The 58,257-nt window shown below is 36.0% G+C and overlaps 4 protein-coding genes across 4 annotated transcripts; 2 read left to right on the top strand and 2 right to left on the bottom strand.

Annotated features, from left to right (window-relative positions):
* Positions 1-20,431: 20,431 nt before the first annotated feature.
* Positions 20,432-29,730, bottom strand: LOC145627479 (uncharacterized). The gene is made up of 7 exons (XM_081679872.1): positions 28,933-29,730; positions 28,457-28,657; positions 28,118-28,318; positions 27,143-27,499; positions 26,268-26,603; positions 25,514-25,598; positions 20,432-21,195 (listed from the first exon to the last, which is right to left on the bottom strand). The coding sequence occupies exons 1-7, from the start codon at positions 29,728-29,730 to the stop codon at positions 20,432-20,434; spliced, it is 2,742 nt and encodes a 913-aa protein (XP_081535998.1).
* A 5,797-nt stretch (positions 29,731-35,527) lies between these two features.
* On the top strand, positions 35,528-36,361 carry LOC145627471 (uncharacterized). The gene has a single exon (XM_081679860.1). The coding sequence runs from the start codon at positions 35,528-35,530 to the stop codon at positions 36,359-36,361; it is 834 nt and encodes a 277-aa protein (XP_081535986.1).
* A 168-nt stretch (positions 36,362-36,529) lies between these two features.
* Positions 36,530-40,916, top strand: LOC145627461 (uncharacterized). Its single transcript, XM_081679851.1, has 3 exons — positions 36,530-36,881; positions 37,085-37,797; positions 37,851-40,916. The coding sequence occupies exons 1-3, from the start codon at positions 36,530-36,532 to the stop codon at positions 40,914-40,916; spliced, it is 4,131 nt and encodes a 1,376-aa protein (XP_081535977.1).
* A 1,822-nt stretch (positions 40,917-42,738) lies between these two features.
* On the bottom strand, positions 42,739-43,269 carry LOC145627454 (peptidyl-prolyl cis-trans isomerase FKBP62-like). Its single transcript, XM_081679843.1, has one exon. The coding sequence runs from the start codon at positions 43,267-43,269 to the stop codon at positions 42,739-42,741; it is 531 nt and encodes a 176-aa protein (XP_081535969.1).
* Positions 43,270-58,257: the final 14,988 nt, after the last annotated feature.

The raw sequence follows: 58,257 nt of genomic DNA, 5'->3' as shown, positions 1-58,257 counted from the left end.
ATTTGTCAAATGAGCAAATACTTAGTGCTAAAATGAAAAACAAAACATAAAATGAACAAGTTATCAACTACTTTCAAAGCTGTGAAGAAGTTAGAGAACTTGTTTTTAAACTCAAATTCTTTCTCACTGATATCTACTTTAAGACCTGATGTGCAACATAATGAACTAACTTCTAGGCTTCTGATGTGAAAAGCCGAACAGTAAAACGCCTTCAAACTATCAGTTTCTTGGCTTCTAATGTGAAAAGCCGAACTAAGTACACGACGAAGTTGGTAGCTTTGTGGTGACGATAGTAATAACATTGCACAGGGAATTTTGATTGTGATAATTTCTAAGACAAACAAAAGAGATGAGAGCCCAGTACTCCCATCTTAAACTGTTTTTTTTTTTCCTATTTGCTTTCACATACAAGTATTAACCTGTGGCAGTTTTAGATGTATTGAAAATTACTTCCCAACATAATCTACAACTTTTTATTGCTTGTAACTGTCAATTAAAAATCTAATATTTTATAAATGAACAACAAAACATAAAATGAACAAGTTATCAACTAATCTACAAGAACTCCCATACAAGTAATACAACTAATCTACAACAACAACAAAAATAATAATAACTCAAATAATAAAAATAAAATGAGCAGAAACACATACATTGTATTTTCTCGAGGAACATTTGCAGAATCCATAGCAATTACTTCTAGGTTTCCAAAAAAAACAAAGAAAATGTAAGATAATTACTCATATGAAGCAAAATTAAAACTAAAATCAACTAATAATTACTCAAATAAAGCTATAATCAAACAAAAAATAAGATAAAACCAGAAAATAAAACATAATTGAGAACTAAAGTAAATCGAAAATCAAATTAAAATACACAAAATAATTAAAATACCTAAAATCAAGCTAAAATCAACATAATAGCACAAATTATCAGTGAATTGTAGGTTTCCAAAAAAACGAAAAAACTGGACAATAACGAAAATAAGCAAAATCAACTTGATAACTACTCAAAAAAACGAAAATAAAACTAAAATCAATGAAAAAAACAAAGTAAAACATTATCGACACAAATTGATAAACAATGTGAGCTGAAATCAGCGAAAATCAAACGAAAATCAAAATGAAAATCAACAAATGTAACTGAATGTGACCTAAAATTAATTGAATAACACTAAAATATAAACAATAAACTCACCTTGAAAAAGAATTGATGAAGATTGAAGGAGTAGTGATGAAAAATCAGAGAGAATAGCAGAGAGAAAGAGAGTAGAAAATAGAGAAATTGTGAGGAGAGAGAAAATAGTGCGTGAAAGAGGAAGGAGAAGAGAGAAAAAACACAGGAGTTTTGTTTGACCGGGATTTAATTGTGGCCATTGGATGTAATTGATCCAACGGTTATAATTAGTCCTCACATATAATAGGGTTCTCACATAAGGGATGTGGTCTCAAATGATCCCATTTCTATATATATATGTGTGTGTGTGTGTGTGTGTGTGTGTGTGTGTGTGTGTGTGTGTGGGGTAAGAAAAAAAAATTAGGAAACCCTCCTCACGAGGGAAATTCCTAATGTGTCGGACGAAAGGTTGGAAATTATATATGGAATTGAAGTTGTAATTATTATGCGTATACAGGTTAAAGGAAGATTTCATGAATGATGCTTCAGAATATACTCTCAACTTTGACTATTATATCTGGCGACTTTTTCCTCCTTCTACGGCGGATATCATTCTTGGGATGGAAAGACCTCAGGAAGAGATAGATGATTTTGTTTATTGGAAATTTACTCGGAATGGTTCGTTCACTACTAAGTCTGCTTATGCTCACCTGCTGAGCCACACTTGTCTGGAAAGACCTATACCTTCTCATATCCTCCCATTTTGGTGGAAGCTAAGAAATTCTGGGTTCTCCCAATTTTGTCTAAATGGAAGCTCTTCATATGGAAGATTATACTCAATGGCCTTCCCACAGCGGCTGTTCTGACCTTAATTAAAAGGAGTTTCGGTTGATGCTAATAATTGTGGGTTCTGCCATCCATCTCCTGAAACAGTTTCACACATTTTCCAGCACTGATCCTACCTTGGTCAGGGCTTCTCATCCTTTGGAGGCCCTTAGGACATTGCCCCAGGATCGAGATTTCAGTATTCGGTTGACTGAAACAATTAGCCGATTTGCGGCCTCTAAGGACTGGAGTAGTTTGGATGGTCTTCTTGATTTTTTATGGGTTGTCTGGTTAACTAAGAACAACCTTCGCTTCCGCTCGGAGGTCTATTCTCTAGTTGGGATCTATGCTATGGCTGCTGTTTAGGTTGCTAGGAGTGCGGAGGCTCAAGATTTGTCTAAACTTATTTAGCCCCCGTGTCCTCCGGGGTTCAGTTTCTCTTTTCAGGGCTCTCTTAGACCGGGTGGACCGTCCGAAGATTATGACATTTTTCTTACCTTTGAAGGTTCTTGGAGTAGTAGGGATCAATGTGCAGGCATGGGTTGGTATTTGTCCTCTGCGTTATCTTCCCCGTCTGTTGGGGGAGGGGCTCAGGCAGGTTTCGCTTCTTCGGCCCTTCAGTCAGAGTTGATGGCTTGCTTACTTGCATTGGTTTGCGTCATGTAAGGGATAAAGGTTACTCGAGTGTGCGTGTTTTTACGGACTATTGTTCTGTTTGGACGCTGATTTGGCAACAGATCAGACCTCGTATACTATATCGGTTATTTGGATTTTGCGAGAAATTCGGAAGATTGTTGCGGGCTTCCATAGGTTTGATATATTCAGAAATTTTCCAGACAAGAAATTGGTTATGCTCATCTTTTGGCTGGTTTAGCTCGTTGTCGTCATTTTGTTTGTTTTCCGTTTTAGGTTTCTTTCTTGCACTCTTTGTCAAAAAAAAAAAAAAAAAAACAAAAAAAAAAACTTTGATTATTATATGGCGTGTATTTAGGGGTGTAAATGAGCCGAGCTGAGCTGAGTATTACCTTGTTTATGTTCAAGCTCATTTAATTTTGGCGAGTCCGAGGACGATCCCGAGCTTTCAAGCGAGCTCAAAAGTCTGTTGAAGCTCAGCTCATTTAGTAAACTATATGTTCGTGAAAGGCTCGTTCATTAAACGAGTATTTTATATAAATGAGCATTTTACATAAACAAGCTTAATAATAAACGAGTTTTGTACTTTTAACATTCGAAAATCTCAAAATTAGCATAATAATGAAATCTTAATTAAAATCATAAAAAATAAATTATTGTAACATCAATTAATGATCAATAAACGAGTAGTTCGTGAACATATATAAATGAGTTGTTCGTTAACTTATCTGAACGAGCATATATATGTTCATGTTCAAGCTCATTTACTACACGAGCTTTAAATTTTGTTCAAGTTCGGCTAAATTATTAAATAAACGAACATAAACGAGTTTCAACCGAGCTCGAACCCGAGTAGTTTATTGGTCGGCTCGGTTCATTTACACCCCTAAGTCTATTATCTACTATTTCAATGTCAACGAATTTCATGGAACATTTCTTCATTGACATTGAAGTTTTTTTATTTTTTATTTTTTTTTTTCATACTGTCATTGCTCAGATCTTCTGATCTGTTCTCATATTGTTCATGACGTCAATGTATTGACTATTGAACAATTTGTACGTATTTTCCTTTTAAAAATGCCATTGGAGGTAACTAATTATGGGCGGCTACTATATTTTATTAATGATAATGCAATGGGCAACGACCAAAACTCTTTGGTCATTAATTAATCTATTATTAATTTGATACTAAATTAGAAAAAAAAAATCCCTGCACGCTGCAACTAAATTAGGAATACCGTGTGAACGGGATTACTTATTTAAAGATTGCTCGGTGAATTAGGCAGACCGGCAGGAGTTATTTGGGCAGGGGTTATTTGACCGGTCAGAGCTTACCTATGTAGTGTTTTGGGTGTATCAGTCAGCCACACAGAAAGCACATTGATTTTAATCATATATAGTAAAACACCAAATAAGTCCCCATACGATGCACGAATATATCACAAAGAATTTGTGAGAATTTTTGTAATTACGTAAGTTTTCTAAGACATTATACAAACTCAAATATATTAAACCCACAGAAATAACAAATTAGAAAATTGGTAAAATATACTAAGGGTCTGTTCACATTTACTGAACTGAACTGATTGAAGCTGAACTGAACTAAACTGATTGGAGCTGAACTGAACTGAACTGAACTGATTGGAACTGAACTGAATTGAACTGAGCTGAAATGAATATTTTATGAGAGAGGAAAATTAAAAGCTGAACTGAACTGAACTGATTGGAGTTGAACTGATTAGAGCTGAACTGAAGTGAAATTAAGTAAATATGAACATGCCCTAAGCCCATAAAATTGAAAATTTGAGAATCATTTGCCCGCATATTCTTAGGTGCACACTCATGCACCTAGGTGTGACAACAGCACAATATGAACATTAGCTTTTCAGAAAGTGAACATTAGTTTTCTTCTCCTCTATTTTTCTCCTTCGTTTTTTATTTTCTCTGTCCTCTGTTTTTTTAATTTTCCCCTTTTTTTTACACTTTCTTGATTGAATTTGTTTCTTACAACATGAAAGTAGTTATTAAGTATGAATTTTTGTGTGAATTTTGATTTTGTGCTTTAATTTCGATTGATTTAAGTTTTATATGAATCTTTGAATTCACAAATTATACTCTGCCTTTTCTCCTTCCTTCTTTAATTCCTTTTTCCTCTTTTTTGTTTTTTTTTTTTTTCTATTTTTCTTGTTTTTTCGATTTAACGATTGAATCTGTTCCTTACAATATGGAATTGGTTGTTTATCTGATTTTTTTGAATTCATATGAATTGAATTTTTTTAGCTTCGATCAATTTCATCTTTGTATGAATTTCATCTGATTTTCTGCATTTAATTTATCAATGAACATAATCATGCAAAATACGAACATATGCATATGTTCCCTTAAATATGAACATTACCTTTTCAAAAAGTGAACATATGCATAAAACATATAAACATATGCATTTCAGAAAGTAAACATAACAATTCAAAATATGAACGTAAGCATTGGTTTCCTTAAAGTGAATATAACCATTTAAAAGGTGAACATATGCTTAAAAAAATATGAACATATGCATTTAAGAAAGAGAACATATGCATGAACATACTTAATGAGGATACTGATGAACAATAAATATTTTTATTATGAACATATAAAATATTATTATGAATATAAGGCATTTAATTATGAACATAAAAAATTGAAGAAATAAAAAATAATATAATTATGAAACATATGCATCATAAGTATTAAAAATATGAACATATACATTCAAAATATGAACATATGCATTGGTTCATTTTTGAATGCGTATGAACATAATTAAGCATTTCAGAAGGTGAACATATACATAAAAATAATGAACATATGTATTTAGAAAGTGAATATAAGCATTTCAGAAAGTTTACAAAAGGATTTAAAATATGAATATAAGAATTCAAAATATGAACATATGCATTTTGAAATGTGAACATAAGGTATCCGTTTGATTTCACTAATTTTTTTTTACAATTCCAATAAAAAAATTCGAACAATAGAGTGTCGAACAATATTCAAACAAAATTAAGTGATAATCATATAAATTCAAACATAATTAAGTGAAATTTACATAAAATTGCCTTTTTAAGGGAGGATCTTTTTAATTTTGCATCTCTTCTCTAATGTCCATTGATGTTTTTGCAGTTTTTTAATGAGAGAAAATGAAATAGAGAGAGTGAAAAAGAGGAGAGAGAAAATCATATAGAAGAAGAGTTTTGAGTTTGGAAGTGACGTTACATTTATTGGGTGTGGGTGGGTGTATTGCAGTTTTCGTGTTTTTTAGTTTTAGGGCTTTTTATAATTGGGAAGTGTGTAATTGGGCTTTTGGGTTGAGTTGTTACACCTATCTAAGGTGCACAAGGGTGCACCTTAGACTAATTGTCATTTGCCTAAGTTAAAATAAAAAATTGATTTCGGACTATTTAAAATTAAAAGTGCTAAGTTGAAGGAATTGGAAATTTGTCAATAACAAAAAGATTTAATCTCCATTAGTTAGTTTTTAACCTTTGAAATGTTTTTGTTTTGAAAAAATCAAAATCAAAGTTTTCCCAATTAAATATTCTTGTTGATTTTTTGATTTTTTTTTTTTTTTTTTTTTAAGGAAAAATAATCTTGTTGATTTGAGAGATCCAAATCATCAAATAACTAATACCTTGTAAAGTCGCTTCAATTATAACTCATACTAATAACCTTAATATATGTTAAAAAAAACTAATAACCTTCAATTTGGTATTCGCTGGTTTAGGGAATAACATACAGTTTTTTTTTTATCATCTAGTTTAAAGATCACAATTTTTTATTATTATTTTTTTTTTTTTTTGACAAGGTAAAGATCACAATTCAATTCAAACACACCAACAATTAAAATCCTCATCAAAATTCAAAATCTTTAAATTTAAAAAATTTAATATCATCTATAAAGATAATTTAATATCACAATAAAAAAAAAATTAAAAAAATAATGACATCATCAGTGTATTTAGGCAGGAAGATTATTCATGAGAAAACAACACGTGTACATCTTGGAGAGAGCGATGATGTTAGCGATTGCTACTTTAGTATTATATACATATTGGGAAAATAGACTATTAATATTTAGTGATGTGAACAAATAATTTCATTTTGAAATAGACTATTTTTTGCTTAGTAAAAATTAATTATGTGAAAAATACCCAATATTAATATTTAGTGATGTAATTAAATAAACCTAATCCTTCGTAATAAAGACACAATCTCTAACGAGTAAATAGTTTCAACTATAATTGTTTAACACCAATGGGTTCATAGTATATATATATATATATATATAAACATGAATAAGCCAGAATGAGTATAAATCCAAATATTCCTAATAATAATAATAATGTCAACCGGAGAGATGATATTGGGTGAAAGAAAGTGTGAAGGACATGAACTTCCACCAGATTTCAGGCAAGATCTCTCAGACGACGAGCTCAAGTCAGTGTTTGCAAACTACGGGTGGGTGTACATAAGCAAAGTGAGCAACAACAGTAGCCACAAAATAAGATACGACAACCCGTACTTAGGCAGGAGCGGCAACATTGAGCCAGGACAATCAGAAAGCTCTAGCTGCACGGGCTACATTCCCTTGTGGAGCCACTCCAAAAAGTACCAGATTACTTACTACTCCGAAGCTTTCGACTGGTGGAAGACGATGACTGTTAAAGATCTTGACGGTGACTGGTTGATATCGTTTGAGCATCAAGGGATTGATGAAGACATTCGTGCCCTTCATCCGGCTTCTTTTGTCAAGACGCTCATCAATCTTATCATCAAAGATAATGGTTATGAAATTTATTGTCCTGAACGCAACTGTCTTCGAGCTGCCTTTGTATTTCAACATAGAGATGAGATTAACTAACTTGTTGGAGTTTCGCCTGCTCAGTTTTTATGTGTTTTTTGTTGTTGTTGTTGAATAAAGTTTTCAAGGATATGATGATTTTTTTTTTAACACACAAAAGACGAATATATTAACTAATTAAAAAGTTTTACAGCATAATTAGAAGCAAGCAGCCTCATTCCGCTAACAAAAGTAGAGGCCTGCCTAGTAGCTAAATTACATGAACTCAACAGCATCTTAACAAAATCAGAGATCATTCTACCTATAAGATTAGTAGTGCACCTCCGAAAAGCATAAAAAGGTTCATAGACATACAAACGACAGATACAGAACTTATAATTAATATAGAGCTTGAAGGACAGAAGACTACTCTTCATTCCCAACTGCAGCAGCAGCAGCTGCTATTGCTGCCTTCTCTTCCTCATATATGGGTCTGATTTTCTCAGGGCACACCATGTGAAGAGTGTGACCAATGCTCATCTCAAGCCCAATGACTGCTAATTCGTGAGCTACTGCATTTTGCTCTCTTTGAACATGAGTAATGTCAAAAACATCAAAGTACTTGATGATCTCTTCAATATCTTTGATTACAGCGGCAAGTTCACGATGAATATTATTTCCAGCAGATTTGAGCATGACTCGCAGAGATAAAGCATCAACTTCCAGCTCTACTTCCTTCATCTGCAACCTCTTAACCATAGCTAAACCTTCTCTAACCGCAAGCAATTCTGAAGCAAAGGCGGATACAGCATTATACTTACTTGAAAAGCCCATAATCCAAGTGCCATCATCCTTTCTAACAACTCCACCTCCAGCAGCCACATTGATTGAAACCAAAGCACCATCGATGTTGACTTTAACCCATCCTTGAGGAGGAGGGCTCCAAGTTTTTAGGGTCCTCGAACTGCTTGGCATATCAGAAACTTTAGCCAAGATGTGGTTAGTACACTGATAATCTATAATGAATTTACTAAATACCACCCTTGAATTGAACATTTTGAGATCAAAAACAGCAATATTTCTATTCTTCCAAATATGCCAAAGTGCAATAGTGAAAGTCATTCTCCAATGACTATCCAAATCAAGATTAAATTTCAACCAATCCATCCAATCCAAATTAAAGCATAAAAATTTTGAAAACTAAAATTAGTTGGCAAATGGATTTTAGCAAAAATATCCTTCCATAATATTGAAGATGAAAAACAGTCTCTAAATAAATGCAAATGCGATTCAGGATAAAGGTTGCATCTAGCACATGTTGGCGAAATAATAGGAATAATTAAAGCTAGTTTCTCGGCTACTGGCAGGATCGAATGCATGATATTCCAAAGTAACATGTTATACTTAGCAGGCACACTAATTTTCCAAATTAATTTCCATGAATTAAAATAGGAAAAATTAGAATAAGAGGGGGAAGTTAGAGAGTGATAAGCAGATTTTATAGTAAACTCCCCTGATTTAGAAGCCGGCCAATGAATAAAATCTTCACAGTTGGAATACTTAGAAATAGGGGTAGCAAGGATTTCAGAAATTAAGGAAAGAGGAAGTAGATGCTTAATGTCATCAATATACCAATCCCCATTTCTTATGATGTCTTTCACAAACCAATGCGCCTTATTAGGGGGAATTTCAGAATCAATAACGAGATGAATAGGAGATTGCCCCACCCAATGATGAAACCATAAAGAAGTGGTAGCCCCATCTCCAATCCCAAATTTCAAACCCGAGGCAAGAAGACTTCTACCCTTAAGTATATCTCTCCAAATTTGAGAGTGAGAAGTCTTAGGGGAACAATCAAAGAAAGCAGAATTTTTCAAGTATTTTTCATTAAAAATCCTAACCCAAAGCTTGGAAGAATTGTTCAATAAAGTCCACCCAAGTTTGGCCATAAAAAATAAATTCCACTCCCTTCATCTTCGAATTCCTAATCCCCCTGCAGCAAGAGGCATGGTAACAAACTTCCATCTCAATCTAGGTCTATAATGGATATTATCAACCTTATTCCAAAGGAATTTCCTACATCTTTTCTCAAGCTTATCCAATACTGAAAAAGGAATGAGATTGGTTTGCATATGATAAACTGGATAGGAATTTAAAACTGATTTTATCAAAGTACATCTACCAGCTAGATTCAAAAGCTTGGCCTGCCATCCTCTAATCCTATCCATGGTTTTGTCCAAAAGACCAAAATAATGAGAAGGTTTAAGCTTATTTGGACTGATTTCTATCCCCAAATATTTTCCAAAAGAAGTGGAGTGTATGAACCCAAAACAAGCTGCAGTACTAGTTCTCACAGCATGATTCATTTTATCAGGAAAGATTATTGAAGATTTACTATTATTAATTCTCAAACCTGATAAATCTCCAAATTTATTAAGAATGCTCATCATTTCTACAACATTATCTGTGGAAGAATTCCCAAATAAGAACACATCATCCGCATAAAAAATGTGAGACATGAAAATTGAAGGAGTGATTCTAATAGGCTTCCAAAGACCACTTTGAACCTGATTCTCAATCATTATTGAGAGCCTCTCAAGACACAAAATAAAAATATATGAAGACAAGGGATCACCTTGCCTAATACCACGAGTGGGAGTAAAAAAAATCACATATTTCACCATTCCACAAGACGGCAATCTTAGGAGAACAAATGCAATTCAAGATTAATTTGCTAAGATTGGGTGGAAAACCAAAAAATCTCAAAGTATCCTCTATGAAAGGCCATTCTAAGCTATCGTAAGCCTTGGTGAGATCAAGTTTTAAAGCACAAATGTTCTTTCCTTTTTTCGCCTTTTTAAAAATATGAGCAATCTCCTTAAGCACTATAACATTATCCTCAATTCCACGTCCTGGGATAAAGCTTGATTGTAGAGGATTAATTATTTTTGAGAGAAAAGGCTTAACCCTGTTAGAAATGAGCTTGGTAATCAACTTATAACTTGTGTTACACAACCCAATTGGTCTGAACTTAGAGATTTTAGAGGGGTTTTCTAACTTTGGGATCAAGGCTATATAAGAATGATTAACCTCTCCTGGTAACTCACAAGTCTCGAAACAATTTTTAACAAAGCCATATATTGAATTAACTAAGTCCGACCAGAAATGTTGATAAAATTTTGGTTGCACTCCATCTGGACCAGGACATTTCATTAGATTCATACTAAACATGCACTCCTTAACCTCATCAAAAGAAGGAAATCGAGACATACCAACCCTATTAGCCTCAGTGAGACTACAAACAGACTCAAAATTTAGATTAGAAACAAAAGATTTTAAGCGAGATTGAGAAATATCCTTAAAATAATTCGTTGCCATATTTTTTAACTCACCACAATCTTTTATCCAAATATCATTATTATCTTTTAAAGCTAAAATCTTTCCTTGACTATTTTTTATTTTGGCTAAAATATGGAAATATTTCGTGTTATGATCAGCATATTTCCGCCAATTAATACCCGCTTTTTGTGCCCATATTATTCTTTCTCTTTTATGAATATTTTCCAAATCTGCTAGCAAATCTTTCTCTAGTCTAGTTAGGAAAACAGAATTATGATAAGAAAGATAATATTGAATGCCATCCAAACGAGCTAAAATTTTCTTTTTCTCTTTTTTTAAGCAGCCGAAAATATTAGAGTTCCAATAAGTGATATTTTTATTAAAATTGCTTAGTCCATCCAAAAAATTATTATTAGCGGAACTCCAATTATTAACAAAAAATTGAGGAAAATCAGGATGCTCAATCCAGACCTCTTTACACCTCATAGGAAAAGGACCCTTAACACAAGGGTTAGTCATATCTGCTAATAAGGGGCAATGATCAGAATAGTTGGTATGGGTGAGATGAAATACCTTGGTGTGGGGGAAAAAATCAAGCCAAGACATGTTAGAAAGAGCCCGATCCAATCTTTGTCTTATGAGAGCTCCATCCTTTCTAGCATTTGTCCAAGTAAACGGAGCACCATTGAAACCCAAATCAATCATACCCACCTTATCAGTGAAAGCTTTGAACTCTTTGCATTGACTTTGTCGAAAAGCCCTACCACCCGATTTTTCAGCTTGATTTGTTACTTCATTGAGATCACCCAAAAGAAGCCAAGGGGTCTCCTCTGGAGGAATAGAGTCTTTCATATTTTGCCAATCAACACGCCTTTCTTTGGGAATACTCGATGCATGCATTCCCGTAATGACAACCTCCGGGGTATCATTACGAAAATGAAAAAGACCATGAAAAAGATTTCCTTTATCCAAAAAGAAAAGAAGATCAACACCACTTTTCCAAAAAATCCAAACACCTTCCCTGCTTGCATGAGGTTCTATAATTAAGGATATGATGATTGATGTTGTAATTTTCCTTTTTTTTAAAAAAAAAATATAAATATTGTACTAATGTTTTTGTTTTTTCTATTTAGTTTCATATTCATTGTAGCATTCCTAACGTAAAAGATGTAACGTATTTCTTTTTTTTTTTTTTTTTTTTTCTTATTTTATTATTGGAGTAATTAGCAAATTAAAAAACAAATTCTATATCTTTCTTCTCATTACACACACAAGTTTGAATTACCGTAAATTGATCCCTATATAAAGTGGTGTATCCACAAATTTAAGCAAGTAAATGAGATTATTATAATAGGAGTACATAATATTACATATAAGTAGTATATAAACACTCAATGTAAAGAAATAAATCATATAGAAAACTTAAGGGAAAATTAAAGCAAGTAAGTGTCCTAATATTAATTAAGTCACAAAATTTAAATCATATTCAATTAATTAAGTCACAAAAAAGACGAAAATATATACTTCGTATAAAGTTTTGTAGGTTGCTAGCTAGTTTTTTTTTTTTTTTTTTTTTTTTTTTTTTTTTTTTTTTTTATGAATGAAGAAGTTTTAATGTATCTCAAACTACTTTTAAGTTTACATTTTCCTATTTGATCTTTTGGAGGTATTTGAGAATTTAGCTTCTAAGCGTTTAATTTTTTATTTTTAATTTTTATTTTTTGGTGAAGAGCTTCTAAGCGTTTAATTAGTCAGCATGAATATATTCTTTGACTTAACATTATTCTTTGATTATATTAATTTTTAGAATTTGGAGGTATTGTTGTGGCATTGATATTAAATAATCAAATTTTAAAATTAACGAACACAAACCGCATGAGACAATCGTGCATATAAGACTGGTAACAAATTAAGTCTATGAATCGTCTCATTCTTTTATTTTTTATTTTATTTTTTTTTATCCAAATGAAGATACAAAGATCGAGAGAAAAAAAACAGAAGAAAAACAACTACTCAACTAACTAGGGAGAAGAATTAGACGAGGCATAGCCACGCCCCTAAGATCCTCTTTTAAAATGCAACCAAGCTCCGCTGGAGCATTATTAAAAAAATACTAATTGAGAGTCATGAACGACTCCGCGGTTAGCCAGCCAATCCGCCGCACAGTTGCCTTCCCGATAGACATGTATGACTTTAACTTCCCATCGATCGTCCTCTATAAGCTTCTGGCAGTACATGATATCTTGCACACATTCCCCTCGCACTACATTGTTCTTCATAAGAGCTTGCACTACAAGGCTGCATTGTCCATTTGGACTTCCAACTTTTCAATTTGTAAATTGCGAGCTATTTCAAGTCCTCTAGTGAGCGCAAGAACCTCTGCTCTAAAAGCATAGCAGTAGCCAAAACCGGAAACAAATGAAGTGATCAAATTACCCGTGTAGTCTCTAATTATTGCTCCACCACCTTCCGGACCTGGATTACCTTTTGCTGCACTGTCACAATTCATCACATACCAGCCATAGGGGGGAGCGCGCCAAGTGATGTTGGCTGGAACTCTGTATTTCTTGTGTGAGTTTGTATCACCTGTTGCATCCCAAATCGCCCTTTGAGCTTCATCATATCTCACTTGGAGGAAGGCTACAAAGTCAATCGGCATCTCATCTCGTCTATTAAACACGTAGCAATTCCTCCACCTCAAATCCACCATACACAAATGTAAAAATAGGTAGCCCACAAATCATCATTAATTTGGTCTAACTTTCTAGCATTCTCTGTGATCCACTCCTTCAAGCTACCTTGGCAGAATTTGTTCATGATGCTTTCATTAGCCGTCTTTCGCCACACCACCTACCCTCATTACACCACCCTCGCTGCTGGACAGTCCCTTAAAATATGGAGGGTAGACTCTTCTTCAGCCCCACAAATATAGCACTTGGGATTGTCTGTAAGTTTACTCTTGTATCGATTGAGGTTGCTAAGGATACGGTCATGGAACGCCAGCCATAAGAAGGCTCTTATTCGTTGTTGAACCGGGGCTGCCCAGATTACATCCCAGCAGTCCTCATCTAAAACATCAGTGTGATGCTTCATGATGTTGATGACTAGGATCCGATCTCACTTCATAGCTCTGAATTATTTTAAGGGTGTTCAGATCAAGAAATGGAGCGAAAATATTCCATCTCCAACCTACACCCTTGTAGACACCCATTTGTGTCTCCCCAAAACCAAACCCAGTGATGAGTACCTTTCACGTCGAATCATAATCGAATGAAACGAAAGTGTGGAAAGGTCTAGTGTTGCGGAAAGTTTTATTTCTTTTCTCTTCTCCCTGATTTTGAAAACTTTATTTTAAGAAAACAGCCAATCCAGTTTGGTTGGTCCATGATATGGGTCCAATAGTGGTGTAGTTGGATGGGGCTTGCAAAGACCTTTCCAACGATATATTATAAGCCCAATTCCGATGAATATTGAGGAAATTATGGCTAATTTACTAAACTGGGCCCAATTTGAGCTTTATGTACGGCTCTATGATCTAGGGGAGGGCCTAATATAATTTATCATTCCTAATGAAATTAGGAATGGTTTTAGTCTTCTAGAACATTCTAGAAGGTCTTATCATTCTTAATTCAATTAGGACTCTTCAGAGTTTTAATCAAGATCAAATAGCATTTTTGATGGAAATTATATTATTTTATCTTCCAGTACGGGAATTTTATCAGATTTTTCGAAAACGTGTTAAAAGTCAGTTTGGCGTCCAACCCCAGGCCTTGGCGCCTGGAATCGGCATTGGCGCCAGACGCCAGCATTGGCGCCTGGCGCTAGCCACTGGTCCTGGCGCCAATTAGCCAGGGCTGGCGCCAAGATGGTTTTGCGATCTTCAGACTCTGTTTTGATAAATTATCTTTTTTGGATGATTTTCTCTATAAATATCGTATCAAAAACTCCGTTTTCATTCATCAATTCTCACCAATCACCAAGAATCATCAGTTCTCTTCTTCATTCACGAATTCTCTTTATTCTTAAGTTTTAATTAACTCTTCTCTTTCACAAATTATTCATCTCTTTCAACCATCATCAATTCTCACCATTCACGAAGAATCACCAATTCTCTTCTTCATTCATTCTCCTCATTCACAAATCATTCATCAATTCTTTTCATTCATTATTCATTCATTCGTCTCTTTCATTAGAATTCTTTTCATTCTTTCTTTTCTAAACTTTGCTTTTTAATACAAAATTCCGCATTCACAAGATCTAGAAACACCTAGCTATATTCGAAGTTGCCTTCGCCCTAGACGTGAAAGGTTTTAATTTCTGAGGGTTTGGTCCCAAATCTCTCTTTCAATTATTTAATTTAATTGTTTTGATTATTATTTTCCTTGAAGTTACTAACGCGTGTATTTTGTTATTAGAAAGAGGTACGAGGCATCCAAGTAAGTGCTTTAATGGTTTAATTGATATTATGATGTAGAAATCATGCTTAGATTGTTGTTTTGATTCCTAGTATCATGTCTAGGGTAACTTTAATATCAAGTATGATTAAAAGTACGATGCTTCCTATATTCTTCCTAATATTAATTCATGTTAGTATCATATTAGGGCTAAAACTTTGATTTTTATTGCTTAGTGACATGCTAGGGTTTGTCATTAATCTTGTTAGTATCATGCCTAGGATCTTGCTATGCTTTAACATGATTATGATTATTATTATTATTATTAATGATGTTGATTATTTATTATGTTGCTTGATGTTTATTATTTATTGCTTGATCACCTTTATTGTATGTTAAAGGGAATTGGTATTTGCAATCACGCTTAATAAGATAATTAATAATCTTGTTTAGGGTTAATTGTGATTATAATTCAAGTGATCGCCAATAATAGTTTATTTGTGCATTAATATTCAACCAACATAGATTAAACAGGTTTAGGGTTAATCCTATTGATTGTATGTTAATCAGAAAGCGCACATGAATACGAGCAGAATAAAGTAGAGGCCTATTATTAGGGCAGGTTCAATCTCTTTTAGGTTGGATTTGTACCATCATCCCCGAACCCTTATTTGGTTCATGACCTTATGGAGTTGACGATCTCTTGGATCGTTAAGGGGTGTAACCTTCATCCTATGAACGGTTTACAAGTTCCTTAAAAACTTGTTGGCGACTCTTTTGCTCTATCTTCTTCCCTTTTGGACGCCACCGTACTTTAGTGTATGATCACAGTGGGGTTCGAGCTAGTGGGATTTTAAAGGCTTGAAATTATTCCCTACAACCCTCCTCCCACGTTTCCTCAACAGTATCACCTTCCAACTCCATCGGCACATGTGTTGTAGCAAGATTGCTAAGAGGAATATCCGTTGCCCACTTATGGTCCCAAAATAAGGTCTTTGAACCATTAGCAATTGCAGTTTTATCCCTTCATTCAATACTTTAGCGTTCTCCGTAATGCCACTCCAAACATTCGACATCCCCGCTTTAGGTTCAAACATGTCGACATCACACCGACCTTTACCATGTTATTCTCTTAAAACCCAATACCAAAGAGCGTTGGGTTCCAAAAGCATTCCCATCCAACTTAGTGAGAAATCCGCATTTGCTTATTTCGCCGAGAAAATTATTCCTACCCCACCTTTCTCTTTAGGATGTTGCAAAACCTCCCAAGAAAGGAGATGATGTAGGAGATTATAGGTACTAAATTGCGGAAAATATATGAATCATATTCATAAAGCACCTAAACCAAGGATCTCATGCATAACACATAAAGAAGTAATAATTATACCTTTGAAGCGTGATTCCACAAGTGATCGAACAAGAACAATAAGGAGAACAAGAACCCCACGTGTGATTCCTCTACTTAGTCCACGAGCACGGATTAAAGCTCCACTAATGCTAGTTAGTTGTGAATGAACACTTCAATCAACCTTCAACGAAGATTACCCAAGGGGGAGGGCCGTACGGACAGGGAGGAGAGAGAGAGGGCCGAGTAGAGAGAGAGAGAGTTAGGGTTTTGGGGAAGCTTGGTTGCTTGTGTGAAAATTCACTGTATGTCAATTGTTATGTCATGCAACCCTAGGCATGGTTTATATTTATAGATTATATCTAGAAATAAAACCATGTCAAGTCCAAAACCCATTAATTAGACTCTTCTAACTATCCAAGCCCAATTATCAACATGGTATGTCATGATCTCATGAGGCCCAATAATGGGCCACTAACTTGTTTAACCCCATAGTCTTATGTGTGACCTTGTAGGATCCACTCTATAAGGCTTTGGGCCATTAAGCTATCCCAAAGATCAATTGTCATATCTAGCACCAAACATTGACGACCCTATAGAATGAACTAATTATCTCCATAATCGTGATCCTTAATATATCTAGTAATTGCACTTATCGAAGACATAACTCCTTCAGATGAATCCCACGTTTTTCATCATTCCCTCCCTAAATAAACTTTCGAATTTTCTTGTCTATTTCTTCACATATAAATCTTGGGATCTTAGTGAATTGCTTCGAGTAAAGCGGTCAAGTAGAGATTGTGGACTTGGCAAGAATAAGCCTTCCCTCCATATAGATAGTTATTTAGTCTTCCAACCTGCAAGTCTCCTGTCTATTTTCTCACATAGATGTTGGAAAGTATCTTTGGTGACACGGCTTGTGAGGGTAGGCATACCCAAATACATGCATAGATCATCCGTGGCTTCCATATGAAGAGCTGCACTTATCTCACTTTGCTACTCAGGGCTCACATTGGCAGAGAAGTAGACACGAGACTTTGGTAAACTAACTTTCTGTCCAGAAGCACGACAAAACCTCTCAATGCAACATTGCACTATTTGTGCTTGTTCAACACTTTCTTCGGCAAAGAGTATCAAATCATCCGCAAAAAATAAGTTTGAAAGCATCTAACCATCGTGACTAGCACGTATCGGTTTCCACCATTTATTAGCAATCGATTCCTCAATCACCTGATAGAAATGTTCCATACACATCACAAATAAATAGGGGGATAACGAATAAGGGGTCCCCTTGACGAATTCCTCGACTCGGGATAATAAGACGATCTTTTAAGTGAGTTGGGCCAAGCTAATTATAGCCTAAAGGAAGAGAGAAATCGGGATAAAGTTACATGTTTGCAATGACTAAGCTAAAAGAAATAATCAATCAATAACTTAAGGAAAATTTGCCAATTACTATCGCAAGTTAATACTTTGTAAATTACTACCGCAAATTAAAAAAGTTGTGAATTACTACCACAAAAGATTTTAAGATGTTGTGATTACTACCAAACCCCCATTAAACCCAACTATAACGTCATTATATCACTTTAACTACTGAAATAAATAGGGGGATAACGAATAAGGGGTCCCTTAGGAGTAACTACTGAAATTGCTTTGTTTGACACAATTATGGTTGCACATTGCCATATTCCTTGAATGAAGCTACTTTTTGCCATATCCCTCATTGCCTTTACAATAGATTCTTTGTGATTTTATTATATGGTACACACATAAAGTTATAATTTAGTTGATGATCCCAGTTTTTGAAGCACAAGATTGATTAATTCAAATTTAAAATTCTCCAAGAAAAAAAATTCTAATAAAAATGTGAAAGGTAAATCTTGGTTAGTATCACTCTATCTATTATTAAGATTCAATGATAAATTTTGGCATAGTGTGTTTGCAATCGTTATAGTGGAACACCAAGAGTAAATATATGTAGATATAGTAAAAAAAAATTCTTTTTTTGTCAATGATTGGCACGGCCTGACACTTTATTACTTCGTATATCTATAATAAAACACAGATACACCACATTTACCCTCTATGTTTTACCGATAGATTATGATCATTAAGCTTTTCATTGGTATGCTTATAGTGGATCCTAATGATACACTTTTCACTACATTGGTGAAATAAGAAGCAAATAAAGTCATTTATATATCTATAGATTGGTGTTAATTAGTTTATATTTTCTTCTATGCGTTCCCCTTTTTTTACCCTTTGAAAGGTTTTAGTGATGATCGGATAAAAAGATGTTGATAAACTAATTAACTAGAAGGCTTTTTGGAGGACACCAAGAACCGAGTAAAAGGACAATGATTTTTGTGATTGTAACTAGGAATTTGTCTCTAATACTTCATCAAGATGTTGGCCAACAAACTACAAGCTAAGTTTTATTGTTCAACTATATGTGGTTTAAAAGACAAGTATATGATGACTATGTAGCTAGCTTATGACATCTTTGAAATGTGCATGTCAAATTTTAAGGAACAAGCAAGTCAACCTGAGAAAAATTGACTTTATGGAATACTACCCAAAGATAGTAGCCGACATCAAGCATAATGAGCCAACAAGGACTTAGTGTTCTTAATCCTTAGGCCCGTTTTGTAAATCGTGAAGATGTTTACATCTAAATTTCTAAGAGAAACGTTGTTAAAAAAAATAAATAATAAATTAAAAATAAAAATTGTAGGATAAACAATTAATGTTAAATCCCGTATGTGGTAGACTGGTAGACGTGGTAGTCGCCTGGTCTCTTTTTCTTCACAGTTTTTCATTACTCAGTATTAACTATTACTGTTTGGAAGCTTGTATTGGATCGATGGTTGAGGATGATATTGAATTAATATAGACATTATATTAGAATATAACTTTGCTTATCAAATTACACTTTGATTTATTCTTCTTATTGCTATTTATAAAATCGGCTACCTTATAGATTGTTGTCCAAAAAAAAAAAAAAAAATTGTTGGTGTCATGGTGTGTATATTATTAATTGTGTTAGAATTTTAATAAGGGATTGACCTAATAAGTCATTAGAAACTAGACCTCAAAATTTGAATGTGAAAAAATATAACTTTTCTCTATTGATTGGATGTGAATAGCATAATTGAAACTCCAAAAATTAAAAAAGAAATTACTAACCTTCCCTCAAGATTATGTGCTTTTTATCTTCTTAGTAAAATCATCTTTAGTGATCTTTATTTCTAAATAGTGGAGTCCTTTTTTCCACTTGATGGTTAATGTTTGAAATTTTCTCTATCAAGTTAGTCAAAGAATTACTCGATGACTAAGTGACTATAAAATCGATTGGATGCTAGTACTTCAATTCCTTCAATTCATTTAGATCTATTTAGTTGCACCATAATACCACTGTAACATACTTTGTAACAAATAGAGGTAGTATATGAGGAGTGAGGGGATGGTTGGTCCCTCCATCCCCCCCCCCAATGTGATGGGGGTTCGACTCCTCACAGCCCCATTTCTGTGATAGGATGGGGCCCCTCCGCGTAGTTTACCGTAAAAAAAAAAAAAAAAAAAAAAAAAAAAAAAAAAAAAAGAGGAAAAATTCCAGGTTAGCAAAAATATTAATTTTAGTTCAGCAAAAATAAGGTCAAGTGATCAAGATTTTTTAAGGCTTTAGTCAAAGAGGAAACAAATTAATGTGTGTCTCGGGCAATACCGCATGTCCAAATATTCACATAAATACTGATTAATTAAAACAATGAAGAATTGTATAAACTCACAGCTTGATGTTTCATTAATTGGAGCAAAATATATATATATATATATATATACAATGCTAATTCCTAGATTTACCTTAATTAGGTTACTAGAAAATAGGAAACAATATAAAAGATAATAACAAATATTCCCCAAAAATATATCCTACCAAAATATCCTCAATACCCCCCCTCAAGTTGGAGCACTAGGATCATAAGTGCCCAACTTAGACAAAACATGGTCAAACTGCGACTTTCCAAGGGCCTTCGTGAAAATGTCGGCCAATTGAGTAGTAGTAGGCACATAAGAAGGAGAAATCAAGCCATCAATAATCGCATCACGAACAAAGTGACAATCGACTTCAATATGTTTGGTCCTTTCATGAAAAACCGGATTCTTTGCAATGTGCAAGGCAGATTGACTATCACAGAACAACTTGATTGCCTTAGAGTGATGAACACCTAAACTCAACAACAAACCCTTAAGCCACTTGAGCTCACAAGTGGTTGCATACATGGCCCTGTACTCGGCATCACAAGAAGATGTCGCCACAGTTGGTTGCTTTTTGGTCTTCCAAGAAATAGGCGAATGTCCTAAAAACACCAACCAACCTGTGACAGAGCGACGAGTTAGTGGACAAGCCGCCCAATCCGAATCACACCAACCTTCTAAAGTGAGATCACTAGTAGCACTCAACAAGATACCCTGACCTGGAGTACCTTTCAAATAACGAACAACACGAAGAGTTGCTTCCCAATGCTCAATGCGTGGCGCTTGCATGAACTGAGACAAAATATGAACAGAATATGCAAGATCCGGTCTAGTTACCCCTAGGTAAATCAAACGACCAACCAATCTACGATATGTTTCCGGATCCGCAAGAAACTCACCTGTGGCACGACCAAGCTTGTGGTTTTGCTCCATGGGAAAACCACTTGGCTTAGCCCCTAACAAACCTGCTTCAGAAATGATATCCAACGTATATTTCCGTTGACATAAAAATAAACCGGAAGCACTACGAGCCACCTCTATACCCAAAAAAATATTTTAAAGGACCTAGATCCTTCATCTTGAAACAATCACTGAGATAATCCTTGTAACCAACAAGTGCAGCGGAATGATTACCAGCACTACAAGAAAACAGCAAAATTACGACGGAAAAAGTTCGTCGTAAACTATGTAAATTCCGTCGTAAAGTTGATTTACGACGGAATTCCGTCGTAAATTGTTGTCGGAAAACCCTTTGTAGGAAAATGGCCATTTTACGACGGAAATTCCGTCGTAAACCAACTTTACGACGGAAATAATATCGTCGGACTTAAAATTGGCCTTTGATGAAGTTCCGTCGCAAACTTCCGACGGAAAAAGTTCCGTCGCAAAGCTAGATTGCGACGGAATTTTCCCTCGCAAAATATAATTTGCGACGGAATTTTCCCTCGCAAAATATAATTTACGACGGAAAATTCCCTCGCAAAATATTATTTACGACGGAATTTTCCCTCGCAAAATATTATTTACGACGGAATTTTCCCTCGCAAAATATTATTTACGACGGAAAATTCCGTCGCAATGTATATATTTACGACGGAAAATTTCGTCGTAAATTATATTTTGCGAGGGAAAATTCCGTCGCAAATAATATTTTGCGAGGGAAAATTCCGTCGCAAATTATATTTTGCGAGGGAAAATTCCGTCGCAAATTATATTTTGCGAGGAAAAATTCCGTTGCAAATTATATTTTGCGAGGGAAAATTCCGTCGCAAATATGTAAATTACGACGAAATATTCCGTCGCAAATTGTATTTCCAGCCCAAAACAAATTTTAGTAATTTTCTGCATTTTCAAACCTGAATTTTTTTTAATGATAAATCGACAAAAAAAAAACTAAATATTGAGTCCTAAAATTGTTGTTTTAAAAAAATTAATTACCGACCTACGAAATTAGGGTTATGTACATATATATATTATAATTATGTCCTAGTACAAAAGATAGTCCACATTTTGGTATCTATACCAAACAAAAGCTAGGTTAGAGTGATTCTATGCTAGACTAAAGCTAAGCTACGCAATCGCCTGGAAACCCTGGCCTGCTCCACCACCACCCGGGTCGTTCCTAGGGTCTCGATGCTGAGGATGAATGGTGGAACATGAGTCGTTGTTGTTGAGACGACTCATCATCTCATTGAAACTCTCCTTGTATCTCTTCTCCATTTCAGCCATTCGGGCTTCCATTTGAGTTTGGAGAGTTTGCATCCTGTGTTCCATCTGGTCTTGCATTTGAGAAATGACAGACGGCGTGTATTGCTGTGAAGAACGGGAACCTCGACCCTGTTTGCCATAGTAGAGCTCTGCACTTTGGCCAAGTCCCTTCACACGCCCCTTCTTATTGCGCCCACCCACCGACTCCCAGTACAACTCATTGGGACTCTTCTGAATCCCCTAACTCCTTGTTTCTTCGAGCTTCTTCTGGTAGGTGTCCTACAAAATATTGAAGATAAAAAAAAATATTGTTAAAAAAACAACCAACAATATGGAGTTATATCGCATAATTTTAGGTGCCTAAGGATAGAAATTAAGAAAATTAAGCACATAAGTCAATTTTCAACCCTCACTCATCCAAAATCATCCAAATTTGGCCTATGTGGCTAAAACCATGCCTATTTTCTAAGTTTTCAATCAAATGGACTCGTTCTTTCTTCTAACATTCCAATATCAATTGCTTTTAAGTGCCTAAGGATAGAAATTAAGATAAATAAGCACATATGTCAAATATCGACCCTAACTCATCCAAAATCATCCAAATTTGGCCTATATGGCTAAAACCATGCCTATTTTCTAAGTTTTCAAGCAAATGGACTCGTTCTTTCTTCTAACATTCCAATATCAATTGCTTTTAAGTGCCTAAGGAGAGAAATTAAGAGAAAAAAGCACATAAGTCAATTTACAACACTAACTCATCCAAAATCATCCAAATTTGGCCTATATGGCTAAAACCATGCCTATTTTCCAAGTTTTCAAGAAAATGTAAGGTTTCTTTCTTCTAACATTCCAATATCAATTGCTTTTAAGTGCCTAAGGATAGAAATTAAGAGAAATAAGCACATATGTCAATTTTCAACCCTCTCACTCATCCAAAATCATCCAAATTTGGCCTATATGGCTAAAACCATGCCTATTTTCCAAGTTTTCAAGCAAATGGACTCGTTCTTTCTTCTAACATTCAAAGGCACTAAGCTACCTTTAGAAGTCTTCTTGTATCGGTCGCTGCCACACACCCTACATGTAGATAATTGAGCATCATCTTTCCAAAACAACATACATCCTTTCGGGCATGCATGAATCTTTTCATGGGGCAGCTCTAACCCCTTAACAATTTTCTTGACCTCATAGAATGTCTCGGCCATGTGGTTGTTGTTAGGAATCGCTTCATTAACCAAAGAAGAAAATCCATCAACACATCTGTGCGACAAATTATACTCACACTTTAGGCTAGTGATTCTAGAAGCCATCTCTAACACAGACAATGAACTCCCTTCGTACAACGGTTGGTCAGAAGCCCTTAACAAATCAAAAAATGGCTTGGCTTGTGCATTAGGCTCCTCCTCTAATGAAACAGGCGGCTCTTCGGAATGGCCTTGATCTTGAGACTGACCAAAGGCATCCAAAACCATTTCACGATATTCATTTGACTCCCTTCTACGAGTTCCTGGAAACCCTTCCCCATGACACATCCACTCGTAGTAATTAGGTAAAAAACCGCTGCGATACAAATGAAGTTTGACCGTATCTGGATCCCAGAGACGTTTGTTTTTGCATTTAAAACATGGACACCTAACTTCATTCGGGTTGCTACTCTCGGGATGATCTTCCACATATTTAAGGAATTCATCTACCCTCTTCAAGAACTCAGGATTAATAGAATTCCCAACCTTCCTTTCGTACATCCAGCTACGTTCTTTTCGTTTCATGATTACAAGTTCTACACAACTAACACATATGCCATTAATCACATTAGTCATAAAGCACAATATATATTCATTATAGATCAAACTTTTATGGAAATGCAAATGAGAAGAGAAATGATTTCCAAGGGTCCTTATCACTCCAACCTAACCCATCCTTGTACGTTCAATCTCACTAGTGAATGTATGCCAGAATTTCAATTCTATGGAAAATCCGGCAGCATCTCCCTACAGTTCCCCGAGTACACAATATAGGCGATTAGAAACACCTATATATGTACCTAGAGAACATTGTAGAGAAATGACAAGCAAGGATCTTCCTTAGAATTAAAACAAAGGAATACATTCACCACCTAAGTGAGAATAAACGTACAAGGACAGTCCCAACCGGGGACTATTCAAGACATACTCCTAATGTGTATGCCTTGAACGGGTATCTAGGCATATGATTATGCAAATGATTTTTTTAAAGATATTAAAACTAAACTAACATACAAAAAATTATACAAATATATCATAATTAAACTTAACATAAACAAACATATCATAAAACCTTAACATTAATATAAACAAATCAAACCAAACAAAACCAAACTAAACTAACATATCATAATATTAAATATAGTAACATGCATTATAAAAAATTAAACTTAAGTAAGAAACATTATATTAAACTAAACAAAACTAAACTAGATTATAATGAACTAAAGTAATCTAACATACATCATATTAAACAAAACAAACAAAACGTACCTAAAGTTTCATAATATTAAACTAATCTAATATACTTTAGTAAAACTAAACTAAATTAAACCACATTATATTAAAATAAACTAAACTAAAGTTTCATAATATTAAACTAATCTAATATACTTTAGTAAAACTAAACTAAATTAGACCACATTATATTAAAATAAACTAAACTAAAGTTTCATAATATCAAACTAATCTAATATACTTTAGTAAAACTAAACTAAATTAAACCACATTATATTAAAATAAACTAAACTAAAGTTTCATAATATTAAACTAATCTAATATACTTTAGTAAAACTAAACTAAATTAAACCACATTAAAATGAAAACTAAACTAAACTAAACTAACATACTTACACAAAAAAAAAGTAACTAAACTAAACTAAAACACATTATATTAGGGTTTGTAATGTGACTAACCTTTAGATCTGCACTTCTTTTTGACAAATTGTACAAATCCTACATACAAAATATTTAAAAAAAATAATTAAATTAAATAAATAAGGGTTTATTATTAAAAAAAATTTTAAAAAAAATTGGGGAAAGGACAACTTACCAACTGCTTCAGCCACGGCGAGGGAAGGGAGGAGGCCAGAGGCTGCGGTGGTCAAGGGAGGCTGCGGTTGTGGTGTCAAGGAAGGCTGCACAATTGAATGTGTTTTAAAAAAAACCGAATAAAAAAAAAACAAAAAACAAAAACTAACTTACCTAGACGCGGCGCCGACAACAACCAGGAGCGTCAACGGAGGGTCGCCGGAAAACGGAGGCTCGACCTCTTTCTCTTTCTCCTTTTCGTCCTCCTTTCGTTTTGGTCTTCGTCGGCGGCAGATTGGTGCCGACCGGCGCCGGAATCAGGATGGCCGACGACGGAGGATGCCCCTTTTTCTCTTTCCCTCTCTCTTTCTCTCTCCTTCTCTTTCTTCTGTTCCTAATTCGATTTTTTAGGTTTAGCAGTTTAGTCCCCAATTTGGGTTTTTTTTTAAAAAACGTATAATATTGCGACGGAATATTTTTCCCTCGTAATTTTCTATTTACGACGGAATATTCCGTCGCAAATATATTTTCGACGAAATATTCTGTCGTAAATAGAAAATTACGACGGAAAATATTTCCGTCGCAAAATTACTACGGAATATTCGTCGTAGATATTTAAATCCGTCGTAAAGTTGCGAGGGAAAAAAATCCGTCGTAATTTTTGAATTTTGCGACGGAAAAACCGTCCGTCAGAAGTAAACTGTCGCTATTTTGCCTATTTCTAGTAGTGCAGAAATAATAAGATCATCAACATATACTAAGACATTAATCTGTACGGTGCCTTTAGTATATGTGAAAAGAGAATAATCAGAGTAAGATTGAATGAAGCCGTACCCTTTCAAAGCCGTAGTTAGCTTTGCAAACCAACACCTCAGTGCTTGCTTCAACCCATACAAGGACTTGTTCAAGCGACACACTAATGTAGGATCTTCACTTTCAAACCCGAGAGGTAATTTCATGTACACCTCTTCAGCAAGATCACCATGCAAGAAAGCATTATGCACATCCATTTGATGAAGTTCCCAGTTCTTTGATGCTGCAATTGCAAGGAAAGCCCGAACCGTTGCCATCTTTGCAACTGGAGCAAAAGTTTCTCCATAATCTATGCCTTCCTGCTGATGATTACCAAAAACAACCAAACGAGATTTAAGTCGTTCAATATCACCATTAGACAAATATTTTGTCTTAAACACCCACTAACTCCTTAGAGCACATTTACTAGGGGGAAGGTGCTCTAAGGTCCATGTACCGTTATCTTCCAAAGCCCTTATTTCTTCTTGCATAGATTTCCTCCAACCTTCATGTTTCATGGCCTCTTTAAATGATTTCGGATCATGTCCACCAACAATAGCTGCCAGAAACTTACAATAATTCACAGAAAATTTGTCACAATTTATATAATGTGCTAAAGGATAGGGAGTACCTGAAGGAGTGTTGGAGTACGGAGCAGAGGAAGACGGATTGTTAGCAAAAACGGAGTGAGTTACATAATCTCGATGGCGCACATTTGGAATTTTTTTTCTCGAAAACCGCGCCCCCAACGACAGAGGAGCTGCTTCCCCGGCACTACTGTTGTCGTCGCTGCCGGAGGGAGGCAGCAGCTCTGCTCGAGTGCTGGTAGCAGGCTCGGCCACTGGCAGAGCTGCTGTACCTGCGGGGAGGCAGTGGCCTGATGCTGCTGACCTGCTGTCGACCCCGTGCCCGCGGCTTCATCTTGCTGGGCAGCTTCGGACCTCATGCCACCCTCAAATACAACCCCTTGCTCATTATTCACCGCATCAATACAAGAATCCTCAAACTCAATAAAATCATCATGCACATCATACCCCGAATCAAAAACATGAGGCTCTATGTTAACATCTTCCGGAGTAGCAAATGGAAACACATCTTCAATGAACTTGACATCCCGAGACACAAAAAACACCTTAGAGTCAAGATCATACAAACACCACCCTTTCTTCCCAAAAGGATAGCCCACAAAAACACACTTCCGACTTCTACTAGCAAACTTATCCCCATTAGTTTTCAGATTATGTGCAAAGCATAGACAACCAAAAGTACGAATAGCATCAAACATAGGGGGTTTATCAAAGAGGATTTCAAATGGGGTTTTATTTTGGAGCAACGGGGTAGGAGTACGGTTAATTAGATGAGCCGCGGCAAGGACACACTCACCCCAAAAAAAAAAAGGTAATTTGGCCTGGAATCTCAAAGCTCTCCCAACTGACAAAATATGTTTATGTTTTCTCTCAACCCTCCCGTTTTGTTGCGGAGTACCCACACAAGAGGTTTGAAAAATAATACCCGTACTATCAAAAAATTCACGCAAACAATTAAACTACGTACCATTATCACTTTGCACAATTTTTATGGTTTGGGAAAATTGTCGTTCTACCATAGCAACAAACATAAAAAACATACGAAAAACCTCTGTCTTATCATTCATTAAATAAATCCACACGGCTCTAGAATAATCATCAACTATTGTCAAAAAATAACGAGCCCCGCAAGACGAAACATGTCTATACGGACCCCACAAATCACAATGAAATTTTTCAAAAATTCTAGATGCTTTATTGTCACTCAAAGGAAAACTATTTCTAGGATGCTTAGCACGCATACATACTTCACATCCTTTATCTAAACAAGCTTTATTACTAACTGTGGGAAGCAACTTAACTACTCTTTCTGAAGGATGACCCATACGACGATGCCACAACTCCAACTCTGAATTTGCAACGCTCACATGGTGCACCGAATCCGTTTTGCTAAAGTAATACAATCCGTCTCTCCTAGTTCTCGTTCCAATCAGCTCCTTCGTTTGGTCCTGTATAGCACAAATATAAGAGTTAAATTGGACAGTACAATTAAGGTCATCATTGAGTTATGAAACAGAAATCAAGTTACAACTCAAATTAGGGACATAGAGTACTCCGGAGAGAGTAATCTTGTCCGATAAGCATACAGAGCCAATAAGAGACGCCGACACCGTGTCTCCATTAGGCAAACCAACCGGGCACTCGAAGCTTTTTATGTCAAATAGCCAATGTTTTTCACCTGTTACGTGATGCGTAGCTCCTGTATCAATAATCCAAGAGGTATCATCAAACTTACCACTCAAACGATTATCTGAAATTGTAGCATTACCCATCAATCTCGTAATCGCCTTCCATTGTTCACTAGAAAACAACCGACCCAAAGCAAAGGAACTTGTGTCATCCGAGCTCAAGCCACCACCCGTAACCGCAATTGCCTTTACTGGACCCCCACGACCCCGACCAGCCGGAGATTGCCCCCCTGACTGCCGGCAGTCCCTTCCGGCCACCCATATTTATCGTAGCACCGATTTTCTTCGTGGCCTCGCTTTTTACAATAAGCGCATATCTTATCAGACCAACACTTGGAGGTTTCATGTCCGACCTTTTTACACTTATCACACACCAGCGGCTGCCGATCAGAACCACCACCACGCCCCCTCCCTGCACCTGTACGGACAGCGAAGCCCAGAGCAGGGGAAGGTTCGTCTTTCTGACGAGAGAAACCTCGAACTTTCTCGTCCTGTGAGACTCGCTGGTACGCCCTGTTCAAAGACGGCAATGGATCTTGCGAGAGCAGGGCTGATCGAAGGGGAGCATAATAATCAGAATATAACACAAGCAAAAATTGTTGGAGTCTATCACTATCACGCCTATCAGCATGTTGCCGACCCACATTACACGAGCACTTTCCACATTTACAAGCAATTAAGGGTTCAAGCTTGTCTAATTCATCCCACAAAACAGCTAATTTGCTATAATATACGGCCACATTCATTTTTTTTGTTTGCTCACAACGATTAATGTCAGATTTAATCTGTTGAATTCTAGGGCCATTAACAAGACAAAAACGCTCATGTAAATCGTCCCATAATTTTTTAGCATCATCATAATGTGAAAGCATAGACTTTACCTCGGGATCGATTGTGTTCATGAGCCACGAAACTAACATACAATGAATTGTAACCCAATCATCCTTCGTACACGGTGGTTCAAAGGAGGTGATACTACCATCAAGAAAACCAAACTTTCGGCGAGAACACAAGGCAATTCGCACGGCATGAGACCAATCATGAAAATTATCTAATTTGAGACGTTGTGAGGTAATGAAATCCCCGGGCCGATCTTGCGGTCCAAGGTAGAAAGGAGAATTTGTTTCAATTTTTGTAGGTGGCGGTGGAGGAGGAGAGTCATCACCGGCCATTGTTGATTGTAAAAAAATTCAAGGCTCCAATACCATGAAGAATTGTATAAACTCACAGCTTGATGTTTCATTAATTGGGGCAAAATATATATATACAATGCTAATTCCTAGATTTACCTTAATTAGGTTACTAGAAAATAGGAAACAATATAAAAAATAATAACAAATATTCCCCAAAAATATATCCTACCAAAATATCCTCAATAAAACAATGAGTCTAATATTTAGACAGCATGCAACCACTAAATATTTGGTAGACACAATCAAACAACAGCAGAAAATCCGTTAGTAAATGGGCATGAGACAATATTTGTTACCCAAAAACTTCCTTTGTGGGATCATTTGTAATGATGAATGAGTTTGTGTGACCAAATTCTTTTTTGACTTTGAATTGATTTCCAATTGACTAGTTTTCTTTATAGTCATCTCACTCGCAAGTCACTACTCACTAATGTCTAAATCAAGTTAAAAATACTAAAATCAAATCATAGAACATGGGTGTTCCATTTTTGTGGGACTCTCTATCACGCTCCAAGGATAGAGAACCTATTCATAACCATAACTAGTCTTGCCTAGACAAGTTTTAATATCTCATGATGTTTATTTTGATTTTGATGCTTGAATTAACAAGCTAATTACTATGTTGTTAAAGTTAGATACTCATGCATGCTAGAAACATCAATAAATACGAGGATAAGGAGAGTCTACACACACTTTGAAAGATTGAACTATAATATTGTTTATTCATCATTTGGATATGGTTTATTGTAGTTGAATCGGAATGAACTAAATTCAATTTGTAAATATGACCCATCTTTTACTTCACCTTTACTTATACTTTCGAGTGGAATGAGTACATTAGTGGAATGAAATTAGGTTATCTAACATGTCACGAACTTTCATACAAACCAATTTTTAATTTGAGCAATCATCAAATCCATTTCCAAGCAAAAGTTTATAAATTTAAATAGATATCAATCAATTTTGATCATTATTGAATCATCAAAGATCGAACCATCAACTAGTGTCAGTATTTGTTGTTAAAATGCAAAAATGTTCATTCTTTAACAAAGAACAACATTATATACACATATTTTCATCATTCATTGACAATGTACTAGCTCCGTAAATCGAATTCAGATAGTATGTCGGTCTGTCATACCATATCGGCCCATTATGATTTCCGTTATGTAGATATTTCCCCATACACCTACTAAGTATGAATTATATTGATATTATCTTTTCATTTTTTAAAAATCTTTAAGTATAAATGTTCTTTCTTATGTATGAATGAGCCATCCATATCATATCATATAACTAATATATAAAGCTAAACTTCTAATCAGACCACGAGATAGCGACATTTAGCGTCATAATTTATAAAAATTTGGATAGAATTTATAATATCATCCAGTTATATATGATCAAAAAAGTTAGTTTAGAGTTTTATTTTCAATAAAATTTGGACAGATTTGTAAGATAAAATTGTCGATTTAGAGTTCAATTTCCAATAAAATATCAATATTTCACAAGTATAAGATAATAAATTATAAGTTTAGCCAAACCACGAGACAATAACACTTGATGTATTAACTTTTCACGAAATGTGCGCCACGTAAAAAAAAATTAAATAATTTATCATATAAATTTATTTTTATGTCATAATTTTTTTTGGATCAAAAGAAATATATAGTTCAGAACGTATAACATTCATTTATAATATTCTAATGTAAAAAAAAAAAAAGTTGGTCTTAAAATTCAATAAATAAATCCGGGCATCGTACGGGGCACCAATGAGTAAACTAGCAATATATAGGTTTATTAAATTTTATGATTAATGTGTCACTTTTCTTTTTGGGAATATATGAGTAATGTGTCGCTCACTCGCTTGAAATTGAGAATATCGAATTACACCAAAAAAAAAAAAAGGGAAATTCTCTTTGGTAGACCTCTAATAATAAACATTCTCAGTGGTCAAATGCAAAAAAAGTTATTATCCTTGGTGAACCATGTTTTAAAAAGTTTTATCAATGGTAACATTAAGCAAGGTAATTAGGCATTTTAAGCGTAACTATGGTTAACTAATGATTTAATGACTAATTTGACCCTATGGTTAACCCCATCTTAGATTATTTTAAAGGAAAAAAAAAACCCCAAACCCCTCACCTAGCCACGTCACCGGCACCACTGCCGGCGGCTAACCCCCAACCGACTTGCCTTCCCACTCCGGTCGGCGACGCCTGTCCTCTACCACCTCCGGCCGGTGACGCCCCACCTCGGCCCCGTTCCTCCTCCCTTTTCCATTCCCCCATCATCGATCACCACCCGCCCCACCTCCTCTCTTTCCCAGTTCCCCCACCACCGTTCGTCAGGCCCTTATCGCACCCAAAACCACCACGAAAACCAACACCCCTCCTCGACGAACCCCCCCCCCCCCCCGACAAAACCACCACAAACCCTTGAAATCTACCCAAAACCACCAGAAAACCGAAACCCATTTCCGGGGTTTGGTTTCGAAACCCTAAACGGGTTTGGGTATTTTCTGGTGTTTTGGGGTTTTTTAGGGTTTTTGGCCGACGAACAAGGGAGGGGGGTCGTCGGGGAAGGGCACCGGTTTTGTGGTGGTTAGAGTGATCGACGGTGGGCATTCGGTGGGGAAAATAGGAAGGGTCGAAAAGGGGGAGAGATAGAAGAGGTGGGGGTGGGGGAGGTGGGGCGTCACTTAGGGAGGCCGGCGCACCAGCGAAGGTAGAGCTGGGCGTCGGTGCCGGCGTCGGTTTTGGTGTAGGAGGGGGAGAGGGAGAGGGAATGGTGGCGAATGGTGGGGAAGGTGGTGGCAGGGTGGTGGTTTTTATTTTTTTAATTAATTTTAAAATGGGGGTATTTTAGGCATCACACCTTTTTTTTACTTAGAATGGTTAACCATGGTTAATAAATGCCTAATTACCTTGCTTAATGTTACCATTGATAAAACTTTTTAAAACATGGTTCACCAAGGATAATAACATTTTTTGCATTTGACCACTGAAAATGTTTATTATTAGAGGTCTACCAAAGAGAATTTCCCAAAAAAAAAAAAAAAAAAAGAATCAAAAGAGGGGGTAAATTTGTTGAACCACTTTTAAATAAACATTTTCTAAAAACATCTCCACTTCCATTCTCTGCTCCTAAATGTTCAACTCACTTTTCATTTTGTGTCGTTTTAAAATGTTTGACTCACTTTTATCTTTTTTGTTGGAAAACTTTTTTTACCATCTTACCTTCCCAGCCCTACACTGTCCGCACATTTTTCACACATACAAACACACACTCTCCAACTCTAGCTTCTCCTCTCTCTCTCTCTCTCTCACACACACACACACACACACACATATACTTTATTCACCTTTTTCTTACAAGTAGAAACGAACTTAGTGTAACATTTGATAGCTATTATAGTTATGACAATATATGTCGTAGATTAGGATAATATTTGTATAATATATTATGTATATTTATCATACTAGGATTACGACTCTTGTTTAACTCTATATATATTGATCAATGGTACACACTCCACATTGAGGAGTTCTCCCAAAATCCAACAATATGTATAAACAATTCATGCAGGCATCAACCACATAATGGAAAGTAATGATCGGGTTGCATTGGTACACTACAAGAAATTCTAGTTTGGGCGACGAATGGATTTAGCATGGGCAACTAATTGTATGTTCGTAGCCCAAATAATGACAAATGGGCTTCTAATCAGAATTCGTTGCCCAAATTTGTATATTGGGCGACGGAGTAAAATCTCGTAGCCCAAAATGTATTTTGTGCAACGATTTTGATTGTATAGGCTACTAGTTTGTTTTCGTGGCCTAAAATATTTTTGTGCAACGAAATATTTTCATTTTTTGATTGCCCAAAATCTAAAAATAGGCGGAAATTTTGATTTTGAATTTGTAGAATTCCCACGTATAGCAGTATTAGTAGGGTTTTTGCGGTTTAGTCCCAAGTTCATGAAACTCTAAATCAGTTTTCTCCTACATTACGTCACTTCTTATTTCCTCTTCTCGTCAAGAACTCAATTATCAATCTCTAAATCAGTTTCCGTACATCTGTGATTCATGAAACTCTAAACCCTCAAGAACTCAATTATCAAAAACTTAATTTATGAAACTCTAAACAGCCTTCACCTCTTATTTTACCCTCGTACATTTGCGATTTCCAAACCCAGTAATTGCTATTTCGGTGGCCGCTCCGACTAGTCAAAAACTGGGTCCTTTCCGGCGGCCTCAACACGCTGATTGGTAGTGTTCGTTGCCTTGTTGTCATAATACCGTTTGGAGCCATTTATGATCATTATATGTTGTCATAAATGTTCGTGGTAGGCTTGAGTTAATGAAATCCGTGCAAGTTGTAAACCGGTAATTAAATTGACCGTTTAAAGGCAAATTTGATGGTTCCATCAACCCAATTGGACTTCCCAAGGGTATTAAGGACCATGATAAACATTTCGTCAAATTTTATTTTCGGGCGAAAAAAATTCAAAAAATTCCAAAATTGAAGACTAATATCCACGCTTTGTGAGAAATTTTAAAGGTTTCGGGGCCCGGTGTAAAAAATTCTTGAAATTTTCTGGGATACATCTCGGGGTCATATAATGTCGTTTGGAACCATATATGATCATTATTTGTTGTTATAAATGTTCGTGGTAGACTTGAATTAATGAAATTGGTGCAAGTTGTAAACCGGTAAATTGGCCGTGTAAAGGAAAATTGGATGGATACACCCACCCAATTGGACTCCCGGAGGGTATTAGGGACCATGGTAAAAATTTCGACAATTTTAATCCAGGTGAAAAAAGTCAAAAAATTTCAAAATTTAAGCCTTATATCCATGCTTTTTGGAAATTTTTTGAGAAATTTCAAAAACCCTTATTTTAGGGACCCAAACAAGAAAAAAAAAAAAACAAGAAAATCATTTCAAGGAAAACATAAGGCAAAAGATCAGTACATTGGCATTTTAGGGGGGTTAATGGTATATTCCTTTAACTTTTTTTTTTTGAAGAAATATTCCTTTAACTTAAATTAACCACTCCAGTAAGAGATTCATAATTGACTAATTGTTTTATTTATTTATATATATTTTATTTAAAGGAAATTGATTAATTGTACACTAGTTTTATCCCCGTGCAAATGCACAGATTTATAATAATAAGACTTGAAAATAAAAATAAATGGAGTTAGTTTAAATGAAATGGCTTATATGTAACATTTTTTATTTTTGAATTTGAATTCATATCATGTCTATCCTTAAAATTCTCATGTTAGATACATTATTTAAAATATTTTATAAATTATTGTAAGTTTTTTTTCATTAAATTTTTTTTATCATGTTATTTTTTTTAAGGGAAAAAAAGAAATTTAAAAAAAAAAGCTAAAAAATATTTGGGCGGGAAAATTTTTGTTGTGAATGTGACATGTGTACTTAAGGGATAACTCTGGTGATTACTTTAGTATATAGTATAGATATACCATAAATCAAATAAATGGTTGATCGTAATCTTACCAATTCAGTTTATTATAATTCAATGCTTGGTACATATGTAAAGCTTATAAGAAACGAATCCACATTGTTAGCACCGCTTTAATATTACTATAATTAGAGTCCCTCGAGTAGGGTTAGGAGAGTGCTCTGCTAGGGTTTGAGTGTTGCGAGTCAGTTGCTTTTTTTTCTTCGAAATTGAGTGAAATTCCACCTATTTTCCGATTCGAATTCTTTTAGACTGGTTTGATTGAGAGTTTCCTTGACTATGGAGGAGGAGTTGATGAAAGACTGGGGCAAACTCAAACTTACAGAGGAGGAAAACCTAATCATTGGCGAAGGTGGAGAGACATTGACTGATGAGAATCAGAGGACTAGACTAGACCTTGCTTTGGTTGGGAAGATGTTGACTAATAAACCGTTCAATATAGAAGCGATGAAACAGGTTCTTAAGGGGCTATGGCGTTTGCGAGACAATGTTGCAGTGCGAATTGTGGAGACTAATCTCTTTATTTTCCAATTCTTTAATGAAGAAGACAAATTAAGGGTCTTAGATGGAAGACCATGGACCTTTGATCAGCAGATGCTTTTGCTAAAACCTATCGATGGTGATGAACAACCTTCGGACATCGCCTTCGATAAGTCGCCATTCTGGATTCGATTGTTAGTTGTTCCTTTTGGCCGACGCAATGTTACCTTTGCAACTGAGGTGGGGAACGCTATTGGAGAGTTTCTTGAGTTCGATGATTCAGACCCAGTTGGATGGGAGGAGTTTATGAGAGTTAGAGTTATGCTAGACGTATCTAAACCCTTGCGGCGAGGGATTAAAGTAGCTAGCAACTCTGGATTGACGAAGTGGATAGGCTTCAAATATGAAAGATTGGGCGATTTTTGTTTTTTCTGCGGCAGGTTGGGTCATTTGGATAAAGATTGTATTGAGCAGGAACAGGAAGAAGGAGAGAGTGCTCTAGTGTTTCAATATGGTCCATTTTTAGTTGCCTCCCCGCATCAACGATCGAAAGCTTCGCTTGTTGACAGGGAGAAGGAGAGAAAATGGGTGGAAAATTTATCAAGTAGAAGACATGCGAGCAAAGTGTCGTAAAATAACCCACAAGCAATCAGGTTGGGTCCCCCGAGTGTTGCTAGAAAGCTCCAGTTCTCATCGTCTAAGTTGGGATCCCCTGTTCCGAAAGTCAGGGAGGCAGCCTTGTGCAAAGTGCTTGAAGAAGGCAGCAGCACGCTTGTTCTTCGAACGGTTCCTGTGGAGTTAATGAACCAAACTGATACACCTGCCAGTGTGGAGGGGCTTGATGGGAGAAGAGGTGCGAACGAGGGTAGCAAAGAAGAAAATAGAGAGAAAGAGCTACAATCTAAAGGTAGTGAGGGGAAGGAGGGTAGGAAAGTTTGGAGGAAAGCTGGGGACAAAATTCAGAGTGAAAGGGAAGGGGATCCAATGGACACTTCCGAGTCTTCTGAGGGAATCAAAGTTGGGAAAAAAAGATGTTTTGTGGGAAGAGAGGGGGGTACAGATGATGGTTCTTTGTCGGGCCAGGGGAAAAAAGCAAGAGTGGCTAAGGTAGTGAAGAGTGGAGTTGAAAAAGGGATTGAAGGGATGGAAGGTGGTGAGTTCTTAACTGCTGACTTTATAAGTGGGGAGCACTTAAATCTCCAAGTAGCGGGTGTTGGGAGACTAAAATAAATAAAGGTGAGTCCGAAAATTTGAAAAATCGTTTAGGTTTTGATAGCTCTTTTGGTGTTAGTAGTAATGGTTTGTCAGGGGGTTTATGTTTGTTTTGGAATAAAGATATTATTGCTTTTTCTTTAGTCTCTTTTTCGAATAATCATATTTGTGGCGATGTTGATTTTGGTGATAATGTGGTTTGGCGTTTTGTGGGAATTTATGGTTGGCCGGAGACGGCGAATAAATCCAAGACTTGGCATCTTCTACGCTCTATTTGTGTCTCTTATGATGGACCCTTGCTTATTGGAGGTGACTTTAATGAAATTTTAAGTTACGAAGAAAAGGAGGGGGGTGCTAATTGTGAGAGAAGAGCTATTGTGGATTTTAGAGAAGCACTCCAAGAGTGCAACTTACATGACCTTGGCAGCAGGGGTCAGCGTTTCACTTGGGAACGTGGGCTCACAGAGCAGACTATTGTTAGAGAAAGGCTAGACAGATACTGCAGCAATAAGGATTGGCACTTTTTATTTCCGAATGCAGATGTTGAGAACATTGTGCGATATAAGTCTGATCACTCTCCGATCCTTATGAGGCTTCATTGTGCAAAAAGTAAGAGGAAAAAGGGGAAGAAAACCTTGAGATTTGAGACTGTCTGGCTGCTGGATGAGACTTGTATGGCTACGGTGAAGGAGACGTGGGAGGGTGCTGCTGGGATGGATGCCGAGTCAAGGCTTGGCACCACTCTTGAGGCTCTCAAGAGGTGGAGTAGCAAGAAATTTTCAGAGCTTGATAAGAAAATCACAGAGGCCGAAAATCAGTTGAAAGAAGCTCAAAACGAAGGTTGTCATCTGCAAATAGTGAGCTGTGCGTGGCTTTAAAGAAGAATCTTGATGATCTTTTTGAAAAACAGGAAGCATATTGGTATCTTAGATCGAGAGTTTCGGAAATTAAGGATGGTGACCGCAACACAAAATACTTTCATCATAAAGCTTCTCAAAGGCGGAAACGAAATGAAATCAGAGGACTCTTTGACTCTAATGGCGAGTGGTGCACTGATGAAGACGACATTGAGACGATTGTGGAGAATTTCTACTCTGTTCTTTTTACTGCTTCGGGGCCCTCTTTTGATGATTGTGAGAATGTTTTAGCTGCTGTCTCCCCTTCTATATCCTCTGAGGATAACGATTTGCTGCTGAAACCGCGTACAAAAGAAGAAGTGCATGCGGCTGTGTGTACTATGCATCCGTGTAAAGCACCGGGTCCAGATGGGCTTCATGCAATTTTTTATCAGAATTTCTGGCAGGTTGTGGGTGATACGGTCTTTACTCGAGTGAAGCAAATTCTTGATGGTGTGGTTCCTCCAAGTTCGGTGAATAATACAAACATTGTTCTTATTCCGAAGGTTAGCTCTCCTACTTCGATAACCGAATTTAGGCCAATTGCTCTCTGCAATATTTTGTATAAGATAGCTTCGAAGGTGATAGTTTTGCGTTTGAAGGAGATTTTACCGAGGGTTATTTCGGAAAATCAGAGTGCATTTGTGCCAGGAAGATTGATCACGGATAATGCACTGATTGCTATGGAGCTTTTTCATACTATGAAAAAAAGGAGTACTAGCCGTAAAGGAACAATTTCCATGAAGCTTGACATGAGTAAGGCATACGACAGGGTGGAGTGGTTTTTTCTGGAAAAACTCCTTCTCAAAGTGGGGTTTGCGGAGGCGTGGGTTCGAATTGTTATGAGTTGTGTTACCACGGTGTCCTACTCTTTCATCATTAATAGGGTCGTTTGTGGCAATGTTGTTCCTTCTAGGGGTCTCCGGCAGGGAGATCCTCTCTCCCCGTACCTTTTCATTATTATTGCGGATGCTTTCTCTGCTTTGATTAAAAAGGCTACGGATCATAGACTAGTCCATGGAGCGGGGGCTAGTAGACATGGGCCGAAGGTTTCTCATCTCTTCTTTGCCGACGATAGCCTAATTTTTGCTAGAGCCAACCGAGAGGAATGCTCAAAGATAGTTGATATCCTCAACGTGTACGAAGCAGCTTTCGGGCAGAAAATTAATTATGACAAGTCGGAGGTCTCTTTTAGCAAAGGTGTGTGTGAATCGAAGCAAGAAGAGTTGACTCAGTTGTTAGGGATTCGGAAAGTGAATGAACATGAGAAGTACTTGGGTATTCCGACTATTTTGGGGAGGTCGAAAAGAATGATTTTTGCTGCTCTAAAGGATAGAGTATGGAAAAAGTTGAACGGGTGGAAGGAGAAGTTTATGTCTCGTGCTGCGAAGAAGGTTATGATTAAATCCGTCATCCAAGCTATTCCCACTTATCTAATGGGGGTTTATAAAATTCCCATTAGTGTTATTGATGACATTAGATCTATGGTAGCAAAATTTTGGTGGGGTCACACTGACTTTCGAAGGAAAGTTCATTGGCTAAGTTGGGATAAATTATTCCAACCTAAATGTTTGGGTGGGCTCGGGTTTAGGGACATGGTTGTATTCAATGATGCTTTATTGGGCAAGCAATCTTGGCGTCTTATTTCTCATCCGGAGTCTTTGTTGAGCCGAATTATGAAGAGCAAGTACTACCCTCACTCGGATTTTCTTGAGGCCTCCTTGGGATTGAATGGCAGCTATGCGTGGCGTAGCATCTGGAGCGCAAAAGCTCTTGTTAAGGAAGGATTAATTTGGAGAGTTGGGGATGGAAATTCAATTGATATATATGAAGACCCGTGGGTAGCGGACGAGAATGGGAAGTTTATTCTTTCGTTGAGGGTGGAAGGTCTCAAGCTAGTAAGTGATTTGATTGACACACAATGTAGTAACTGGAACTATGAATTACTTACTGCTCAATTCAATGCTCGTGATGTGGCCTGTATTATGCAAATTCCAATTAGCATCAGATCTCCTAAAGATCAACACACTTGGGCTTTCTCAAGCGATGGTGTGTACTCAGTGAAGACTGCATACTTACTGGGGAAATCTTGCAATCTTGAGGGGTTTCATGAGGCGTGGGCTGCAATATGGAAGCTTGAGACAATCCCGAAAGTGAAGCATTTCCTTTGGCGTGCATGTACCAACTCCCTCCCCACGCGTGAGCTGCTCCGTTATAGACACATGTCTGATTCTGATTCATGCCCCTGGTGTACAAATGTGTGTGAGACTAAAGGTCATGCCTTTTTCTCGTGCAATGCTGTCAGTGATCTTTGGAGAGAACTAAATTGCGAGTCTCTTGTTCCGGTTGAGGCGAATGAGGACTTCAAGAGTATGCTTGTGCGATGGTCCAAGCTCGATGCTAAACTTTGCTTGCGAGGTGTGAATCTTTTGTGGTATATATGGGGAAGAAGGAATGACAAGGTTTTCAATGCCAAAGAGGTGCCGCATCTAGTGGTGAAGGAAAGAGTTCAAAGACTCTCTGAAGACTGCCTCAAATACATGACAAAAATCTATGGGGTGGGTGGTGTGCGCAAGTGCAAAAGCCCCAAGGTTTGGAGCCCTCCCCCTGCTAACTTCATTAAGGTAAATTGTGATGCATCTCTCTCTGATGAAGGGTGGGTGGGGCTTGGTGCCTTGGCTCGAAATGTTAGGGGTGAGGTCATTTTTGCAGGCGTGAGAAGAGTAAGAGGTGGCTGGCCCCCTGAAATTGCTGAATGTAAGGCAGTTCTGCTTGGTTTGAAGTTGGCCCGTAGGTATGGTGTGAAGAGGATTATTGTTGAATCGGATAGCCAAGTTGTGATCAAGCGTCTCATGAAGGCTGTGACTTACTTTTCGGATCTTGACTCTATTCTTGATGATGTTATGTATTGTTGCAAGGATTTTGATTTTGTTAGTTGGTCTCATGTTCGTAGGGATGGGAATTTTGTTGCCCACCATTTAGCTAGATTAGTACCGTTTGGCTTTGAGCAAGTGTGGGAATCCCACTGTCCTCCCTCCATTGCTCCGTTTGTACTAATGGACAATTTGTCCAATTCTTAATTAAGGGTACTTCTAGCGTGTTTCAAAAAAAAAAAAAAATATTACTATAATTGATTTTTTTTTGCACTGTATTATTTAACCCATAAAGAAAAGATGGCATAGATAGCGTGAGCATAGTTTAATAACGCATTATTAGCACCGCATTAATATATTATAATTGACTTTTACACTGAATTAAACTCATAAGTAATTGATGGCACAGATAGCGTGAAAAAAATTTAATAATACGGTATCAGTGTCGTCATTAGAATAATCGAGGATTATGCGATATGATCTTCGGATAGTACGTATTGAGTTATTGATACCGTGAGTTGTAATAATCAGACTCCCGCAACTACTTGAAATAAATAAGGGAGTGTTTTGGCAAAATATAGTTATGAAGGTAAATGTTAGTTTTTTTTTTTTTTTTTTTTTTTTTTTTTTTTTTTTTTTTTGACAAAGAGTACTATTAAAGAAATACAAATAAAAACGAAAATAACCAACTACACTACACAAAAGCAACAAAGAGACCCTTGCGAGCAAACTTTATTCGAGCCAAGTTGGAGTACTTGAAGTCCACACTAGGCCCGCGATCACGCTTTGCACCTACACGAACCATCTGGCAACCAGCAACTGATTTAGGGAAATCCACTGAAGAACCTTTCTTCCTAAACCGAGGATGAAAAATAGCATTGTGACAGCGAATTGGAAGACCCAACGACCTGGCACTGGAATGCAAAATGGACAACTGAAATCTGAAATCCCAAACTTTTCCCACAATCTCATGTGAACTCATTCCTCCCATAGTACTATTATCATTAGAAAGTGCGGCAGTCATGCACTCCAAACTGTTGTGCACCACTGGAGAACCTAAGGACTGCTGCAAAATAGGAATCGGCTGAGACTCTAGAATGGGCACTGTCTGTCGCTCCTCATTACAGGATGCATTAAGTGAAGGTAAGGTAGATGACCCTTCTACACTTTGCTTCACATCGTGGGAGAATTCCATCGTGATAGAGGTGATCACCTCCTCCGGATATGACTGCAAAACCGAAGCACACATGGACTGGGAAATGGGAGCCGACTGGAGCTCTGAAGTGGGCACTGCCTGTCGCTCCAATCCACAAAGGTACTTAACTGCGGTAGAAATAGAGGTCTCTGCTTCCCTAGAATTTACATCTTGGGGGACCTCTGTCTGGATAGAAGTTTTAGTCGAACGAACCCGAACTGACATTAACGACATTAACTTAGAATGATAGAACTGGATGACCTTGCCTTGCATAACCTGATCCAAATTTGAGGAAGAAAGCCGAAGGGATGAACTCGAGCCATGTTGAGAAACAAACTTATGCATACGAGAGTCTTCTTAACGAAAAGATGTAGAGAACTTACAATCCCTACCTTTACTAACCGAGTTCGAATGGAAATCACCCTCCATATCAACACTTACTAAATCCAGTGAAGAAACCTTACAACCCCTGTCTTTACTAACCGAGTCCGATTGGAAATCACACTCTATATCAGCACTCACTGAAACCGGTGGAAAAACCTTACAATCCTTGTCTTGACTAACTGAGTCCGATTGGAAATCACACTCCATATCATCACTCACTGAAACCGGTGGAAAAACCTTACAATCCTTGTCTTGACTAACCGAGTCCGATTGGAAATCACACTCCATATCAGCACTCACTGAAACCGGTGGTGGAAGAAAATTATCTTTATCACCACCAACTGAATTAGGCAATAAAACTGGCTCCAAAACAACATCTGGACTTAAGGCACTGCATTGAAAGTCAGCAATCGGAGTAACCATTTCCGCATTATGACAATCCTCTTTGACCTAACAACTAGCTACATAATCATCGGGAACTTGGAAAGTCGACTCAACCTGGCTAACAGACTGGACCATCCTACCCTTCATTTTCTGATCGACCAAAGAATTATCATGTAACAAATCCTCAACATGGTGCAATTTTGATAACACTTCTATATTATTTGGTTCACTTTTAGCAGCCTTAACCAAATCTTTCCTAGCGGAACGAAACTTACCCAGTTCTTGATACGCAGAAGCCCTCCTATAATAAGCCTTAATATGACAGGAATCAAACTTTAACACAAAAGAACAATAACGGACAACCGCAGAATAATCAAGAAGCTTCAAAGCACAAGCTGCAAGATTGAGATGCAAAGCAAAAGCCAAAGATCGAAACGAAGCAAAAGCTTCCAAAGAACACGGCATAGTAAAACACAACAATTTACTAGCCCACTCATACTTAGAAAAGTCAAGTTTAAACTTGCCATTCTTGAAGAAGGAGTTCCCTTGCTCCTTGACCTCCGAGGAACGAACTACAACATCACTTGGATTATCCATAGAGGAAAGAAGATGGATAATACTATCATCATTAAAATCATCCGGAAGATGAAAAGAAATGAAGGTCGGAAATAATTCCATAATACACTAGTAGAAAAATAGCAAATGACACCGGTTCAAACCCGACCTAAGGCACTGGTTTGAACCGGTGCCAATGTGAGGGGTGCCAAAACCCCCCCCTTTTTGGCACCGGTTCAAACCGGTGCCATAATTGATTTTTGGCACCGGTTAACCGGTGCCATAACTATTTCTTTTTTTTTGTTGTTGGGAATTAAAGTCAATTGGCACCGGTTAACCGGTGCCAATTCATGGTTTTTTTTTTTTTTTTTAAGTTTGCTTTATCCACACATACAATCAGAGATATATTGATCAAATATAATCAGAAACATATAACAAGCTTGAATACGAAATATAATCAGAAATATATTAATGATTAAATTGTTATTTTACAATACAAAAAAATAAAATAAATTACAACATCAAAATCCAAAAAAAAAAAATTACAACATCAAAGAAAAAAAAAATTACACATCGAACGAAAAAAAAAATTACAACAATAAAATAAAAATTCCAAAATCAACGCTTTGATTCTTCACCTGCATTAATTAAAACACCGAATTAATAAAAACTCACAATAAACTAAAATTACGAAAATTAAACCCTGAAAATAAACCTAGAAATCACGAAATTAAAAGCAAGAAAATAAACCCAGAAATCCCCCCCAATAAAAAGAAAAAACCCCAAAAATACTCACGAACTGAAAATAAAAAAACCCAGAAACTCAAAATTATAAGAAAAATTGAAAAAAAAAATACAAAATCCCCGAATTACTTAACAAGAATGGCTTAACACAAGTACTTCATCCATTTTTTTTAACATGCATGTGCCCAGAAAAATACAAATTCTCGGAATTTTCTCTTTTAAAATTAAAACACCGAGAAAACTCAAAAAAAAAAAACCCCAAAAGACACATGCATATACCCAGAAAAATCGATTAATTAAACACAAAATTAAACCCAGAAAAAATGAGAAAAATCGAATTAAAATACAAAACCGATTAAATTTGGATAATTATACCCAGAAAAATTGACAAAACTCGAATTAAAATCCAATAATCAATTAAATAAACCCAAAAAAATCGATTTAAATCCAAAATCAAACCCAAATTTAAATCCAACAAACTCGATTAACATCGAATTAAACCCCTAAAATAAACCCTAACCTCGAAGGATACCCAGAAATTGTTGTTGTTGATGATGATGTTGGTGGGCTTTGCGGCGGCGGTCGACCTTTGTGGTTGTGGCGGTGGCTTTGCGGCAGTGGTGATGTTGTGGTGGTGGGCTTTGTGGCGGTGGTCGAATTTGTGGTGGTGTAGATCAAAGAAAGAGAGGAGATCGAAGAAGCTAGGGAGTGGAGATGAAAGAAGATCGGTTTAGAGAGAGGAGCTAGATCGAATATGCATGGGAGATGAAGATCAATAAGGGAGATGAGAGGAGAGAGAAGGGAGAGGAGGAGAAGGGAGAGAGGAGAGAGAAGGAGATCAGAGGGAATGAAATAAAAAGAGGCGGAGTGAGAGCTTTTTTTAGGGTTTATTCAGTGTTGAACCGTTTTTTTTAACATCTTATGGAACCGATTCAAACCGGTGCCATTTGTATTTTTGGCACCGGTTTGATCTGAACCGGTGCCATTTCTCTTTGTCTTAAAACCCGCCCATTTTTAGGCCGATTTTTGGCACCGGTTTGGCCTGAACCGGTGCCATTTGGGGGTTGCCTTTTCGTATTTTTCTACTAGTGATAAAACCCTAAAGGCAAAATAAGAGTAGGAAAACTGATCTAAACCAATAAACTCATCATTAGCTACGAAAACCCAAGAAAAACCCAAAACTGATCTAAACCAATAAACTCGGCAGAACTTAAAAACAACTGTATCAAGAATCTCTAAAACATTAAAACTAGACTCTAAAATAAACCCAACAAAGCAAAAAAAAAACCAAGATAAAAACAAGAAACATAGCCTAAAAAGGAAAGAGAAGAACAAAAGACATTATTTAAAAAGAATAGGAAACTTCAGCAAAGAAGGAAAACAAGAGTAAAAAAAACAAAAGTGAAAAACTGAAAACTAAACAAAGGAAATAAAAAGAACCGAAAAAAGACATGAATTGAGGAGTAAGCAAAAGGAAAAGGGAACAAAACACCTAGAAAGGAAGCGGACAAGCGGTTAACTGAAAAACCAAGCAAACGGAAATTATATTCTTCTGTTTATCCTCCCTCGTCAGCGGTAACCCAGTACAGAAAAGAAAACACGGATGACAGGCGTTGCCGGCGACAGCTAGGAGAAGAAATGCCGGTCGCCGGCGAGCAAACAATGAAGGAGAAAAGGCGGTGGATGAAGCGGTGAGGGTTTACAGAGAGAAAGTCTGGGTCGGTGAGGCGGTTTTAGGTAAATGTTAGTTGTGCGAGTAATTTATTAAAAGACAAAACTAAAGAGAAGAAAGAAATGTTACACTAAATATGGGGTTCTATTAAGATAGATCAAATTACAAGTTACTCCACTTCGACTCGGACAAATTCAGACAAACCTCGACTCAGCCAAAGCTCAACTCAATTATCAAGCTTGACTCGTAGCGACCCTTGTGGAAGCTATATTTATTACTCATGCATATAAATCTCAACCTAAGCTTCCACAAACACATATACTTCATTGAGCGACCTCGATTCATCGACTCTTCATCCTAATATCATCCGAATTAACTCTAAACACCTTGAAAGGATCCAAATGATCATGAAATCACCTGAAACATTAATGAGAAAACACAAAAAAGAAGCGTAATAGAACACAAAACAAACAACTTAAGCATTTGCGACCTAAAAAACGACAAAAGACCCTAAAAGCATATATAAATCTAGCATAAACGTGCCTATAAAACCTATATAAATGTGATTCATCAATATCTCAACTAGCCCTCATGCGGAGAAATTGGATTTTAAGAAAATTTCCATAAAGTACGTTACACTTCACATGGACTACATGGTCGTGTACTGTGAACCAAGCGGTTGTGTGAATTGCTAAGTGGTAGCGTAGACTACATGGTCATGTATTTAATATGAACTATGTGGCCGTGTACATACTTGGTCACCAATTCCAGGCATATTCTAACAGAGGTTTATAATTGCTATAACATATTATGTAACGCTTCATCAATAAACAATTAGTTTTGTGTGTGACCAGCCACATAATGTGTCCACTTTTGTTTAAAAATAATCATTATTTGTTAATATAAGTATCCTCAATTATTTATGTGGGTAACCTTAATTTGTCCATATAATAACCCCAATTTATTATACAAGTAACATCAATTAATTAATAAAATATGTAACCCCATTTATTCATTCAAATAACCCTTCTTCTTTTGTTTTGACTATTAAAAGATTAACTAGTTTTTTGGCTGGGCACTACCCCAGGTCATTGTTTGCAAGGGTGGAGCCACCGGGGGGCTGGTGGAGGCCCGACCCCCTCGTGGCCCAACTGGTGATATATGTAATTTATAGTTGTCCCCCTAGAATAACTAATAAATAGCTAATATTTGTCCTATATATCATGATGTTAGTGATAGCCCATTTGGTTTGTTAGAGTTTTTTATGGTGCAGTGACTTGGTGAGAGAGAGGTCTCAGGTTCGATTCCCCACTTTGAGCATTTTTTTTTTTTTTTTTGCCTTTTTTTTTTTGGTATTTGGTTTGTTAGAGTTTTTTTTTTAGCATTTGGTTTGTTAGAGTTCCTAATATCCTCCTCTCATAAAATATTCAGTTCAGTTCAGTCAATCAGAACAGACCCTTAAACATCAAAATTCATGATTTAATATGAAGTAACTTAAATGTTATATTTTATCAGTTTGTTTTAATTGTTAAAGGGATATATTTTTTTTTCCAGTTATATATCATACAAAAAAATGTTCCTTCAAATAACATATTTTGTGGTTAAGGTAAATGTGTTATCGTATCAAATTTGTTTTACTTGTTAAAGATATTTCTTTTTCCAGCTATATATCATGAAAATTCCTTCTAGTAACATATTTCATGGTTAAAAGAAAAAACTTTAATTAAATTTGGGTTATATATTTAAAATACTCCCTCCATCTCTTAATACAAAGCCTCTTCCTAATATTTATTACTCACATAATAAAGAGAAATAGGCCTTCAAATCGGCTCTTCATCGGGGACAAAATTAGGAATCCATTTACGAATAGTGAAGTAAATATCACCAATGACGACCCATATATGGACCTTGGGACAGGACAAAATCATAATCATTTATGTTGTTAAACCTGACTATGTAATAAGCACACACAACATCTGTCAAAGCTATGTCTCCTTTCAAACTTATTGAGTCGCCTTAAGGTAGGAGAACTTATGTCTTATGTCTCGACATTTCCTTTGGATCCTCTGCATTGAGATTATCCATTTCCACATCGCCCTCTCTATTGGGGATTGCTGCTCTAGAATTGAGGGATACAATACCCTCCTAATTGTTTTTCTTAAATGTTTTGTTTGATCTCTGTAAGAGATCGTTTTCTTCACTTGAAAGCCCTAGTTTTTCTCTCGTTCGCTCGTTCTCCATTTTTTTGAAGTTCATAACTGCATTTGCTTTAAAATTATACTCCCTCCGTCCCTATATTACATTCCTCTTTCTCTCTATTATGTGAGGAATAAATGCTAGAAAAAGGAATGTAATTTAGGGACGGAGGGAGTAATAATTTGTTTACACGCAAAAATAAAAATAAAATATTGGAAAACAAAAAATAAAACATGATTTTTTATAGGAAAAAGATATATGCAGCCCTAAGGGCTGCATATAAGAAGCTAAAAATGGAAAGGAAAGACAATAAATAACCATTTATTACACCGATTTACTCGTGAATTGTCGATAAATTCCCAACTTAATACTATAAAAGGAAGTATATTAAATGCTTATATGCAGCCCTTAGGGCTGCATATAGCATTACCCTTTTTTATATGTGGCTGACCATAATGTATAATCAACCATCATAAGAGTTACTTCATTAGTGTTATAGGGTATATTAGGTTAGTGTTATAGAGCTTAATTACTTCGTCATTGTTATAGGGTTACCCAGTCAATATTGCAGGAGTTTCTCGGTGAATGTTATAGAAATAATTACTTTAATAGTATATGGTGTGGCTAGCCGCACACAAAACGTGCTAAAAATAAATATACGAGTACATCGAGTAAGAATGGATAAGGGCAAATTAAAGGCACGAAGAAGTGCAAACAAGTACCTAGGAAACAAAATTAATTGTGGTGCAAATCAATTTTCAAGGCTAAATGGGAGCAGTAATAAGTTTAGGTGACCCTGCATGCATGGTGGCTGTGGGTTGTGGGCTGCGGCTATTGGCTAGAGTAAAGGTGGCCGTGGCAGTTCATAAACACTAATTAATGTAGTAATTAATGCAGCAGGTTGTACTATAATGACTAATTTAATAAACTGAATGATATGCATTTATATTTATTTTAGGCTCTTATCAAAGGCTATTGTTTTGTACGGAGTACTCCGTATTAATTTTTATGTTTGCAGATAAGGTTGAAGGCGAAGGAGGGTGGAGTGCTGCTATTTGCCATTTTGCCTATTTAATTAGATTTTTTTTTTTTTTTTTTTTGAAACAACCTATTTAATTAGATAGAAAAGGCATACATATTAGATTTTATTTGTAAAATTAATTAATTAATAACTTTTGAAAAAAAAAAAAAAAAACTAATACACATAGCAAACAATCATAGCTTCATAGGAAGTAATAATCGAAGTGTTACAAATTTTATTGTGATTGTAATGATCATAACAGTTGATGATTGTGAATTCGTGATTGTAATGATCATAACAGTATTGCCACGTAGGAAGAGTTTGTTAGTTTGTTACAGAATTGCTGATGTGTAAAGATTCCTATCTCATAATAGGAATCAAATTATCCCCACTAATAATAACGGTACGTCATGAATTTGCGGATAAATAATTGATTTTATCCATAGTTTTGAACAAATAATAGCAAGAGTATAATATGATATTATTGATGTTTAAATACGTAGTATTATATATTGCGAAACAGACATACCAATATATTATTATATTGCTCCTGGCATATCTATTTTGTAAGAATGAATATTTAATTCCACTCGAGGAAGCACCATAGGATACATTGTTACTCCTCCATTTTTAAATATTTGCTCCATTTTTCGATGCGAGGAGTTTTAGGAGAAAGTGGAGAAAGTAATAAAATATGGAGGGAGTGAGATTGGTAGAAGAATAAAAAAAATTGTAAAATGGAGATAATTTAAATAGGAGAGAAAATATGAAATTAATAAAATGTGTTTTATGTTGGGTCCACTAGTTGAGAGAAATGAATTAATTATTGTAAAAGCTTTTCAAATTAAGGAAATGGAGTTTATATTTAAAAACGTCCGCAAAAGGAAAGTGGAGCAAGTATTTAAAAACGGAGGGAATATTTTAAAATATATACTTTGTGATGCGGGGTCTGTATGCCTGAGCTGTACAAGATGAAAGTTCAAGATTTTAACGCAAAAATATAATATATAAGAACTGATAAAATATAACATTTAAGTTACTTCATATTAAATCATCTTATTGATGTTTTTCAGCATACTGATGACACAAACAACAGTGCAACTATAACAGTTGATCAGTACAATCATCTTATTTCTTTGCTAGACAAGAAGAATGATGATGAGAAGGCTAAAATTGCAGCAATGGTGGCAGGTACTTTCTGTCTTTTATCTTTCAGCAATTCTCATTGGATTATTGATAGTGGTGCCACTGATCATATGAGTCATGATCTAAGCTTGTTTCAAGATTATCATAATCTGTCTAATTCTGCTAGCAATATTACTATACCTGATGGGAGAAAACTGGTTGTCCAAAATAAAGGAACAATTTGTTTTGGAGATAAACTGATACTAAAGGATGTGATGCATGTGCCTGGTTTTCAGTTTAACTTAATATCAATCCCAAAATTGTGCAAAGACATGAATTGTGTAGCTTATTTTTCCTGTGATGAATGCTATGTTCAGGGCCCTACTCTGACCAAGCCACTGCTGCTTGGTAGATTGAGAGATGGTCTATATTGCTTGGAGAGGTCCTTCTTTCAAGATTTGCAAAAATCAAGTTGTGCTGCAGTTCATAAATCTCAAGATTCTGTGTTAGATATTAGTACAGTCAATAATGTAAAGCTATGACATTTGAGACTAGGACACATGCCAATAGCTCATTTAGACAAGGTTAAACCTGATTTAGACACTAAGGATTATTTAGTGTCCTGTACTTGTCAGATTTGTCATTTTGCTAGACAACACAGGTTGTCATTTGGTCATAGTGCTATCAAAACTTCTAAAGTGTTTGAAATGTTGCATTTAGATATCTGGGGGCCAAATAAAATAGCTACACATACTGGTTGTAAAATTTTCTTGACTATAGTGGATGATTTTTCAAGATTTACTTGGATTTTCTTGCTTAAAAATAGATCAGATGATGTCCAAGTTTTATGTGATTTTGCAGTGTTCATTAATAATCAGTTTGGTGCAAAGATCAAAAGTATTAGAACTGATAATGCACCTGAGTTATGTGAGGGAGAAATGAAGAAGTTTTATGTGAAGGAAGGGATTCTGCATCAATCTAGTTGCACAGAAACTCCACAGCAAAATGGAGTAGTTGAAAGGAAGCATAAACACCTATTAGAAACAGCTAGGGCTCTATATTTTCAATCCAAGGTTCTAGCTAGGTTCTGGGGTGATTGTGTGATGACAACATCACATTTAGTCAACAGAATGCCTTTACAGTGCCTTGGTTATGTGTCACCCTTTGAAAAATTCTTCAATAAGAAGCCTGATATTGACTATCTTAGAGTCTTTGGGTGCCTTTGTTACATGACTACAATACAACAAGGAAGAACTAAGTTTGATACTAGGGCAAATCCCTGTGTTTTTATTGGGTATCCAGCTTCTCAAAAGGGTTATAGGGTGATTAATCTTGCAACTGGCAAGATTCATGTAACCAGGGATGTAAAATTATATGAAAAGAATTTTCCATATTCTATGCCAGATTCCAGTCTTTCTTTAGCTTCAAATCTACCTTTTCAAATTTTTCTACCTGTTTCAACACCTATTCCTGCAATTTTTGATGATGATATCCCCAACATATTACAACCTATTCCTTTAAATATCCCAAATACACCTCAAAATATTTCTCAAACTCCACAAAACATTCCAGAAATCCCAGCACAATCTTGTCCTGTTCCTTGTTCTGTTTCTTCATAATCACAGAATAATGAAATCTCAGTTCAAGAAATTGAGGTTAGAAGATCAACTAGACCTAAACATCCACCTAAACATCACAAAGATTTTATACCTCGTTCATAACCAATTCAAATACATAATGCTCTTGAATCACTGGTGTAATATGGTCATCTTTGAAAATCTTCCTTCACATCATCAAGCTTTTATTTCTTCCCTGGAGAATATTGTAGAGCCTACTTGTTATGCTGAGGCTGCAGGTGATCCTAGGTGGTTGCTAGCTATGAACAAGGAAATTACAGCTTTGCAGGATAATCATACTTGGGTTCTAGTTGACTTGCCTAAAGGAAAAAAGGCAATTGGGTGTAAATGGGTCTATAAAATCAAATTGAAAGCAGATGGAACTGTTGAGAGGTTCAAAGCCAGATTAGTAGCTAAAGGCTATAATCAGAAACATGGAATTGATTACCAGGAGGCTTTCTCACCTGTTATCAAACTAGCAACCATCAGATGCTTAATTTCTTTGGCAGCATCTAAGTCTTGGGATTTATTCCAAGATGTTAACAATGCTTTCTTGCATGGAGATTTGGATGATATTGTGTATATGCAAGTGCCTGCTGGTATACCTAATCCAGATAACAAAGTCTGTTTGCTCAAGAAGTCTTTATATGGTCTAAAGCAAGCTTCCAGGCAATGGTTTGCTAAGCTTCTTGCAGAACTCAGAACTTTAGGGTTCTTACAGTCTCAGTATGATAGTAGCCTGTTTCTTAAGAAATCTGGTGATCTTTTGGTTCTAGCAGCTGTTTATGTTGATGATATCATCATTACTGGTAATGATGTTCAAGCTATCTGTCAAAGCTCATCTACATCAAGCCTTCACACTCAAAGACTTGGGCTATTTGAGTTATTTTCTGGGAATTGAAGTTGGTTACATGGATTCTGGTATCTCAATGACTCAAACTAAGTTTACTAAGGAACTTTTGAAGGATTTTGGTTTAACTAATTTTAAATCAGTTGTGACACCTCTCCCTCTAAATTTGAAGCTTACTTCTGAAGATACTGATCTGCTGTCTGATCCTGAGTTTTACAGGAAAATGGTAGGAAAGTTAAATTTTTTGACACATACAAGGCCTGATCTTTCCTATTCTGTTCAGCATCTCAGTCAGTTCCTTCAAAGTCCAGGATAGTCTCATTTACAGGCTCTTTTTCATACCCTTAGATATGTTGCTTGCACAATTGGGAAAGGAATACTTCTTAAAGGTTCAGCTGAGCCTGTTTTGCAAGCTTTTTCAGACTTAGACTGGGGTTCTTGTCCTGACACCAGGAGATCAGTTTCAGGTTATGTGATGATGCTAGGATCATCTCCTATTAGCTGGAAATCAAAGAAGCAAGGGACAGTATCCAAGTCTTCCAGTGAAGCTGAATATAGAGCACTGGCATCAGCTGCTAGTGAAGTGACTTGTCTTGTTAATTTGTTGCAAGAGTTGGGTTTGGATAAACTGAAACCAATCACTCTTTACTGTGATAACCAGAGTTCTATCTACATAAAGAATCCTGTATTCCATGAGAGGACAAAACATATAGAAATCGACTGTCATTTCACCAGAGATAAGGTACTAGAAGGTCTTATTACTCTCAATTATTTGCCTACTACTCTTCAACTAGCTGATGTGTTCACTAAGATCCTACCTTCTGCTCAACATGAGTTTCTTATTTCCAAACTTGGTATGATTAATACCATCCCAAGTTTGAGGGGGGGGGGGGTGTTGAATATACCCATGATGAGGCTGTGAGTTACAGCAATGCAGTCAGTCACAGCCAACAAGAGGATGCAGTCAGTCACAGCCACTCAGAGGAGCATAGCCCTCATTCTGTTATAACAGAATTGTACAGTCAGCATTAGTTTGTTACACAACAAACTAATTTCCTAGCAGCTGTAATAGAGCTTTCTAGATTGTATTAAGTTCTATATAAATAGCTTGCCTCTAGCTTGATGATGTATTCACAAATATACACACAAAAATCATAATACAATGCTGAGTTTCTCTCTTTAAATTCTGCTGTTCTTATCAGTTGATTTTCATTCAATTTTCTTCGTTTTTCATACAAATTCAATTACTACAAATTTTAACAAAAGATAGGGTCATTTGTTAACAACCAACTAATTTTTAAAATTTGTTTAGAATTACCCACAAGTTACAAAACGTTTGGGTAGCACTACCCATTAACGTTTTCCGTCCAATTAAGACGTTATTGGGCCAACTTTTTCACTTTTTCCACTTAATTAACTCCCATAATTACCTTCTCTCCTCCCTAATTAACTTCCTCTCCATTCTCACTCAAAAATCCAAAAGATTATACTCAATCAATTGAACACAAATTCTCAATTATTAAAGTAATGTTTCACACTTTCCTTTTAATTCATTGTTTACTGTATTTGTATACAAGTTTTAGTTGAATGCAATTAACATAATTAGGGTGTAAATTAGGGATTTTGTTAGGGTTTATGGGTTCAAATAAATTTGGAGGTTTTGATTTCTAGGGTTTAGGGTTTCAATTGAGTTCTAGGTTTCGGTTATTTTGACTTTGAGATTGAATTCAATTGCATTGTAATTACTAATTGGCCATATCATTGTAGTTGGTAGGATGTCTAATTGGCCATTGTAATTTATAGGATGTCTAAATTTGGGGGTTTTAATTTCTAGAGTTTAGGGGAAGGTAATCAGGGGAGAGAGAAGGTATTTAGGGGAGTTACTTAAGTGGAAAAAGTGAAAAAGTGGACCCCATTAACGTTTTTTTGGACAGAAAACGTTAAAGGGTAGTGTTACCCAAAATTTTCTTAAGTTCTGGGTAGTTATTAACAAATAAAAAAAAACGGGTAATTGTTCACAAATGACCCTATCTTTAATTAGTATGACTAGCTACATGCATACGGACAACGGGATAAGATTAAATATATCTTCATTTTTTTTTTTTTTTTTTTTTTTTTTTTTTTTTGGAGAGAATGTTACTCTTTTTAATATCAATATATAAAATGAATTTTAATTTCATAGACTTATCTTCTCAAAGTATTCTGGAATCAAACTTTAAAGATCATCCAAGTACCGAGTATTAGCGCAAAATTTAAAATGACTCTTGACATTAACAAATCATATGTTTATAATTTACGTTCTCCGGTTTTTTAATGTATAACTTTTTTATAAATCAATAGTTTTTTTTAATGAAAATTCTACATTTAAATGACTACCACAATTTTTTAAATTGGATGGTAATAATTTAATGGTTTTTGAATTATATTTGAATGTAAAAATTAATAAAAATTTATTTTGGTTTGAGTTCAGTTTTGTAATTGTGAACAGGCCCTAAGAGTATTTGTTTATAAAATACATAATTGTAGCAAAGTGGCGGAGGGAGTAGTTCACAACTTTATACCAGTTAAGAAGTGTATTTAATGCATTATGCGGATAAAATTTCATCATCATCATCAACTTGAATCTCTTATATTTGTATGTATGTAAGAGGTTGTTAGGAAATGTGGATGTAATTGTGTTTAATTAATGCGAAACAAGTCAATGAAAAATAAAAACGAGAAATTAAAAAACAATAAATAAAGAAGATAAACAAGAGCATAAGGATTTACGTGGTTTGATCAAATTGACCTACACACCGTACCCATCAGTAGGTGATTTGAGCTTCTTCACTATAACGAAGAAAGAACGAGAGAATAATACAAAGAGTCCTAATATCAATGGCTCAAGGGTGTGATCTAATTGATCACCTAAAGAGTCTTTTTATTAGGGTTGTACATAGTTTGGTTTAAATCACACCAAACCACAAACCAAAGCATATTTTAGCGGTTTAGTTTAGTTTGCGGTTTTAAAATTACTGTAACACCTTTTACTTTAACACCATATTCGTCAAGGTAGCTCCATTTAATAGATACATTAGCACCTTTTACTTAATTAACTGCTTATATATGAAGAGCCGGCTACCCGCATATAAGAATTAGTGTAACCTCAATAGTCTTAAATTAATTTATTTCCTTTTTCTTATTATAATTAATTAGGAGGATCCTAGGTTAGCTACTATAAATAGAAAGAGCCGTGTGACGAAATAGTAGAGCAACAAAAGCATTAAACATCCAAAAAAAAAAAAAAAAAAAAATCTGGTTTGAATTTAAGAAGCGCAACAAATGGAGAGGGTCTCACTTAACATGTTGGTTGCTCCAGCACTTATAGCAGTGTTATTCTTGCTCAGTACTACAACAGGTATATATATGTATATATTTTGATTTACCTTCTTTTTCGATTTTTATCGATTGCATTATCAATCTAAGCTTAGTTTATATATAGGAAAATTTGTCAAAATAACACCACCGTTAAGCGGTCTTCCCTAAATAACACCACCTTTTGATTATTCCACAATAACACCCACCTTTGATCTGCCAAAAATAAAACATGACCGGTTGGTAACCTATTTAAAAGGTTACCTGTGACACGTGTCACACTATCAATGGTCAATTTTTTTAACAGTTTATTTTAAAAAAAAACCTTAAATTTAAAAAAGAAAAAAACCTTAAAATTAAAAAAACTGAAAAAAAAATCCCTCCCACCACCGTCACCTGCCAAGCTGCCACCACTGGCGGCGCCTGAAACCCCTCCCCCGTGCCGGCTTAACCATTTCGCCGGTCGTCTGCACCCCCTTCCCCCCTTAACCCACCACCAAAAGGTCGAAAACCTTATTACCCTCACTCGATTATCGGGTTTTAGGGTTTTTGGATGGTGGTTCAAAGGGAAAAGGAGGTGGAGACGGCCGGAGGGGGTTTGGCTGGCGGTCGGTGAGGGGGAGGGGGGTTTCGAGGGGAGGGAGAAGGGTTTTAGGGTGGAGGAAGGTGGTTCAGGGGAAGAGGATGGGCCGGGTGGTCGGGCACTCAGGCTGGGTGGTCATGCTTGTACCGCCAGTAATGATCTCTGGTCGTCGGCGATGGTGGCAACCCTGGCACGTGGTTGTGGGGTTGCTGCCGTTAAGGGGAGGAGTTTTCCTTTTTTCAGTTTTTATTTATTTTTTTTAATTTTAGATTTTGTAAAGTTTTTTTTTAAAAAAAAAAATTAATCAATCACACATGTGACATGTGTCAATTGTAACTTGTAAAACAGGTTACAGGTTTTTTGTTCTATTTTTGGCAGATGTGTATCAAATGTCGTTCTATTTTGGAATAATCCAAAGGTCGTTTTGTTCTCGAAAGATCGATGAAAGCTGGTGTTATTTTTAACAAATTTTCCTTATATATATTGCACATATATATTTCGAGTCGTAGCTAATTGCATCAATCATTACGTATACATATTGTTAGAGATATGAGATCAATCCATACTGATATTATCACGAGAATAATATATTTAAGTTTATTTATGTTAACGATATTATTTGATATACAGCAACGGTGGTTGAAAGGATGCCAAAAACTTTGGAAGGATCACCTGATGTGATCATAATAGAAAAGGTGGTGGTATTGGAACAGCCAAAAACCGATCATAACAATGGAAACCAAAAGGCTAATATGATGATCATGCAGCCAAATATTCGTGTGTTGGACAAGGCCCAAAACATTAAGCAAGTCGAAACCGGTGATAGTTTGAAGTGCTCATCACGAGGCCAGTATTGTAACAATCTATTTGGACCAGAATGTTGTGAAGGTAGCAGGTGTGTTGATGTACCTATGGCAGGCGGGAAGTGTCTCTAGTTATCTACGCTTAAGATGCCTCTCAACACACTTGATTGCGTCGCTGGCCTTAATTCTACCTCGCTTTTCGTATTTTCAATTAATGTTACTGTGTCTTCTATTTGCTTCCTAGATCTCGGCTTTTAAGCTCTATGCTTGCTTGTTAACATACAAGCTGAAGCAATGTAAAATAAACAAGTTGTGTAAGGTTTTAATATAATAGTCTTTGTTTGGCTATAGTCATCATCGTGTATAATATGTATCAATGTATGGCAGTATGCCTACATATAAATATATGCATGCATTATGGTGGAGCAAGTTCATTAATTAGGGTTTTAAAATTCATTTGCTTCGAATTTTCAAAAATTAGGGTTTTTAGTAATTCAATTTCAAGCTATGCCTCAATTTATATGGAAGTGGAAGAAGAGGAAAGTGAGAATCGAGTGAAGAAGAAAGAAAACGGAGGAAAATAGCAAGGGTGACGTCATCTTTGAGGAGTTGGTTAAAGTAGTGGGAAGTTTTAGAGTTTTGGAAAAATGTAGGTGGTAAATTTCAAAAAAAAAAATGTAGGTAATAATTCCTAATTAAAACACCAACAATTATAGGTGGTAATTGTCAAAAAGTCCAAAATTAATACAATACTTCCTAGATTAGTTAATTAGTTGATCAATTGGATCTATCAAATATAGAACAAATTTAAAAGCATTATAGTGCAAGCCTCTATGTTGTTCGTTGTTCTTCCTTAGAGACAACCTGCTGCAAGATACACATGCATACATTAGAATTACTATAAATTAATTAGTGTTTACGAACTGCCTCGACCACCGGTTGAATCATCTCCAACCTTAACTCTAGCCAGTGGCTCAGTAGCCACCGCCCACACCTACACCCCCATGCATGCCCGATCCCTAAACTTATTATTGTTTTCATTAAGCCTAGGTACTTGTACGCACTT

Source organism: Chenopodium album, chromosome 1, assembly GCF_948465745.1.
Source record: "Chenopodium album chromosome 1, dcCheAlbu1.1, whole genome shotgun sequence".
In the NCBI taxonomy this organism is placed as follows: Eukaryota; Viridiplantae; Streptophyta; class Magnoliopsida; order Caryophyllales; family Amaranthaceae; genus Chenopodium; species Chenopodium album.
This window is presented reverse-complemented; position numbering and strand designations above follow the sequence as displayed.

Bases quoted from the DNA above. Each gene is read 5' to 3' on its own strand.
- LOC145627479 (XM_081679872.1), bottom strand. From the start codon at position 29,730: ATGGCCGGTGATGACTCTCCTCCTCCACCGCCACCTACAAAAATTGAA. The intron at 28,319-28,456 runs GTATGCTTATCG...TGTGCTATACAG, and splicing joins CGGCGTCTCTTATTGGCTCT to GACCAAACGAAGGAGCTGAT. The intron at 26,604-27,142 runs GTACAGCAGCTC...AATCATCAGCAG, and splicing joins AGGCCACTGCCTCCCCGCAG to GAAGGCATAGATTATGGAGA.
- LOC145627471 (XM_081679860.1), top strand. From the start codon at position 35,528: ATGGAGGAGGAGTTGATGAAAGACTGGGGCAAACTCAAACTTACAGAG.
- LOC145627461 (XM_081679851.1), top strand. From the start codon at position 36,530: ATGAACCAAACTGATACACCTGCCAGTGTGGAGGGGCTTGATGGGAGA. The intron at 36,882-37,084 runs GTGAGTTCTTAA...CTTTTTCTTTAG, and splicing joins GATTGAAGGGATGGAAGGTG to TCTCTTTTTCGAATAATCAT. The intron at 37,798-37,850 runs GTGAGCTGTGCG...TTTGAAAAACAG, and splicing joins AAGGTTGTCATCTGCAAATA to GAAGCATATTGGTATCTTAG.
- LOC145627454 (XM_081679843.1), bottom strand. From the start codon at position 43,269: ATGGATAATCCAAGTGATGTTGTAGTTCGTTCCTCGGAGGTCAAGGAG.